Source organism: Pyricularia pennisetigena (assembly GCF_004337985.1).
Source record: "Pyricularia pennisetigena strain Br36 chromosome 7 map unlocalized Pyricularia_pennisetigena_Br36_Scf_7, whole genome shotgun sequence".
Lineage (NCBI taxonomy): Eukaryota > Fungi > Ascomycota > Sordariomycetes > Magnaporthales > Pyriculariaceae > Pyricularia > Pyricularia pennisetigena.
In genome coordinates this window covers 945011-1017099 of record NW_021940919.1, presented here as the reverse complement: position 1 = coordinate 1017099, position 72089 = coordinate 945011, and the positions used below count along the sequence as shown (strand labels likewise).

At 37.6% G+C, this 72089-nt stretch overlaps 10 protein-coding genes across 10 annotated transcripts; 4 read left to right on the top strand and 6 right to left on the bottom strand.

The window, feature by feature from the left end:
* Nucleotides 1–1371: 1371 nt before the first annotated feature.
* On the top strand, nucleotides 1372–2779 carry PpBr36_09909 (uncharacterized protein; the record flags this gene model as incomplete). Its single annotated transcript, XM_029897027.1, has 2 exons — nucleotides 1372–1568; nucleotides 1690–2779. The coding sequence occupies 2 exons, from the start codon at nucleotides 1372–1374 to the stop codon at nucleotides 2777–2779; spliced, it is 1287 nt and encodes a 428-aa protein (XP_029745135.1).
* A 527-nt stretch (nucleotides 2780–3306) lies between these two features.
* Nucleotides 3307–4308, bottom strand: PpBr36_09908 (uncharacterized protein; the record flags this gene model as incomplete). The annotated part of the gene is made up of 2 exons (XM_029897026.1): nucleotides 3307–3882; nucleotides 3946–4308. 2 exons carry the CDS (start codon nucleotides 4306–4308, stop codon nucleotides 3307–3309), a joined length of 939 nt encoding a protein of 312 aa, XP_029745134.1.
* A 24-nt stretch (nucleotides 4309–4332) lies between these two features.
* Nucleotides 4333–7848, bottom strand: PpBr36_09907 (uncharacterized protein; the record flags this gene model as incomplete). Its single annotated transcript, XM_029897025.1, has 5 exons — nucleotides 4333–4563; nucleotides 4734–4791; nucleotides 4985–5295; nucleotides 7204–7464; nucleotides 7600–7848. The coding sequence occupies 5 exons, from the start codon at nucleotides 7846–7848 to the stop codon at nucleotides 4333–4335; spliced, it is 1110 nt and encodes a 369-aa protein (XP_029745320.1).
* Nucleotides 7849–35003: 27155 nt separating this feature from the next.
* PpBr36_09906 (uncharacterized protein) lies at nucleotides 35004–36167 on the bottom strand (the record flags this gene model as incomplete). The annotated part of the gene is made up of 1 exon (XM_029897024.1): nucleotides 35004–36167. The coding sequence occupies one exon, from the start codon at nucleotides 36165–36167 to the stop codon at nucleotides 35004–35006; it is 1164 nt and encodes a 387-aa protein (XP_029745319.1).
* Nucleotides 36168–37959: 1792 nt separating this feature from the next.
* PpBr36_09905 (uncharacterized protein) lies at nucleotides 37960–38938 on the top strand (the record flags this gene model as incomplete). Its single annotated transcript, XM_029897023.1, has 3 exons — nucleotides 37960–38003; nucleotides 38072–38198; nucleotides 38276–38938. The coding sequence occupies 3 exons, from the start codon at nucleotides 37960–37962 to the stop codon at nucleotides 38936–38938; spliced, it is 834 nt and encodes a 277-aa protein (XP_029745318.1).
* Nucleotides 38939–39968: 1030 nt separating this feature from the next.
* Nucleotides 39969–40175, bottom strand: PpBr36_09904 (uncharacterized protein; the record flags this gene model as incomplete). The annotated part of the gene is made up of 1 exon (XM_029897022.1): nucleotides 39969–40175. One exon carries the CDS (start codon nucleotides 40173–40175, stop codon nucleotides 39969–39971), a length of 207 nt encoding a protein of 68 aa, XP_029745317.1.
* Nucleotides 40176–41765: 1590 nt separating this feature from the next.
* PpBr36_09903 (uncharacterized protein) lies at nucleotides 41766–42905 on the top strand (the record flags this gene model as incomplete). Its single annotated transcript, XM_029897021.1, has 5 exons — nucleotides 41766–42053; nucleotides 42153–42290; nucleotides 42399–42510; nucleotides 42605–42741; nucleotides 42849–42905. Coding segments are annotated over 5 exons (732 nt in total), but the record flags the coding sequence as incomplete, so codon positions are not given.
* A 1359-nt stretch (nucleotides 42906–44264) lies between these two features.
* Nucleotides 44265–44648, top strand: PpBr36_09902 (uncharacterized protein; the record flags this gene model as incomplete). The annotated part of the gene is made up of 1 exon (XM_029897020.1): nucleotides 44265–44648. One exon carries the CDS (start codon nucleotides 44265–44267, stop codon nucleotides 44646–44648), a length of 384 nt encoding a protein of 127 aa, XP_029745018.1.
* Nucleotides 44649–46716: 2068 nt separating this feature from the next.
* PpBr36_09900 (uncharacterized protein) lies at nucleotides 46717–46857 on the bottom strand (the record flags this gene model as incomplete). Its single annotated transcript, XM_029897019.1, has 1 exon — nucleotides 46717–46857. One exon carries the CDS (start codon nucleotides 46855–46857, stop codon nucleotides 46717–46719), a length of 141 nt encoding a protein of 46 aa, XP_029745313.1.
* A 1204-nt stretch (nucleotides 46858–48061) lies between these two features.
* Nucleotides 48062–48532, bottom strand: PpBr36_09899 (uncharacterized protein; the record flags this gene model as incomplete). Its single annotated transcript, XM_029897018.1, has 1 exon — nucleotides 48062–48532. The coding sequence occupies one exon, from the start codon at nucleotides 48530–48532 to the stop codon at nucleotides 48062–48064; it is 471 nt and encodes a 156-aa protein (XP_029745400.1).
* Nucleotides 48533–72089: the final 23557 nt, after the last annotated feature.

Sequence of the window (72089 nt, the reverse complement as noted above, 5' to 3'; positions counted from 1 at the left end):
CGATGATTACTCGCTATGGACGGTTTGGGGCTCTTCTTTATTTTCGTTGGAAGGAGTTTATTACGATGAATAGTTCTTTCCATTTCTTTTGGTTTGCCCAGTTGCCTCAACTACTCCCACATTTTCTTTTGCTCATCCTGAGCCGCCAATGTTTTTGTTCTCTCTCAAACCCTTGTTTGTTTTTGTTTCTATTCTTGTTTTGTCAAGACAAAAGCGTGTGGATGAGGCATGAAGTAGCTCTTCCTTTTTGTCATCATTTAGCCAGGATCAACCATGGAAGCTCGAGAACGGACGATTTGCCACTTGGAATCGATTCTTGGTCACTCCAAAGGAAGCAAAGGATTATTATGGCTGCATGACGGAAAGATTTGACAGGAGAGAAGAAGGGGAAACGCAAAGATGGGATGACATGTTGGAGAGCGTGAAAAACCGAGATACCCCCTTGACTTGCTGACTTTCTTGAGCAGCAAACCGATAAATCTGTTTTTTTTTTTTTTTTTTTTTTTTTTTTGGTGGAGATTTTTACCACTCGTACATTTATTTTCATGAGTCTTTTTTTTTTTTTCTCTTTCTCAAAATTCTATTTCTTTGCTTTTGACTTTGATACTCTCCCCACATAAAAAAATACTTATTTCTTGACAATACTTGTTCCATTTGTCTGTTGAACCAAGTGCCAATTTGCAAATTGTATGTTTTGTTGCAGGCTCGACTACTGTTCAGACGCAGATCTGTACTGGGTGATGCGAGGGACTTGCTTCTATGCGTCACTGTCTCTGTTGACTGAGATGCGGCCGTGTTTTCTTTCCGAGGCGGCGTGGCTTGTCGCGAGGTGGAACACGAATTGGTCATCTTGGTTCCATAATGGAACAATACCAAGTGAAAAGAGCACCGAAGGAACGCACAGAATCCGAATACTGCCTATATTGCCCTTGCATCGTGTGCAACTATTCTTTGTGCAAAATTTAGGTAAAATTGACCACATTGGAATGTATCCCAGCTGCACTTTGATCGTCACACTCCATGTCCTTACCTCAAATAGAGCAGAGCCAGACCGGACGGCCGGAACTTGGTCTTGCTGGAGCGGGGCGGCGGGGAAGCTTAGACGCGGCGGCATGACTTTGGGCGCATTGATTGGCCCGAGCTTGAGGCAGCTTCAACGTCATCGCCTGTCGCTTTTGCGGTGCCGAACTTTCTTGAAGCACCAAAAGAATCATTTGACTGTCGACGGGATTTTTGCTTTTAGTACATCTATTTTTGGGCAATACTCAAACAAGCCATCACAAACAATCGATTGCGCGGGACACAATTGAATATACAAAACAAAAACAAAAAAAATCAGTGCATCAGCAAGCTACCAAAAGTACTCTCGCCATGTCTGCCACAAGGCTGGCCAACCGGCTGCCAAATGCCGGCAGCTTACTTCAGTCACCCCGGGCGACCCTCAGGTTACCGAGCAGGATAGGCGCCACGGCGGCATCCCAAGTCAGGTTTAAGTCGGGCCCTTATGGCTACACACAGACCAAAGCATTGGTGTTTTCCAAATTCGGCGAGCCCAGCGATGTCTTGCGGTAAGATAGATGTCTCTTCCATCCGAAACCTCGTTTCTGGCGACCGACCGACCGACCCAAGCGCTACCTGCTGACACAATCTCTCTCTCTCTCTCTTTCTCTCTATCCCTCCCACACACAGGCTACACACCCACTCCATCTCCCCGTCGCTCCCGTCTCACGCCGTCGTCCTCCGCACGCTCGCAGCCCCCATCAACCCGGCCGATGTGAACACGATCCAGGGCACGTACGGCGCCAAGCCCGACTTCAACTCGCCTGCCAACATGCAGCTCGGCACCGCCGAGCCCTCTGCCGTGCCGGGCAACGAGGGCTGCTTTGAGGTGGTGTCGGTGGGGTCGGGGGTCAAGAGCCTCAAAAAGGGCGACTGGGCCATACCGGCCAGCACGGGTATGGGCACGTGGCGAACGCACGCGCTCGTCGACAACGCAGACCGCGCGCTCCTCCGCGTCCCCGACGGCGACGCGCCCCTGACCCCGATCCAGGCCGCCACGGTCAGCGTCAATCCGTCGTCGGCCTACCGCATGCTGCGCGACTACGTGGACCTGGTGGAGCTGAGCGTGCAGGCGTTCCGCAGCGGGTCGGGCGCCGACGGCGGCGCCTGGTTCATCCAGAACGGCGCAAACAGCGGCGTGGGGCGCGCGGCGATCCAGCTCGGCCGGCTCTGGGGCCTGCGGTCCGTCAACGTGGTGCGCGAGCGCGACACGCCCGAGGCCACGGAGCAGCTGAAGCGCGAGCTGCGCGACCTGGGCGCCACCGTCGTCGTGACCGAGGCCGAGCTGCTGGACCGCGGCTTCCCCGCCCGGCTGCGGGAGGAGTGGACCAAGGGCCAGCCGCTGATGCTGGGCCTCAACTGCGTGGGCGGCAAGTCGGCCACGCAGCTGGCCAGGGTGCTGAGCGAGCAGGGCACGCTCGTGACGTACGGTGCCATGTCCAAGCAGCCCGTCGCGCTGCCCACGGGCCTGCTCATCTTCAAGGACATCCGGTTCCGCGGCTTCTGGCTGAGCAGGTGGGCCGACGGCGACCGAGACGGCAAGAGGCGCACCATCGAGGAGCTCCTGGCCTTGATGCGCAAGGGCCAGTTCAGCGACGCGCCCGTGGACGAGGTCAGGTGGGACTGGGACACCGACGAGGAGACGCTCAAGAAGGCGGTGCAGGGCACGCTGGGTGGCTTCAGGAAGGGCAAGGGTGTGTTTATGTTTGGCGAGACGTGAAGAGCGGGGTGTCTGAGATTCTTTTCTTTGTGCAAAGTCTCTTGTGTATATAATATGTCTATGACGGGGGGCTGGTTGTCGTGCGAAGCATGTTTGATGCCGAATTTAATGCGTGGAATTCAAACAGCTGCTGGTATCGCCGGTGTCGTGTCTTGGAAGATGTGCAAGTTGTGTAATTGTAAACTCGCATATTCATGCATTCTTGAGGAAAAATGAGTAATACGAGTAAGCAAGCCACTTCTCGTTGTCGACATGGAGCTTGTTGGCTGCACGCACGTTCACGACCATAGCTGGGCGATGTTTGTCTATATGGGGGAAATAGCCGCCAAAGATTTGTTTGAAGGCTGCACTCACAACAAATAAAGAGTATCGAACCGCTTAATTTTTTTTGCAAAGGGAACGCTGATAGTCTCCAACCATAAAAAGAAATATTGCTTCCACGTGAACACTTGCTGCCACCATTCTGGTCATCCTTCCTCGTATCGCTAAAGGCACCTCCTCTTGAACGCCGAATTGTGTCTTCCGGTTCATGCGCCATAACCACCCCTGACCGGCTCCAAGTCCTCAATATTTGTCTCGGATAGGGCTCCTCTACTCGAATGCGCCTCCGAAACCGCCGGCGACGGTAGGCGAATCTGCATGCTCACATCAAGCGGCACAGAGCGCGACATGAAACGTGAAGGCTGCAACCAAGGGGGAATTGGGTGAAACAGCTGCCACGGCTGGGTGAGCTGTCCTGGGGCTTGCGAAGTAGAATGCTGAGATCCCATGTGCGAGGACGAGCAGTCTGAGCCGGCAGTGCAGGTGTCACTGCAAGAGTGATCGGACCCGACGTAATCTCCGTGGTGAAGACGGGACTCTACGGACGACGACAAGCCAGACCGCACAGATTCTGGCGAAGTCATGGCCTGTGAACCAAAGTTACGGCGATCGGGACCGTATCGGCCCATAGTGAAATCGACAGGAGCCGGCTGAGAAGGGGATGGCAGAGGAACGGCTCGTTGGTGAGACGTGGCTGACAAGTCGGCTCGGGAGGCTGATGGCGACTCTGAATCGGGTGTCAGGGTACCCGGCCCTAAACTGTCACTGGATATTGGATATACCTGGGGCGGGGGCAAGCTTGTTTCTGGCTTTCCATGCTGCCCATTTCGGTACTTTATGCTCACCGCCCCCGTTGAACTTGCGCTGTTCCCGGCTGACGACTTTCTGCCCTCCCTACCGCTCTTTGGTACTGGCTGCGAAGGACCACAGCTGGACTTGATCACCTGCTTCCCCTTGTTATTCTTTTTCCTGGGCTTTTGCTGATTCCCTCCCGGCACCCATGTAGTTGTTGGGAGAGGGACTTCCTCGTCCTGGCAGTTGGTATGCCTCTCTGACTCCACTCGCTGGTTGGGCACGTCAGTTGAGACAGCGGCAGGATCTTGCGTGATGTTGCTGGCCATCTCTGTCCCGCCAGGGTCTCTGTTTACAGGGGCAGATAGACTTTCTTGTACCTGCTTTGTTTGCTGACGTTCGCACTCTTCCACCATCTCCCTCTGCTTCTTGGCTATCTCCTATGGCGCCAATTTTGGTTCGCAGGGAATTTCAGAGTCTGAGGGCAGTGAAAGGGTGGCCGAGTCTGTGCCGTGAATCTCTCCTGTTGGATTCTCCACGTCTGGGGCGAAGACAGGTTGCTCTTCAATGCGACCCATGAGGACTGGACCTCCGCCATGTTGCGGCAGCGTTGACAGGTTCCCTTTTGGTAGTTCTTGAACTTTGACAACGCCCGGTACGACGACAGCAGTCTGTGGATGCACAAGAGGTAGAGATCCTGGCTTGGGCTTAATTCGAGATGTTCCAATATGTCCGCACTTCTGAGCTGGCTTGGCTCCAGGAAGAGCATTCCCAATGGCCTCAGGAGAACGTGAGAGATCGCTGACTTGCGACCCGGACAGCGCGTCTCTATGAGACATACCTTGATGTGATGCAGAGTCTCGAGGAGTCTCCAAGGCACGTAGAGAATTAAAATGTGGCTGATCAGGAGCGGAATGCGTGTTAGAGGATGATGATGCAGGTTGCCTGTAGGTGGTGGCTCTTCGCCCACTGGTTGAAGGCTGAGCTTTGGTAGGCACGTCTCCCGCCATAGAACAAGACAAGGAGGTCGGGAGTTCATGGTATTCACGTCCCAACCACCAAGAACTCGGAAACGAATCGAAGAATTCTGACGACGGTCCAGCCGCCGAGCTGCGTGGACTATTATCCGGAGAGGATCCACCCTCAGATTGACTGCTGAGTCCCTGGAGAGTGCCGCTGAGGTCTTCGAGCTGCATCTTGAGGGTGGCATGCTGCTTTGACATATTCTCGAATTTTCTCATCGTCTCGGTAGCTTTGAGCTTTAGGCGTTTCAGCGTCGTACTGCGGAGCTTTCGGGCAAATCTAGCCTCCAGGTTCTCGATTGTGAGGGCCATTGCCTGTATCGAGTTGTCTTTACGTTGGATCTCGTCAAGGAGCTTTTTGTTTTGCTCCCACAGGAGCCACTAATAAGTAACAAGGCCGAGGTCAGCTCCATTCCTGAATCCTTATGCTGACAACTTTCCATCTGGACTACTTGCCTTGCCATGATCCTCCAGCCTTGCTGACATGAAATTGCCAATCAGCTGTGAGACTTGCACCTTGTTCTTTAGTGACAGCTCCAGCTTGCTTTGATCGCCAGCCGAAGAGACCGTGGTGCTGAGAACGGCTACAGCAATGTTGGTCTTAAAGTCAGTACCACTGCACTATAAAAGAAGCAACGCCGTGGTAGAATACACAGCACACACCCGTCACTGGCCAAACGTTCTGATCAACCATGTCGGGGAATAACACGTGCAGGACGTAGCGGCCGTTGATGTGACGATGCTGCTCTGCTAGCTCCTCGTACTTGTCGCCTCGGAACATGCTGAGGTCGCTTGTCCTTGTTCCGAGGCAAATTGGAGGCAGGGACAGATGTAAGACAAGGGTATATCGACGAATGCTTATGGTTAACAATACCCAGTTGGTTTGTAGGTTGATGAAGTGTTATTTGGGTTTGTAATGTAGGTAATTCAAGGTAGATAGGAGGATAACCAATTGTCAGGAAACGATGAGGCGCAAGAAAATGCGAAACCAGTCCAAGCAAGCAAAAGAAATAAAATAAAAGAAAAGCACCTCCAGTTCTATGGAAGGAGGGCGCTTGCTACTTTCTTAATGTGTTAAGATGCCATGCGTAAATTGATCCGGCAACATCTCCCCTTTGCTCCTGCACTTGCCCATGCTTATGGATGGATTGGTAGATTGCAACTTGTTACTGTTTCCCGAGTCACCTCCGGTATGAAATACAGTAGACCCTCATGCTCGCGACTCGCCCAAAAAAAAAACATCGGGAAGGGAGTCCTTTTTTCTTCTTTAAGCAGTAGCCACATGTGTAAATATTGAAAAGGATTGTAACGGAAGTCTATATTAAAAAAGAAAAAAGAAAAAAGAAAAGAAAACAACTAAATGCAGAGCGTATGTGGCACGATCCACAAATCAGATAATAAATACTCTCCCGCCATACTTCATCATCCCAAGTTTTAGTAAAGTGAGTCCTTATTCCATTGTTTATGAATTGATCGCCAGTCCAAACCTAAACCTAATCGAAATTTCGTTGTTTGCCCTTATTCTTTTTCCACAAGTCCCTTGCCTAACGATGCGACGCTCAAGTTTGAAGAAAAGTCTCTATGGCATCATCTGCAATCTCCATATGAGTCGTAACCGCTTGGACGTTTGGAGTAGAGAGTGTGAGCCTATTGTCAGGCGGTTTGTCACGACTCCTATGATTAAGAGTGGGAAGGGCCAGCATTGGCCTGAGCAACATTCCCGGAAGGTCTCACACCCTGCTGCGCCTTTTCCTGAGCCTCGGCTTTTAGCCGCTCGTTGAAGATTTGTGTAGTCTCAGCTTCTACCTCTTGGTAGATTCGCAATTTATCTGGAAGGCTGCATTTTTGGAATCGGACCCATAGGTCGTGAGGGTAGCCCGTATTACCTGACTTTATGCACGGGCGGCAGCGGCAGAGCTCAGATTCGGGGAGGTTGCCAAGGCCAGTTAGGGAGAGTGTGGGATCGTGATTGCCCTCATTAATTAGTGATCCCATCGGCGTCTTGAATTTCTTTTCTTTCGGGCAGCTCGACAAACACTGCTGCGCCTTGCCTATCCAGCGCCCGAGTTTTGATGGTCGCCCCGCCCCGGGGGGGCTGTTTCCACGGGCGCCGTTTGCGCCTTTGTCCTCACGGTCCCGCAGCGATCGGCGTCGATTGCCACCCGAGGGTCGTTCCGGCTCTGACTTTATGCTCTCCAGATGCTCGCATATACCTGAAAGGCATTTGATCGCAGCCTTCCTTTGGGCCTCCATAATTTTTTTAGCTCTATCCCTTTCGATACTACTCACACTGTCGAACATGGGACGCAGAGCCTCAGGTGTTGCCTTGTTGAATTCCACATTTTTGAGATATTCTGGAATTTCATCTATGGTCTTGTATTCGATTTTATAGTCCTCGAGGCTGCGGCTATGAATGATCTGATGGCCCTTGGTGCGGGCCGCAGCCTGAAGACGACCGCCGTTTGCGCCTTTGTCCTCACGGTCCCGCAGCGATTGGAGTTTATTGTCATCCCAGGGTCGTTCCAGCTTTGGCTTTGTGCTCTCCAGGTGCTGCAATAAAGTTGAAAAGAATTTGATCGCAGCATCTGTTTGGCGCTTCATTCTTATTCTAACTAAATTCTGGTTTTTAGATTTCATACCCCAGATCAAGGAACTCAGATCTTCGTATAATTGGTTATTCAATACCACATCTACGAGATAATTTGGAATCTCGTCTATCGCGTCGAATTTGAACTGCTCGTTCTCGAGGTTAGGGTCATTAAGGATCCGAAGAAACATCTTGCGAGCCGCAGCGTGAAGACGGGCTTCAGTATCCTCAGCTGGCGTCGCCGTGTTGGCGGTATTCAAAGACGTTCCTCCGGCAGGGGCGGCGACCGCGGATGGAATGATGGAAGCCGCGATGGCGAGGGTTTTCAAAAGCTTTAAAGGCCGCATTATATTGGTTCGAAGCTTTTGATTTATATAAACAAACTTAAGCGGGGGTTATGAGGAATCTAACTGAGGAGAATAAGAAATCAATAAGACACTAGGAACTACTGCAATTCAGGCCTGAATAAGTCTGCCACTGAGGAACTTTGACCAAGATGTAGTGGAGATGTATCGACATTTATCTTGTATAATAAGAATCCTCTTTTTAGTTCTTTTTTAATTCTTTCTTCTTTTTTTCTTTTTTTTTTTAAAAAAAAAAGACCCTGATTGGACTAGAAAACCAGTTTCGTTGTCTGAATTGAACCATTTACGCAATGAATCGAGCTGCTCGGTATCGGTGGGCAGGTGGCAGGGTCAATCAATGCGCCGTTGACTCGGATAACAACGGGATCCCAGGGTGAATCAGCGCGCGAGCTATAAGAATCTATCATACCATGTCACGAATCATAGGCAGTTGTGTTTTCTCGGACATCCCGTAATCCGCTCCCTGGTCAATAGAATCTTTGCGACACGCGCCCTAAAAATTAAGTTTAACCTTTATAATGGGAGAATTGACAACAGGGCATACTTTTGAACGTCATCTAAGTAGAACAAAGGTAAAAAAATATATCACTACTCTATTATTATACCTAGATAACAAATGGTCACACCGAAAGGATTGCCTTGTCATTAACTCTGACGCGCATAATCCCAGTTTTGGTGCATTCTAATTTAATATCAACTGCATCTTTGTTTAATTCTTGTAGCCTTTCTTAGTTCTTTTATATTCTTTAGTTGTTAAGTTTCTATTTTAACTTTCTTCCTTCCTTCTCTCGTTTTTCTATTCTTGTTTTCAGGCTGAGCGTCTTCCCATATGCTTCAGGTTCCTCTTCAGCACGTGAATATTGCTGAGAAGTAAGCCCTGAGCGTACATGGGGACAAGATTTAGGAGTTGGTCATCCTTTGCAGCCTTGAGGGCAAGAGACTGTGGACTGAACCCAAGATTCTATTTTGTTTCGCGCCAACTGGGCGACCTCTGAGCAAACATGCCGCCTTAACGTCGTGTTTTGCGTTCATCTTGAGCAGCAGCCGCTTGGATAGAGCCTTTGGTGAATTCCTTGATAGGCTCGGTGTTGGCTTGAGCATTGATAAGCTTCGTGGCCTTCCCACGTCAAGACCACGGTCATATACACCAGCCCAAACGAAGGCGATGCCCATCACATGCTTCTTTTGTGCTTGGGCTAGCTTTTGTCGCCTGTTGGAATCTGTCACAAACAAGTGCGCCCTTGAGATCTTGAGGACACCACAAGTTTCCAGCGAGTAAAAAGCAAATGCGGAGTGCAGCCCTGCCCATTTATTCTTCAATTTTAATCTCCAGAGAGATAGATCAACCAGCCAGTTCTGCTCAAAGTTGAGAACAAACTCCAAAGAGAATACAGCTGCAATCACTGCCGGGAACGGAGCCAATCTGTCAAATGTGCGCATGCCGCCCCAGCTTGCGTTGAAAATGGCCCAATTCACCTAGCAACTAGCTTCCTGCTTTTTTGATCCTCCAGAATTGCACAAGTTCCCTTTTCAAGATTAACTCAACCCAGGGAGCCTAAAAATGTTTGTCGATTAATAGTGCAATTTCGGTGGGTATTATTTTTAGACCACAATGCGAGCCTGATATACACCTCTTTGAGCATACATGGTGCCCGAATCATGCTCGCGTTCGAGAGCTCTAGCAAGATTGCTTGTGATAGATCCGGTGACGCTGCTGGCAGTCTTATTATTATAAGATTATTTTGCCCGACTTAGTCTCCTGAGCTCCTCAACTGTAACTTTTATAGTTGACGATTTTCAGACTTACAACATTACAATAACAGGCCCCCTCACATAATTCGCATTCTGGTCGGTTTTTCCAGTGTCCTGTCTGGGTTTGTCACATTTGAATTAGATGGTTGAATGATCAGTACTAAAAGCTCTGGAATGTTTGTCAAAAGAACATCACCTTGGCGCCGCTCCATTATATCCTGACACACTCCAAGCTGGTATGCACTCACAGCGGCAAGAAAAGAACGTTCGCGACGTGCTTTAAAATACTTGTCCATGTCTTTGGTGTTAGCAGCCAGACCGTTGACGTATGTGAGACGTTGCGGGTCGATTTTGGTCACGGTGATCAAAAGAGTAGCAGCCAATACGATCCCATATCCGAGGCTGCCTTTACTGAATCCGATATATGCTGCGGCGCCATCACAGGTGGGCAATAATGGCATCGCTCAGATCGTTAGTGATCAAGGTCTCGTATGTGTTTGTCTTTTCTATCGCCATCTATATGTGGCAAACAAATTACTTGAACAGTTATGGTATAGGGCATGCCAACAACCTCAAGCCTGTTGGGTGTCCAGGTGGGTGTTATTATCAACGCTACAGCGGTAAGGTGAAAAAGGTGCGAAGTCTTAGTCTCAGTGCTCAGACTAGACCCCCCTGCTTCGCAGTGGGGACCGAGCGCTCCATATACCTTTCAGCCACATAGCTTTTCGACCAATCACATTGGCCGAAAAAATCGCGCTCGTTCTAATTTAAGGACATTTTATTAGTCTCAGGGCTCATCCCTGAAGCCCAAAGCTCCACAATTGATCCACTTCGCTCCACTTCGTGGCTCAATTGCGGCTTTGCAATGTACCTGTGGGTCCATCCAAAGAACGCTCTGGTTCAGGTCTGAGGACAACTTGTCGATTTTCGCCGTTCATGGCGGTATTTTTGGCCTTTTTTTAACCGAAACTCCTTTATTATTCCACAACCATGCATAATATTGAAAAAATAAAATATCGTTGAAAATAGCGTTTAATACCGCTATTAGCAGCGATTCGATTGATTTTTATATCTGTTATAATGGCCGAATTGGATACCACCTGCCCTTAATCCGTTCATGGCGGTACTGTTTTTACGATTTTTTTTTCGATTTTCGATTTTTTTTAATATTATTTTTAATTTTTGACCAAATTTTATAATTTTTGCACGTGGAGGGTCGTATAAACTTATATATTATTATACTGAATTTTGGTGCATATATCACATTATATAAGCAGTTAAATAAGCGGATAGGCAAAGTATATACTTTTTTATATATAATTTACAATCGAAACTCGTTTATATTTTTACCAATTTTAACGATAATAAAACCAAAACTTCAGAAACTCGATTACGTATATAAACAAGCGTCCACATCCACTTCTACCCATTATATTGGTTTTGAAAACTGTTTAATAAAAAAAAATGCTAAATGTGTATTTTATAAATCTTTTTGCTTTATTTAATTAATTTTATATTATTTTCGTTTTGCAGCCAAATTTTGTTTTTTTTGCACGTGGGGGGTGGTATTTATAAATTTAATATAACATTTCATTTTAGTACGTATACCTAATTATATAAGCCCTTAAATATGCGGATAGGTAAAGTGTATCCAATTTTCTATATATTTTGCAATCGAAATGTTTTTATATTTTTACCAATTTTAACATTAATAAAACCAAAGTTTGTAGAAAAGGACTATGTATATAAATAAACGTCAACGTGAAACCCGATCCACAATACCGGCCCTTTTTATTTTTTTATAATAAAAAATGACAAATTTGTGTTATTTTTATATTTTTTGCTTTATTTAATTGAATGAAATTTATAAAAGAAAAATTTATGTAAAATGTATTAATAAACTGATAAAGGAATGCGCCAGTTTAAAATATTTTCATTTTACCAATATTCGCGTAAATTATTTAATTGTTTAACAAATTGTTAATTTATATAAATATATTAATAAAACTTTTGTTTTAATCGATAATTGCATGCACTTTGCAGTATTAGGTCGGCTAAACTATAAATACTGTAACTAAAACTAAAATTGATATTCTATACTATTATTCAAAATAGAAATTAAATATAATGAAAAATTACACATTTTATTTAATATTTTAATATCTTTTCAAATACAGTGGTTACAAAAACGCGGCCGACAGTCAGGTAATTAGTAAACTCCAATAAATCTCACGCAACTTACTATATATTTTTATAATTTGTATTTATTTTTCTATATGAATATTTATTTGCCTACTATGGGTACACTATTTTCTTTTACCATTATAATGCGAATATATTGTGTATACCCGCTACAAACGGCAGAATACCACAAATTATCCTTATATTAATAAAACAATAATTAGCGATATCGCAACATTAGGTATATTATTAATAATACCGTTATAAACGGCGAAATGCTACAAATTATCGTTGGTGGTACCGCCGTGAACGGCGAAATGCGACAAGATGTCCTCAGACTAGAACGAGCGCGATCTTTTCGGCCAATGTAATTGGTCGAAAAGCCATGTGGCTGAAAGGTACATGGAGCGCTCGGTCCCCACTGCGAAGCAGGGGGGTCTAGTCTGAGCACTGAGACTAACATTTTATCGCATTTCGCCGTTTATAGCGGTACCACCAACAAAATACCTAATACTGCGATATCGCCAACCACCATTCCCCCCAACATATAAAAAAATAAAAAATTTTTACTATTATATTATATATTTACGTATATTAATTTTTATTCGATATATTATTAAACCAAATAAAACCCGAATTTAATAATGGAAAATATATTTCCAATAATACCAATACATATACCCGAAAAAATATTCCTATCCGCGTAATTTATAATTTAATATTTTACGTCCGATTTAATTTTATTATTTCCATCGATATCGCAATTATTTTCGTTTTTATCGTTATCCCAATTATTATCGCTTAATTTTATGTTCGAAAATAAAATGGGAATTTAAACCTTTTTTAATTAATTAAAAACAATTACCAAAAAAATCCGAATCCGAAACGGAAATAAACCCCGAAACCAAATATATTCGCAATATTACCAAATTTTGGCGTAACCGTTACCGACGTACCAATTTTACGCAATTTATCCAGGTTTGGGTAATAGCGGTAAATTTTTACGAAATTACCCAACCTATTTTATCGCGAATATTTTTTTTTAAAAAAACATTACGAAATTTTTAAATCCGAAAACGTTTACGCGTTAATGGGGTCGAATACCGTTTTAGTAATAAATTTCCTGCGCCTATTAAAACCGATTTTTTGCGCAAGAAATTGCAGCAATTAATATAATATTTACGTTTTTTTAACCGGTTCGAATTTATAAATTTCCAATTTTCGGGAATAAAAAATTATTCCGTTAAAAACGTAAACGATATAAATTGGTTTAAATAAATATTTGATATATTTATTTAAAAAATCCCGTCCAAAACGTCAATATTATAAAAATTTATATTTTTATTATTATTGCATTCCCGGGGTTACCGCCCGTTTTATTTATCGTTACAAATTACGAACGTGGTATAACTGGAATTAAATACTTTTTTAAAAATTATAGACTTTTTAACGTTAAAAGATTAACGCGTTATATTAATATTAGCGATTTTAACCCACAAATATTCCCCCCAAAAAAACAATTATTTATTGCGCGCATTCGCATTATATTTTATAAATAATGGAATTTTACAGCGTATTGTAAATATATTATCCAGGTTTGGAATATATTTATCTTATAAAATTATTAAACGGTAAACCCAATAATTTGTCGCCGTTACCCGAATACGTTATTAATAATATTTATATTTATATTTAATTTTTACCGCGAACAGCAATAATAATTTTTTACATATATATATATATATATTAACATATAAACAAATTTAAAAAGGATTATTCGTAACCCAATATTATTTTTCGTATATAATAATTTCAATTTTTTGGATAAAGTACAGGACTTTGGATATAGAAAATGTAACCGAATACAGAATTTAACATCGTATTTCCTTATATTAACGCTAGGATTTAAACGATATACGTAATCCCAATAGTACGTTACCGTATTTTTCCGCCAAAAATGGTTACAAACGCCCGCCTTTTTACAATATCCGGATATTTATTACGAAAACGCCAAATATTATATAATATACCAAATTTGTCGCTTTTTATTCCCTAACCGCCCATATACGCCTGGAATAATCCCATAATACCTTATTTTCGCACGAATTACATTAATTTCCTACTTTATCCAAACCCCCGCTATTACCGAAAACGAAAGGAAATACGCAGAAATTATCCAAATTTACGAAATCCTTTTTAAACGTTTTTTAAATCTATTACCCGATTATTTCGATTATTTTTCCGTCCTGTTTTTCGTTTATAGGGATTAAAAAATAACGTTATATATCCGTATTATCTAGGGAATTCATATCGAATTATCCCAGCCTTTTAACAAAAAACAATAAATATTATCCGTACCAGCGTTTTTTTATATCGAATTTAATTTTATTAACCAATTATAGCAATATTACGCCTTTATTATATTTATAAATATAATAAAGTTGGGGAAATATAATTAATTTTAAAAAAATAAAAAAAAGTTTTACCACGTTTTACGGTTTTTATAAAATATATTCCGGTCCCGCATTTTAAATATTATAATTGCTATTTTAATCCAAAATGGATTATTGGATAGGGATTAAGTTTTTAAAAACGAATTGGAAAAGGTTTTTACCGATATACCATACAATATATATATTTCCGTGGTAAACCGTATTTACGATAATATATTCGTTGGTTATATTAACGGTTTAATAAATATTGGATTATGGGATATAAAACCCAAAATTAATATCGCCTTCCGTACGCAACGCCGCTATTTGCAAATAATTAATTTTTTATGGATAATAATAAACGCGTTCCATTAAAAAGATTACGGCGTATTGGAAATTATAATACCGTCATTGGTCCTATTTTTGTACGGTTGCAAAACAAAAAATTATGGCTTTAAAATATTATATTTAACCTGGTTATTATAACCAAAAATTACAAATTAACCGCTGCGTACCGGGATTTTAAAATTAAGGTTCGTAAAATATACCACGGCCGGGAGTGGATTTAAACCGGTAAACCTAGCAATTAAATATATTAATAGGGGTTTCGCCACAAATATTAAAAATAACCGCAATTCCACGCACGATTTGCGAAAAACATTTGTAAATTATGCAGCGATAAGGTTAATCGCAATTACGGTGCGCAAAATATAGGAAAATATCGCCCGTATACGCATTGATAGCAAATACCATATAATATTAACTAATTAGGATATAATCCATTATACGTATTTATTATTCCAAAATGGTTAAGGAAGCGAAAAAACCAAAATATTACCCAATTTCGATTTCGACGGCCCTAATTTATTATACCTGGGTTTAAAAAAACTAATAGGCGATAAATTGGAGGTATTTAATTAAAAAATCGTACGCCTTAACAACGTATTATTTTAAGCGGATATTAAAAAAATAAAGGCAAATTTAAAAAAAATATAACCGGATAAACGGTTTAAATATTAGTGGTATAATTAATACCGAAAGAAATTTATTGGACGGAATATACGAAAAATCCGACGAGAAGAGCGTATAAAATTTAAAATGATAAAAGGCAAATTACGCAAATTAAAGCGGGTAAAAGCGAAAATCGTTTTATTATAAAAAAGAATTAATGGACGAATAACGGTAACCTTACCCGCGAATAACGGAGGTAAAATAACGTCCGCAAAACCAGTAAATATAAATAAACAAATACCAATCGTAAATTTGGTTTAAAATAAAAAACGAGGTATAATTTCCTCCAAAATCCTACGCATAAATAACCCGTTTCCAATCCATTTTTTTTACCTAAATAAATTTTATCTTCTATCCACCGCCAATTATAAATCCAGCAAAAAAAGAATCCTAATAATAACCGTTGTTATAATACCCTATTAACCACGAATAATAAATCCATTAAACCGGATCCCAATAGTAATAATTATTATAATATTACATATATAAAACCCCCAATTTTATAACACCAAACCCCAAAAAAAAGCAAAACAAAAAACCCAAACCGATTAAAAAAAACGAAAACGTTTGGTAACGTTAAATATTTTTTTAGGAATGGGTTTATTAACGCCACGACTTTTTTTCCGAATTGGGGTCGCGGTAAACGATCCAAGGACCGAATCGTCCTCCTTTTTATCCTTTTTTGAAATAAATATATAAGGTTTCCTTAACGGATCGAATATAAATTTATCGTAATTAAATTTAAAATCGATAAATAAAAAAAACGGAATAACGACCGCCAAAAGGTTAGCGTTATTATTACCAAAAATACCTTTTTTAAACGGTTTATTAATTTCCCGGCGTTTAATAACCCAGAAATCAAAATCCCTTATTGGGGCCCCGATAACCCGCGCGGTCGCGGTTTCGTTGTAAAATTTATCGCTGTTTTTAATTTATTTTATTAATTTAATTATAAACCCCTAATCCATGGTAATAAAATCGAAACAAGGCAAGTATATACGATTAATATAATTAGCAAACGTATTACGGTTATTATTTTGCTTTTAATATTAATAATTAATATAAATTGGACCCAACGTTAAAATAAAAGATAACGTTTTTTCCATTAAATCCTATTTGTTAAACTGTTTAAAAATATTTAATATAAGCATTAAGGCCAGGCGAAAATAGAATTCGCTTATGCGGCGCGTCCTATTAAAATAAAAAACATTGAAATGCTGGGGGGGTTTCGCTATTTAAACGAAGCAGTTAAAAGGCCAGGAAAATATAATTATTATTATTTTATACGCCAGGAATTATTTAATAATTGGAAATTGGATAATTTTGGGGAAACGTATGCGCGTAATATATTTACATAATATTTATTATATATTAGTAACGGCCGGAACAGTAGAAAAAGGGGTATTAATTTTCCGGAATATGCGATTTTTTACCCAATCGAAAAGGGTATTTCGCATTTCGAAAATGCGCCAAATAATAAGCTTATTTTAATTTAACCGAATTAAACGACCACAAATTTGGAATTGTGTATTGGCGTTTTACATTAAAGGGATAATAATACCAATGCAACAATTGGGGTGCAAATTAAAACCAGCGTTGGAAATATTAATATTTAAAATATAAACGTTAAAATTGGAGCTGGAATCGGTGAAATCGGAAACGGTTTTATCGCGTTCGGTTTGGGATAGGCCTAATTGGATAATAATTATACCGAAATTGGTTTTTTCCAAAATAAAACCAATAAAATTAAAAAAATTAGCAGGTATATTAAAAATTGTAACAATTATTATAAAAATGGAAAAATAATAGCTATCATAATATTTCTTACAATTTAAAAGTATAAAAATTGTAATAATTGTTACAATAATTGTAAAAAAGGAAAAGGATTGTAATAACTATTATTATATAGTTAATTTACGTTTAAATTTAAGGATTAGGGGTTATAACCAGGACGCGTTAACCCTTTTTTTTTATGCAAATTTCGACTACGCGGGTAATAAATGGCGATTCGCTTAATATAAAATGGATTATTTTAACCCTGCCCGACGGAGGTAACGTTTTAAAATTAATGCAGGTTTTCGAATAAACCCAATTAAAGGGATTTTCGCCGCTATATTAAATCAAAACGTCCATAATTACCGATCCAAAACGGGTTTTTCCTTCCTATAAGTTTTTTTTAAAATTTTGTCGGACGTTACGGTATTTGGTTTTGAAATCCATTTTTTTAACGCCAATATTTTACCCAATTTCGCCGAATTAATATCCCGGGTATCGTTTTCGGCGTGGATTATTAATTACAAAAGGTAATTAATTGCCAAAAATTGCAATAAGCGGATAAAACCCATATTAAAAAAACCGAAATTTGGCGGTTAACAGTTGAAATATCCGCATTAATGGGAGTTCCTAATAAAACGGGACCAATATCGTCGGTATTTTCGCCCACGAATACGGTAATAATATTTTTAAAAATTGTTTCGATATTCGTTATAACGTTTTCGAAACGGTGGCCAAATGGGAATTCTTTAATGATAATATTATAGGACGGAATGCGTTTACGGGGATAAATAATTGTACCGTTGGGTAAAATAAACCCTGTATTTATATTTTTACGTACCGTAAATACGCCCGTATATTTAAACATTATTGCCGATTTTTCGTTTAATATGGTGGTAGGAATTATAAAATTTAAAATTCGAAGGTAAAACAGCTATTATTTCCAACCTATCGATTGGAATTTTTATAGGGAGGTTTTAATATTTTTATCGATATTAAAACCGACGAAATAATTACTATTTTCCCAAATATAATCGACCGTAAAAATATTTTCCTAGGATAGGTTTTTAGCTCGGGCGAAAAAAATCGCAATTTTATTTCAAACCAAAATATTAAAACAAATAATATCCCTAATTTTGTTAATAATCGGCGTAATAGTGGTTATACCCCAATTAATGTAAAGGATAAAGCGAAATGCGCGGTATATTATCGATTCGCGGTAACGGAGGTATTAAATTTCGTTTCCAATTATACGTTGAAAAAAATACCGGATAGTAAATATATAACCAAACGCCGGATATTTTTGGTATTTTCGCCCGTGAAAAAATTGGCCTTCCGACCGTTTCTGCGTTAACGGTTCCTAACAAAATTATTTAATTTAAACAAATATATTAATATAACGAAATTATAATAATTGTTATAAAAAAACATTTATTAAATATTATTTTTAATGTCGGAATTATTGTCGAAATTATCGACGTCGGGGGGGCGTTGCTAAAACTTAAAATCGATAATTTTATCCATATTTTATAGGTTAAATATTTTTTCCGCGTTATAAATTTCGTCCAACTGTTTAATTTTTCGGATTAAAAATATCGAATAAAATGTAATAATAACCGTACCCGCAGATTTGGGATTAAACTTGCGGGCGGTAAATTTGGTTAAAATATCGTAAAATTGCGCCTGGGTAAAAATAGTAGCCGTTCGCGGGGTATCGGTAGCGTATACTTCGTTTAAATTATAATAATATTCAACGTCGGGGGTTAGGAAATTGATTATTTTTTTTTTAAATATTTGCGAAATAAGGTTGGCCGGGACGAAAATTAAAATGGGAAAACATCCGTCGGTATTTGGGATAAATCGGTCGTATTAGCAACGAATATACCATATATAAATCGCCGTAAAATAAATAATCGTTTTTCCTATGCCCATTTCGTTGGTTAATAATTAATTTTTAATAATTAATTGCTTTAATTTTAATAGGGTATGGGCATTTAAACCGGAAAAAAAATTAATTTAACAAAAACAAAAATTATAACAATAATTATAAAAATAAGGGTGGGATTATAATAATAATTATAAAAATAGGGGTAAAATTGTAATAATAATTACAAAAATAGGGGCAAAATTGTAACAATAATTACAGTTATTAGGGGTAATGCATATATAATTTACCAACCAGTTAATAAGGTAGTTGATAGCGATTAAAAAAAGCATTAAATATATTCCAGTTAAACTAAGAATATTTGCCTTTAATTTTTTTATATTTAAAACCGATTTTATTATCGGTATTTAAACCGTTGACAAGTAAAATGTTTTAAAAAAGGCGCAGCTTTTTTATAATAGCCTAAATCGCGTCCGAATTAAAAAAATAACCAATCCAGGGATAACCTTTAATTAAAATGGAAAATTGCGTATAATATGCCAAAAAAACCGTTAGGATTTTTTCGCGGGCGTCCTCGAAAATTTCCTTTTTTGCGCGGTCCATATTAGCAAATCGATCGGCGATAATGGATTGGGTTTATATAAAATTAAAGAAATCGTTTTATTAGTCGTCGTTAAAAAGTTTGGGATAAAATTCGGTAATTTTTGTTTTGGGTTTGGTAAAAATAAGACAATAGAACCGCCCTTTATCGTACAAATTATTAAAAATATTTTTAAATGTTAATAAATCCAATAGGTGCATTTAGATTTAATTTGCACGTTTTCTTTTCTTTTTTAACCGTCCGACCTTAATAGGTTTAAAACGGGATTACATTTTAATAACGAATATTATTTGTCGTCCTGTTATAACAGGCGCGGTTAAAACTAAATTAATTAGCGACGTCGATAATTTGGTCGGTTCGCGAACGGGCAATTAAACGATATTAAAATTATATTAAATGCAAATTGTTTAAAGCGATAACGTTATCGGCGATAATTATGTAATTGGCGATAATAAACAAAATGGAGGATTATTCGATATTAAATTTAAAAGGATTGCGGTAATTTCCACTAAAATCGCTAAAAATTTCCTTATTTTTAACAACGATTTTTCCCTGTCGGCGAAAAATAAAATAAAGGAAATGGTAGCAAATTTTAAATTAATCGTCGATATAGTAACCGTTACATGTGAACATGGCTAGCGCAGGGCTCATTATATTAGCTACCCTGCACTATCTTAGAACGGCTAGCACGGGCTAATTTTATTAGTCACCCTGCATCGAATAAATAAATAAATAACAAATAAAACGTATACGCGTTTATACACACAAAGCTTTATATATCACGTCTTTGTTCATAGTTTCAACAACAAAACAAATACGTCATATTTAATCTAGCTTAGTGGTATAATGCACGTACCATAATCTATATTAAATATACGTTGAAGTGCGTGGGTTCGAATCCCGTTGTGGTCGCAGATTTTCTGTGCATGCATAAGCACAATAGGCCGTTAGGTTTAATGGGCCGTTAGGCTCAATAGGTCGGCAGGTCAGTCACATGAATAAGGCCAAATCATGTGACGTGACCCCGCATTCCGGACATCCGGATCGAAGATCTGCACCTACGGATTCGAACACGTAATTCACAACTTAGCCTTAGATTTATCACCTTCATAACCTTCAACGATTCAACGAATCGATTGTGCAACAACAATATATCATCTCTATTACCCGCTAGCAGACGGTTATCTGCCATTCCAACGTTCCATCAGCCTTATACGTGATCCACTTTTCCCCGCGTTCAAGATTAAGCTTATTCTATCTCGTAACCTCCTTACATTATATATATATAATCCAGGGTTAACGGTGATAAATTTCAAATCGCCGTTTTTAAAATTAGGTCCGGTGGTTATTATCCGTAGGTAAATTAATATCGTGGCGAAAATTGTGGGAATTATAGCCGGTTTAAATTTGTTTGCGAATAGTTTTAACCCGGGGAAGTTAATATCGTTTTGGCGGATGAAAAGGGGGATAAGGGGTAGGCGATACCGATTTACCAAATTATCGAAAATGGGTTTAATACCCTTATCGTTAAATATATCCGGTACGAAGGCCAAGGTTTTTTACTAAACGGGTATTTTATTACCTTTAATTTATTTACCGGGATTATTGATTTTGAAATAAATTAAAAACCCGAATACGTCGGCGATTAAAAATAAATTAACCAATAATTAAAATTGTACCCGTTATCCCAAAATATATAAAAGGGTAAAAACTAAATTATAATCATTATTATATTATAGCAGTAATTGTTTGGTATTACCGTAAAAATTGGTAATCATTGTTATAATATAATGAATAATAGAATATATTAATGCAGGGATTATAATAATTATCGCAATCTAATAAAAGGAAATATTAACCTATTATGTTAATATATTATACCAAAATATTTGTCGTTTCGTAACCAAATACAATTATTATTTCGTTTGTATTCGACGAATTCTTATTAAAATAATATGTTAAAATTTGGTTATTAACGCGTGTTTTTGCTGCGGCGACGCCAGCAACGGATTAAAAGCGTTTAAGGGTTTGGGCGATTGGGGTTTCGTTCATATTACGGAAAATGTTATTTCCGCGACCGAACCAGGCGGGCGGGTTAATATTATTATTAATTTTAAGGCAATTAATATAACCCAAATGGGGTATAATGCGAACTATTTTAACAATATTTGTATTTTTTACCCTGCGCCAAATTATAATAATTATCGCCAATACGGATTGGTTTTTACTTAATTAAAAATCTTTTTTATAACGGAATGGGTAAACGATCCAGGAAATCCGTATTTTTATACAATAGGAAATAATATACGGGTTATACGAGATTTATTAATTTATTATTTGGCGCTAAATTAGGTTTGGGTTACGTCCGCGATACCGAAATGAAATTGGTTTTAATTGGCCAAACGGTGGTGGTTTTATATATACGGGGTACGGGCGGCCTATTTAATGGCGCAGGTACCGGGTTAATAATAATCTCCGGTTATAGTATAAAGGGCCGGTTTTTGGGGTTTTTTAATAGCGGGGATAATACGTTGGTAAATATTTTAAAAAACATTAAAAGAATTTGCAATTAACGGTTATCCAAATCCGGGGCAAGTTCGTTATAATTATCGTCCATATTAATATTATTATCGCCTTTATTAGCGGACGCGGGGGCGAATTAATTATCGTTTTCGCCTATATAAATATCGTCGTTATTATAATCGACGGGGGCGGGGGTAAATTCGTTATCGCCGGCGTTTATATCGGTATTATTTCCATCCTTATCGACGTGGGCGGGGGTAAATTTATTATCGCCGGAATCTATATCGGCATTATTTTGATTATTATTATTATTATTAGGAATAAAAGGAAAATTTAAAGGGATTCCGGTTATATCCGAATAATTTTGTAACATAAAACGGTCCAACCGAGCAAAGTTTAATTCCAAAATAATTGCAATATCCGCGTCGTAATTTTCCAAATTTTTAAAATATTGGTTTATTTTTTTTGTCCGCGTTTTTTTTTGTAATATGGTTATTACATGGGCAAATAATTTAATATTGTTAGGGATATATTTTAACGTGAATTTGGTGGTGGTTTGGGCGGAGGTTTTACCTTTTTGGCGTTTTTTTGGAATTATAGTAATAAAGGAACGTAATTGTAACAATTGTTACGGTTTTTGGCGAATTAAAGCAATTATTATAACTATTATTATAATAAAATTAATTCATTTACCCCGGACCTAGCCGGGTCGGGGGTATTTTCACGATGCAAAGGCGTTAATTATAATTCATTTTCGTTACAATTAGTTAATACCTGTTTAAATAGGTAAAATATAAATAATTTTATCCAATTAAAAATGCTTTAATTAGGTTTCCTAACGAATATATTTGCAATATTTGCTAAGGTAGTTCTGCTATTGTAACAATTATTACGTTTATTAGTTAAAAATTAAACGTTGGTTTAATCGTTACAATTTTTTATTAATCGTTATAAAAACAATTTGGCGGCCGGGAAAAAGGTTTTTATTATAAAAAAAAAAGAAATTAATAAAAATAAAAAAGGAAATATTTATAATTGGGTCTACGTGTGGGGCTTTTTACTAATAAAATAAAATTAAAGTAAAAACGCCAAAATTTCCGGAATTTAACCGTAACAGTTGTTACAATTCGCAATATCGAACTTTTTTATTTTTAATCGGGGCGCCGTTACGCCGTACCAATTTATATATAATCCAAACTTTTAATTTACGTAATAATTGTTATTATCCAGCATTTGGTCGTTTTATTTAAACCGTTAATCGGGGATTTTAATATTTAACAATTATATGTTTTACGCTATTTAATCCTCCCCCCCTGGTTAGTCCAATTCGGCGTCGCTTTTTTTGTCGTTCGACCCTTTTATAATCCAAAATACGTTATTTAATTTAGTTAGAGTTTAATTTTAATCGCCCTTTAGCTTTTGGGTTATAAATTTATAAACGTTTTTATATTGGATAATTTTATAACCGTTAACGGTAACCAGCATTTTAACCTATAATTATAATACCGTTTAATTCGTTTGTCGGCGTTTATTAATTTATTTTCCCGAATAATTGTTAATTATATTTATCGTTTCCTAAAATATTACCGTATTTTAATTCCGCCGCCTTTTTTTTTATTATTTATACAAATAGGAAACGTAATTTTGTATCCCATTCTCGTATATTATTGGGAATTAAACAACGAAATAATCGTTATATTATTTAAACCATTTAATTAATTATAAATTTGGAATATTTTCCAGCAAATCGTTTTTTGTCCATTCCCGGTTATAGGAATAAACGAACTTTTTAACGATATTAAAAACTACTGGTCTGGGTAACACCAACTGGGATAATAGGTTGTATAACCGCCGCGGGTTTAAATAAAAAATGGTTGTTGCAAAATAGGTACCCCATTTATCCAATTGTTTAAATATATAACCTTTTTTTGAATTTTTCCTAAATATTTTAATTGGCTGTTTTTTAGGGGGTAATGCGGGTAAAACTCCAATTTGGTGCACGCAGGCGTTGCAACAATTTTCAGGTTAATTTATTGTAAAAAACTAATTCGTTTTTTATATAAAATCCAATATAATTCGTCGAAAATATTCAACGTTAACGAAGGTTTATATATTTGGCGCTTCCTTTTTTAACTTTTTCCTATTTATTATTTCCTATTGCGTTTAATAGGGCGGAACGCGTAATTTAAATATATCCAGAAGGCCGGTTTATGGTAATTTCGACGCTTTTGCCCGGTTATTATCGTTTAAATTAAATTTAACGATACGTGGAAAACTAATAGAAAATAACCGCGTTTATAAATACGTTAAAAAATTTAAATGGGTAATTTGTAAATTTTTAACGTTTTTTTATAATATTACGGGTTATTTGGTTAATTTAGTTAATAACTTTAATTTGGTTAATTTATATTTAGCGATAAACCCCTGCGAATTAATATATTAATAAAGCGCAAAAAAATATGCGGTTTTTTGACGGTTAAATCCGCGTGCGGTTCGTCCGAATTTTTACCACAAATTTGCGGGGTCGTTTAATATTAACGCGCCGTATTATATTATACGTTCCATATTAGGTATATTTATACCTATACCCAAAAATAAAATGGAAAATATAATGCGAATTTTAAAATCCGGTTTGGAAAACTTTGCGTAAATTTTAATTTTGTCGATTTTAGGTGTAAATGCATTACACCGGATAATTATATCGGTTGCGTTTCGTTTAATAAATTTCCTAAATACACGGTTTTTTATTAGGAATTGGCGTATTTGGATAATGCGGTTCCTGGCGTTTATATATATAATGGTTTTAAAAATAAGGGTGGCGGATAATGGTATAATAATCCCTATTAGGAATAGGAGGCGCCGGTAATTGTTAATAAAGGTTTTACGTTCCAAACATTATATTATAATCGTAATTTCGGGTCGGTCGAAAGGGGTTTTAACGAAACGTATTATTTTTTTATAATATAATTGGTCGAAAACGTAGGTTTTAATTTTTGTTATAAAAATTGCGGTGCACCCGAATATAAATACGGTTACTAATATAATTGCCCGGATTAAACGCAATATGGAAAACGATCTTTTAAAATCCTTCCATTGTAAAATTATATAAAATTTATTAATAATAAATAAAACGATACGTTAATAAAATATAGGGTTTCGAAAAAATTTAAAAAGTTGGTAATTGGTGGTTTGTTCCGGGCCTAAAAAAATATACGTATATTTACAAACGGTGTACGGGTTCCAAAAAAGGTTATACTAAATAAAATTAACTTTAATAATAAAAACCGCATATTTATATTTACGTTTAAAATAAATTGGTCGATTAGTTTGGGGTTCGCGGCGGGATAACGTTATATATTACGTAATTGTTCTTACTTTAATTTATTTAATAGGATTATTTGGATAATAATAATATTATTGCGAATAACCGAAATAATTTGCAATATTATATTTTTCCCATACGCGGTTTTTATTAGCAAAACAATATTTTTTATAATATATAAAACCCGGTATATACACTATATTTGGTTATAATATGGGATTTGTGCAGGAATATTAGGGGGTTTATAAAGGTTTAAAAACCATATAACAGCTAAAAAACGAATTTATATTATAAATTTAAATTACCAAAAATATTGGTTTTGGCGTATAATTCCGGAAAAATGTATATATTGGAAAAGGTATTTGCCGCCGCGTGTGCGGGATTGGGACCGCGAAAAATTGCGTCGATTTGGTGGGAAAGCGAGGTATATATGGGCGTATTTCCGGATATTATATATATATATAATTTAATACGAATATAGAAAAATTTGCGGAAATAATGGTTTTTTTTAATGGGTAAATGTATAGCTTATTATATAATATATATTTTCTACGGATTGTAAAATTAGTGGTTTTGCGTTATTTATATCAAAATTTATATGTATAAATTCCTTTCGCTTTTGCAATTTTCCTTATATAAGTTTTAACGGATTATAATCGTTATTATTAAAATGCGAAATGGGTATCGATGGTGTTTTTGGGTTAATAATGGGGATACCGCTATAAACGGATAAAAAACGGGTTATATCCAATTTTTAATTGGCGTACCGGGTGTAAAAAATTTTAAATTAATAAAAAAGGTTTACCAATTCCTATTTTTAACGATGTTTTCTTTTTTCGATATTTTGCGTGGTTGTGGAATAATAAGGGAGTGTCGGTCGCAAAAAAGCCAAAAATACCGCCATAAACGGCGAAAATCGACAAATTGTCCTTAAACCTAAACCAAAACGTTTTTTGGATGGACCCACAAATATATTGCAAAACCGCAATTGAGCCACGAAATGGAGCGAAGCGAACGAAGTGGATCAATTGTGGAGCTTTGGGCTTCAGGGATGAGCCCTGAGACTAGCGAAGTCTATCCGCTGTTGTACTTCTTTTTTATGTCGTTTTGACCCGCCCCTGGATTATATTACATAATATGTGCCTTAGGTTCGGATTCTTAACAGATAGATCTTTTTATTTATTTGACCCAATCGAATTATACTTAATATGTGGTATTTTGATGTGGTCTTTGTTAATATATCTCTTCTAATTACTGTCCCACGCTTAAAGTATGTAACGTTGGGTACCCCCTAACCGCACCCCCCTAATAACCGCACCCCCAAAAATCTAACAACAAAATTTCGCGTTTCGGGAATTGATTTAAGAATAAAACTATCAACGCACAAAAATACATTCGTTTTTAAGCTGTTCCGGTTTGTTAACCTTTTCTTCATCAGCTAAAAGTTCTAAGTTTTTTGGATTATTTTTTTGCAATTTAATAATATTTTATTTATCAACCAAAAGCTCGTTTGGCTCCGGAGCCACCTGCCTTTTTTTAACCGGCCGTATTGCTTCCAATTATATTTCCAATAAATCCATTTTTGGTTAAATTTTAATTAATAAAATATTTTTAATTTCGAAGTTTTGTTTGGAATTTTGTACATAAAAACCGTAAAATTGTGAACATGGCTAGCGCAGGGCTATTTATATTAGCTACCCTGCATTATCTCATAACGGCTAGCACGGGCTAGTTCTATTAGTCACCCTGCATCAAATAAATAAATAAATAACAAACAAAACGTATACGCGTTTATACACACAAAGCTTTATATATCACGTCTTTGTTCATAGTTTCAACAGCAAAACAAATACGTCATATATAATCTAGCTTAATGGTATAATGCACGTACCATAATCTATACCATATATACGTTGTTGAAATGCGTGGGTTCGAATCCCGTTGTGGTCGCAGATTTTCTGTGCATTCCTAAGCACAATAGGCCGTTAGGCTCAATAGGTCGGCAGGTCAGTCACATGAATAAGGCCAAATCATGTGACGTGACCCCGCATTCCGGACATCCGGATCGAAGATCTGCACCTACGGATTCGAACACGTAATTCATAATTTAGCCTTAGATATATTACCTTCATAACCTTCATCGATTCAACGATTCAACGAATCGATTGTGCAACAATATATTATCTCTATTACCCGCTAGCAGACGGTTATCTGCCATTTCAACGTTCCATCAGCCTTATACGTGATCCACTTTTCCCCGCGTTCAAGATTAAGCTTATTCTATCTCGTAACCTCCTCACAATATACCGTAAGGTAATCGTTACAAAAAATAAAAATTACCGCTAATTCGGTATTAAATCTTATTTTAATTTCCCAATTAAACAGTTTAATAATAGTGTAAATTTCGTGGATGCCTATTATTTTACGTCGTCGTGGAAAAAAATCGTGGATTATCTTTCTGCTAAAATACCGTCCGCAATTATCTTTAAAACATTTTACCCAAAAGATTTTTATATATTTAGGATGCTTAATATCCAAAATTGGGTGGTTTCCGAAAATTGGATCGATTAATTTTATAAAGTTTTATATTTGTATTCGAAATAATATTCCGGGAAATTGCATTAATTGGTCGTTTCGGTATAAATCGATAAGTTTTTTTTATATATATAAAGGTTATTTTCCTTTGCTACACTATATAGGTTTGAAAATATGGTTTTTTTTCGCTAAATTCGTCTTTTAATTCGTTATTAAATTCGTCCGTTGGGGCTTATTGGATTATCCGGATACGGTGGGTTTATCCCAATGGTTTTAATTCTTATTTTTTTAAAGTATTTAATTCCGTAGGTTCGGGTAATTTGGCGTTTTGCCTGCGTAATTATACCGGTGGTCTGGTTTTAATAAATATACGGTTTCCTACTGCTAAAGTCCGAATACCTTTAAATTTTTATAAATATTATCCTGCGTCCATTTTTGCGTTATTGTGGATTATATAATTATCGTCGTAGCATACGGTCCAGTTTATTAAATTGTATTAATCCGGTAATATTTGTTGGTAAGTAATGGTATTTAATTTTCGTGGTTTTTTGGAATCGGGGTGTAGGTCCGGAATGTTTCAAGGACAAGATTTGGCTATATATCCTGGTTTTTCGCACTTAAAACATTTACCATTTTTGGGATCCTTACGAAGTTTTTTATATTAAATCGCGTTAAAATCCATAAATCCGTTATATATTCCGTAAAAAATATTATATTAGCGAAGCGGGTTAGGGTATTGGTATTTGCGTCCCGTATTGGTTTATCGCAAAACTAATCCCTATACGCTGCGTTTTTCGCGTCGTTCCAGTTTTCGTTCATTAAATCGGTTATCGATTTTAACTGTTAATTTTATATATTCGGTTAAAATATCGGGTCGTTCTTTTTTAACAAATTCGTTTTTAACTTTTTCTTCAAATCCCGCATAAAAGCGTACTATTAGGGTTTCGGGGCCCCATAATAATTTAGCGGTAATTTATCGGAATTTACTGGTATATTTAAATACCGATTTGGTTTAAGTAAGGCGTACCAGCTTACGTTTAACCGTACGTTCCTCGTTTGGGCTACCGAATACTCCCTTAAAACATTTTTCGAAATTTTTATAATCGTCGAAAATGCGGTTAATTTCAACTTTACGGTTTTTTTTTATTGTAATCCAAATAATTTCGTAGGATTAGTTCGAACCAGGTAAACGCATCGCCTTTTAACAACGAAACTGCGTAAATAACCTTTTTTGCGTTATTATCGAAATTGTCCTCGTTAAAGTGAAAATAAGCCCGGGTTCCCATAAAAAATCCCTGCAGGGTATTTAAAATGCTATTATAAAATAATAATAAAGGATATTTAATATAATTCCTATTGGTTCGATTAATTTATTCGGTTATTCGTTCCTGGAATTGTCGATTTTTTGTTTGGAGCGTCGCGACTATTGAGCGTAAAACGTTAACGTTGGCCGGAACGTTAATGGTAAAAAGGGTTTAAAGGGTGGTTTTGTTGGAAAATATTATTTCGGCGATATTATTCGGTATATTTTAAAACAAAATATTAAACAGGAGCAATTAAAATATTACGATTAAAATATCGGGTAACCTGTTTTTAGGGTAAAATATAATGAGTTACAGCAATTAAGCGTTTGGATTGGGTAACGGGGGTTTTTTAATAATTGGGGTAAAATTATGATCGATTTTTGGGTAAATAATAAATTAGTTATTGCTAAACAATTTTAAATTAAATTTTATTTATATAATAATAAACGTATTTTTAAATAGTCCGTTATCCTGGGTATAATATGTGTAATATGTCCTATAGCCCGCATATTATTTGTTCTACTATAATTAATATGTGATATATTAATTATATCGTTTTTTTGGCGGTTACGTGGGCTTACGTAATCTTTTATGTAATTCTGTTTCCTGTTGGTCGGTGTTTTTTCTGGTCGAATATCGTTAGAAGGCGTGTGACCCCGCCTGGCCTCACTGGTACCGACCCATCTTGTCTGGTCGTAACATCTGAGGACATCTTGTCGCATTTCGCCGTTTATGGCGGTATTATTGATAATATACCTAATGCTGCGATATCGCTAATTATTATTTTATTAATATAACGATAATTTATGGTATTTTGCCGTTTATAGCGGGTATACACAAAATATTCGCATTATAATGGCAAAAAAAATAATATACCCATAATATGCAATTAAATATTCGAATAAAACAATAAATAAAAATTATAAAAATATATAGTATTTTGCGTTAAATTTATTGGAGTTTGTTGATTATTTGAATGCCGGCCGCGTCTTTACAGCCACTGTATTTAGAAAGATATTAAAATATTAAGTAAAATTTGTAATTCTTTATTATATTTAATTTTTGCTTTAAATAATGGTATGCAATATTAACTTTAGTTTAACTTACAGCTTTTATAGTTTAGTAAACCTAATACTGCAAAGTACATGCAATTATCGATTAAAATAGAAGTTTTATTAATATTTTTATATAAATTAACAATTTATTAAAATATTAAATGATTTACCCAAATATTGGTAAAATGAAAACATTTTTACTTAATACATTGTTTAATCAATTTGTTAATTAAATTTATATGAGTTCTTTTTTTATAAATTTTATTTAATTAAATAAAGCAAAAAATATAAAAAGGATACAAATTTAGCATTTTTATATATAAAAAAATAAAAAGGGCCGGTATTGTAAATCGGGTTTTACGTTAATGTTTATTCATATATATAATTCACTTTTTCAAACTTTGGTTTTATTAATGTTAAAATTGGTAAAAATGTAAAAGCATTTCGATTGTGAAATATATATAAAAATGGATATATTTTACCTATCCGCATATTTAACGGCTTATATAACTAAATATACGTACAAAAGTATAATATTATATTAAATATATTCATGCCACCCCCCACGTGCAGAAACCATAACATTCAGCTGCAAAACAAAAATAATATAAAATTAATTAAATCAAGGAAAAAAAATTGTCAAAATACATATTTAGCATTTCTTTTTATACAACAGTTTTTAAAACGGATATTATAAGTAGGATTGGGTTTGGACGTTTGTTTATATACGTATTCGAGTCTTTGAAATTTTGGTTTTATTATCGTCAAAACTGGTAAAAATATAAACGAGTTTCGATTGTAAATTATATATAAAAAAGTATATACTTTGCCTATCCGCTTATTTAACTGCTTATATAATCTGGTATATGCACCAAAATTTAGTATAACGACATTTAAATATATACGACCCTCCACGTGCAAAAATTATAAAATTTGGTCAAAAATTAAAAATAATATTAAAAGAAATCGAAAATCGAAAAAAAAATCGAAAAAACAGTACCGTTATAAACGGATTAAGGGCAGGTGGTATCGAATTCGGCCATTATAGCAAATAATAAAATAAATCGAATTGCTGCTAATAGCGGTATTAAACGCTATTTTCAACGATATTTTATTTTTTCAATATTATATATAGTTGTGGAATAATAAAGGAGTTTCGGTTAAAAAAAAGCCAAAAATACCGCCATAAACGGCGAAAATCGACAAATTGTCCTCAAACCTGAACCAAAACGTTTTTTGGATGGACCCACAGGTATATTGCAAAGCCGCAATTGAGCCACGAAGTGGAGCGAAGCGAACGGAGTGGATCAATTGTGGAGCTTTGGGCTTCAGGGATGAGCCCTGAGACTAATAATAAAGGAGTTTCGGTTAAAAAAAGGCCAAAAATACCGCCATAAACGGCAAAAATCGACAAATTGTCCTCAGACCTGAACCAAAACGTTCTTTGGATGGACCCACAGGTACATTGCAAAGCCGCAATTAAGCCACGAAGTGGAGCGAAGTGGATCAATTGTGGAGCTCTGGGCTTCAGGGATGAGCCCTGAGACTAGCGAAAATCGACAAGTTGTCCTCAGACTAGAACGAGCGCGATCGTTGGGTGGACCTGACCCACAGGTATAACCAACGCCGCATTAAGCCACGAAGTGGATGAATTGCGGAGCGTTCGTTCTAGGATGAGCCCTGAGACTATTGCTTTATTGGAAAATGGAAAATGAAAATCAGAAAACAGTAAATCCAAAAATGAAATATTGGTTGAGATATTTATAAAAGAACATGAAAGGTGAACGTGGCTGTACAGTTATTTTTGGGTGCCGAACAGGTGGTACGCACTGTTAAGCGTTGATTCTCACCCGCGGTCGCGGTATGTCGGGCCTGGCGCGCTAATTTCGCCTGGTTACTGCCCTAATAAACCTATCATCTTGAAGCCTATCTCGCATATTGACAGTTTCTCCCGGCACTGTTGACAGCGGACAAAGGATGCGTCACAGTCAGTGGATGGCTGGGGCACAAAAGCTGATCAGGGAATGTTCGTCCACGCAGCATAATCCTCTCCGCCTTCTTGTCTGCTTCTACTTTTCTATGGCTCTTTTTATTCTCCTTCTTTCCCCTGACTCGAGGTTGTGGCTTTCTTCTTAGCAGCTAAATATTAGGGTTAGTGGTGCTAAGGCGGATCGCGTTGTTTTTTTTTTTTTTGGTGGGGGGTTGGGAGGGTGAAACGAGGGCGGGGTTGCGTCTTTACTTACCTTCCAACCGATCCAACCGATTCTTATTCCATTTAGGATACCAGGGAAAAATTGTCAGATCACAAAAAATGTCGTCAGACCTCCAGCTCGACAACCCAGTATATATAAACACCATACATGGCTCACCGAGCTTCTTGCAACTGTTCTTCTTGGGGCAGGAATAAGGGCCTTGACTTGTCGAACAACTGTGGACCTGGTTACTACATGAGCCTGTAATTGTGCGATATGTTGGGTCGGCGTGAATTTGACCGACAAACAAACCGCTAGTAAAAAGCAAAAGGTCAAAATAAGTGTATTGCATTTTAATCACAAGGTGAAATTCAAAAATGATGGTAGGTAAAGCAAAGTAATGTCAATGAGGTTGGATTTATGTGTAGTAAAATCATGCTATAGTTGACAGCAGAGGAAGGAGAAGAAGGTGTTGCAATGTAACGGCTTTTATATATAGGCAATAAACAGGGAACTTGAGGAAGTTATTTAAAAGAACTTTGCCCCATTGCTAATCAATAGATTATGTGGTAGGTGCATGCGCAGTTAATGCGAGTTATTTAATAGATTGGTTATTATGATTCTTTTTGGATTTGTGGTCCGTATAAAGTAATAAGTTGCTATTAAAAGATTTGGTCGCGGCGTTGCATATAATTCGTATTAATTACTGCAGTAAATTTGTGGGTTTGGCTTTGCTGAATTAGAAGTATCGTTGGATCAGGCAGTCCTTTCGCATGGCCGGGTATTATCAAAAGGATTTTAGAAAGGCGAGGCTGCAATCTGAGGTGATACGATCAACCATATATTGGAGAACTTTAACATACTAGGTATTATTGACGAAGATTTAATTGAAAATAGAGGAATTTCAACGAATCACGCGCTCGAGACGCGTCTAAACCCAGTGTTAAGGGACGCTTTTACATAATCGCTGACTTAGCGTGGCTTGCGAGTCGAGTGGCGATTTTCAGGGAATGCCTGGGGGCCTAATCCTAACAAATGGCATAAATTTCATCAAATGATCACAGCTAGAGAGGTCCCACTAGCTACAGGCTCGGTGTTCATTATTCAATTCCCTTACTGGCTATCAATTTGTTCGTTAAACTATAATTAAATGAATATTAACGGTAGTTACTTTTGTAAAGTTCGGAGATGGTCGTTCATGCGACAAACGCCAAGGCAAATGTTAAAGACCTTCACACCGCCACCGAACAAATATATATTCAAAGTCAATTGTACCTAATATACCAACATTCTCCGATATACGCCTGGCCCAAGTAATCCTTACGCAAGGTTGTCACTTTTACATAACAATATCGGCTTCACTGAAACCTAATAGGGGAATATATATTGATACACAGTCGGCTTTGGCCGAAACGTTATAAATAAAACTAACAAAGGTTTTAAGTACCACGCTTTTAAATTACAAATGGTAGGGTGTATTATATAAGATTTTGAACCCGCGATCCAGAGTTTTGACCCTCTGTAAAAATGGCAAGGGTTAGCGACCTGCTGTTATGGCCGCAACCTGTCGTGACTCGGTGGCCAGCACAAATCCATGGACATGCAGCTTATTTCTTCAAGTGAATATATGACTTGACCAAACATAACCCATAACCAATGCATTATGCTATGATAACTAAAAGTGCGATCAATGTTATGGCCAGACATAGATTGAAAAAACTTGAATATATTAGGCCCTATCAACGAAGATTCTAGAATGAAAAGAACAGAGAACCTACATTCAACGAAGCGTTGGAAAAATATGTTTGACTCCGGGGTCAATGGGCCCCTTTGTCCGACCCCTGGCTCAACATGGCTATATAGACCTACCAGACGTCACGAAAACGATCCCAAAGAGACGAGGCTGCAATGTAGGGGGTAAAGCTAGGTGTAAAGAAAGTAGAAAGTCACGCAGTGTCAATCGCATCCGCGCGCCTAAGCGACGAAACAACACATAGGTGTTGCTTCCTGTCATGCTGAGGCTTGCGATCACATGGTTGACACGGTTGTACGGTTGTACACTTCAGAGCGGGGTAACCTAGAGGTTTTCTTTTTCTTTTTCTTTCTTTTTTTTTTTCGTCACGCCTTCGGACGTGTTTTGATGTTTTGATAGGTTGAACTTGTACGGAATTACTACAAGACCAGCCCATGGGGCAAATGCTTTCCAAATGCTGCGCTTGTTGTCCAAAAAACAGGTGCGATCGTTGTTACGGATTGGCGTGTCTGGGTGACTATCAACCGCGATGAGCTCCCCCTCACGTGATAATGCATTAGGGATGTTGGTGCTTATGGAAGGTCAAATCTTCCAAATTGAGTGTCAGATTCCTATTCCTATTCCTATCCCTATTTTTTTGGTCAGGTTGGGGTATGAGAGCATCTCATATTATCAAAAGGGGCAAAGACATGAAACGATTTGTCCCAGAGTAGTGTGCCATTGGCTGATTTTCAGGAGTTGTGACACTATCGTCCAACCAATCCGCCTGGATTAGTGGAAGCTCCCCAGCATTTTGTGCGATGGCTGATGATGATTTTTCAAGCAGTGGCCACAACCTTTTTTGGGTTTGGCGCCGGAAAATCCCAGTCACAAACAGTGCGGTCGGCATTGCGCCTGGTGACGACGACTTCATCCCCAACGTGGATCCGCACCCCGGATCCATCAGCGCCGTCGTCTATTGCCCCATAGTCGACCGCCAAAAATGCATATCGGCCAAAGATCGGAGCATACTTGTGCCCTGGATCAACGCGGCGCTCCTTCATGAGCGTGTTGAGCAGCTTGCCCTCTGGCCCCGAAGCAGCTCGGCCGAGGGAGTAGTCGACGTTGAGGGAGGAGCAGCGGCCGCAATTTGCCGTGAGAAGAAACCTGGCGTTGCGCTGCGTTGAGCCAGGCAGGGAAAGCTCGGCCCAAAAGTCCTCGGCGAAGGGGGCTTCTGCCGGATCGTCGACGACGATGTTGGGACGGAATTTGCTCATGATTGAGGGGGCTCGTTGTTGCTCTTGGATCGGGGCCAGGGGCGGATAAGAAAGTGACGAATTTGAGGTTATCAGGTAGGGTGCGCAGTCGGTAAATGTGAGCCAGGGCTGTCCCTTGCCATGCTTTTCCTTTTCCTGGGAGAGATGGGCTGGGAAAGACGGAAGGTAGGACGTCAAGGAGGACAACAGGGATGAGGATTGCTGTTGCTTCGGCTGCTCCTCAGGCGAGGACCCGGGTGCCAGGGTGCCGAGGACAGGGCGACGTCCGGAGCCGATGTGGACTAAAATCACGGGGAATCCAAAGCAGGCAGAGAAAAAGGCGTCATAAGGCTCTCCCATACGGAGAGCCTCGGCGGGACTGCCATGAAGATCAACCGAGATGGGCTCGAACGCCGTGGGATCCGGGACGAGTGGGACTGAGAGGGTTGTATCTTGCAGGGGATGATGGTCAATGAGCGGTGGATTTGGAATGTGATATCTCACGAGGATAGTGTCGCTGGAGAAAGAATTCGATGAAGACGTGGATAAAGAAACGATCTCCTGAGAGAAGAGGGCACATTGCGGAAAGGTTGATAACTGTAACTTGCGCAGCGACGAGTCCGGCTCGACTTTGAAGAGCATGTACGTCCTGTCATAGAGGATGCCCTGCGGCGTGAGCACAGCCGAGTCCAGAGAAATTGGACGAAGGGCCTTGATTGGGTAGACGTTGATGGCGGTGATCTTCATTTCTGTGCTTTTGATGAAAATTGTTTCGCCCGCGCTGGATTTTGTTTTCTCTGTCCTGATGAAGAGATGCTGTCGTCATGCCCCGGATTATTATGGGGGATGGGATCGGCGGAGGCGGGGTAGAATTGCCGGACATGATTCGTGGCGCAGGTGCCTGCGTAGGCTCCTCGTACGGCTGGCTTAGTGAGCCTCAACTGGACTATTCTAGGTACAGTCTACTGTCATTTATTTTTCCACAAAGTACCAAGAGTTATCCGCGAGTCGACCAACTTTCCAACGAAAAAGAAGTTGGTTGAATTCGTTATCCTAGTCCCCGATAAACGATGAGCTGTCAGTTGTGTGTTGTCTTTTCTTTGCAGGCGATGACAAAAAGAAGACAAATGAAGGCGAATAGCTCACAATGTGGGCAAAAGCTGTTACGGATGCTTTGATGGTGTTGGTACGCACTGGGGGGGTTTTTTTTTTTTTTATTGGCTAGAAGTGACATCGTTCCGCATCCGATGTCGGGGGTGTACCTAGCGAGTCGCCAGCCGTGAGATCAAACGTGGTTTACCGGAATTTAAGGGGAAAACAAAGCTCAAGATACCTCCCTACCCACGCCTGTGGCTTCAGTGTCCCGATGCGACGCGGAACCCCGCATTGTGCCGCCCCTGGCCCTCAAATCAGATTACGCTTTTGGCCCAAATCACAAAAATGGAAGGCCCTCATGCATAGCTGAGAAAACACAAGCTGCGAAGAAAACATATCTGTCACTGGTTGAGATGGTGGAGAGGCGGCTGGGCCGACCACACCGTTTGCTTTGTGACGTGGCATGTCGGCGACTGATGTCTAGCTAGACACTACCTAGACACGCCTCGACAGCACCAAGTTGCGGACCAGACTAAAACCTAGCTGTAGTAGATGCTGGGCACGAGAGCCAAAAGTTGAATTTTGTTTCAACCTACTTTTCGCCCGAGCCTGCGAAATTCCATATACGCATGGCATCATGCCTCCAAGATCTGCTATACGACTCTTACCTTCCCAGGCCTGACTCCCGTGCAGGCAAAAAAGGCATTCCACCAAGACTGGCTCGGGAGTGGCCTCCGATGTGCTATGCAGATCACCACGGTGAGATGCTGGATTCGGAACTTGCCACCCGATTTACTGCGTGTTACCGCAACCAAGGGCCTCCTGCATGATAGAGACCCTATCACGGTAGAGATTGACGCGCTTCTACAGAGAAAAGGGAGCCAGAGTGGCCTGATTACGTGCGTGGCTAGGTTGTTTGACCGCCAGATTGTGGTGATAGTCACGTACATGCGCAAGCCTCGAATGGCCGTCCAAACGGGCCGGAGCATTCTGTCAGGACGGCGGAGCCAAGTGGTTTTCAAAGAAAAGAAATAAATAAATAAAATTGGTGGGCTTGGGCGCGTTCTAACTGGCGACCGTGACATTCCTGCATGTCTGTTTGTCAAATCAAAATCGTCTTTTAGCCGCGGCATCATGCATTCGGCTCCCTGATAAGGCGGTGTCCATAAAACCGTGTCACTACGTGTGCGCAGGCAGCGCAGGGATCTGTGTTTGCACGCTCTAACGGGTCGCCCTACTCTTTATAACCTTGCGTACATCTATCTGCTTTTGACACCTTTTGGCTGCTTTTAGTTGGAACCTTTTGTCAAGGCGCCTGTTTAGGGATACCTTTTTTTCATCTCGTAACCGCCATCTTCAGCATACCGCAACTAAGATTACAGAAAACATCTCTGACGACGATAAACGACTTTTGTTCATCCGCAGACCTTTGACGGATCGAAGAATGGTTCGAAAACCGGACGAGGGGCTCCAGGATGCCTTGAAGCAGTATGTAAATGCTGTGTTGCAATCATCTGAAATGACCGACGAGCTGATAGAAACAAAATCTTCATAAGGCTTCGTTTGAGTGGCGACTACAGCGACATGACCATTATCTGTGGCGATGATTTGTACCATGCGCACAAGGCACTTTTGTGTCCGCGTTCAAAGTATTTTGAGCGAACTTTCAAAAGTGAAATGCAGGTAAGACTTCTTGTCAGCTCTGTGGTGATTCGTGAAAATACAGGGGCATTGACTATTTGCAATTGATCTTTTTGCAGGAAAGCCACAGTTCCCAGGTAGACCTATCAGGTCACAATCCGGAAGCAGTCAAACTGGTCATTGACTTTTTCTATTTGTCCGACTATAAACCTTCGCACGGCGACCAAGCACACGAATCTGAGATCAAAAGCGAGTCGCCAGCTACTGAAATTCCGGCGGAAGCAACAATAGAGTCTCAACAAATAACCGACGTGCCCGAGGATGTAAACTTGAATTTTGCTTCGGGGTCAAAGAAAAACAAGAAAAAGAAGTCAAAAACCAGAAATGGCAGTATCTTGGAGCTGATGGACGAGCGGGACAGAAATCCCGACTTGGAACCCTCCAACCTCGCAGAGTCCTTGCGAGAAAAAACATTCCTGCTTACCCACTGTTACGTATACGCCCTGGCCGAATACCTGCAAGTCAACGAGCTTAAAGTGCTGGCAGCCTCGAAATTCCGAGGCGAGGCCGAAAAGCATTGGAACCACCCCGACTTTTTCGAGGCAGTCCAAGAAGTCTACCGGACGTCAGTGCGCAACGACAGACTTCTGCGCGACATTGTAGTGGAGGTTATGAAAAAGCACGGCGATCTTCTGAATCGTTTCGAATACCAGGACGTCGTTAGTCAGCTTGACCTATCGTTCGAACTGCTCATGGCGGTTAAGACTGAAGGGTGGGGCTGAGGGCTTTTAGCGGGGCATGTTGCCGAAGATGCATAAAGGATCTGGCAAAGCTCACCGTCGCAAGATCTCCGGGATGGAAAGGACATATCCAACTCGAGCACTACGCAGGAAATAAGCTGTTATTCCCTGAGACGGTTCGACTCTGTAGCATGGTGGACCTCAATCACCTCAAAAGTGACCTCGTCTGGTTAGAAGACCGCTGGTCTCGCGCGAAAGGATACTGTTAAATCCTCATTCATTGTAAATATCGAGCAGGCTCTTGCTTGAAAGCACCTCTCCCCCTTTTAGTGCCTGCCGCTGTCCGGATCATCGACATCGAGATCGACTGCCTCGCCCAGGTTCGCCTCCGCCACCACCCAGTAGCCTCGAAATGAACCCTGTGGCTTCGGGTACCCGAGCTCGGCCGTGACGGAGGCCCATTCCTTCATCCTCCCGCCCTGGGGGGTCGCACCAAAAGAATTGCGCGCCAGATCACGGTATTAAATTAAAGGAAATTAGTGGCGGTCAATGTACCAGCTTAGATGTTCTTTCTGGGGCAGTTATGTTCATATCGAAACTTGTAAAAGTAACTTTGCAGCTTCAGTCATGTTATCTTAGTATCGTAATTTACCATCATTACAATAAGCGATGAATGAGGGGAACGAATAGACAAACACACATACCGACCCTAAGCAGGTACAGCGGTGGTGTATTTGAACCTATGGCTTTACCAAAGGTGATAAAACCCAAATCATTGAAGCAAAGAATATCGGCTGGCGGATTATGTATTAATTAAATGATGCGCGGACGTTTGTGTACCTGTGACTTGGTATTATGGATGTTGAAAAGTTAACGTGCCTTTATTTCGCTGTTACTGTAGTACCAGGCGACTTGAGTGAGTACGAAGTCCCTTCCATATTATAAACATCCTCTTTGAATGTACTGCCGCTAGATTTCATTCACGTCCTAAATGTTCCTGGACCCTGATCCAGCAGCCACCAACCCGAGCAGGAATTTATAGATACAAATTCAGCTATAATCCCACACGGAACTATAGAATTATATTGTAATATCTCATACCTTCCTTCCTTCCCACCTTTATAAAAAACCCAGGGGGCATATTCCCGGAAGTCTTCTTTGCTTTGCAATCGTTAAAAACGTCAAACGATACATCCACCCCCTGTACTTTCACAGTCACTGGTCCGATCGCTACGTCGACCATCTCGACAGGTGTTCTATCTGTTTTTAAAAGCGTCATAAAGCACTTTCCATGATTATTCCCCACAGGAGCAGGGTACTCAAACGATATTGTCGTGTTTGAGCTCATATTTTCCAAAAGAAAAAGTATTAAAAAATCGTGAAAATGTTCAGTTGCAGGAGATAGAGAGCGAGGGAGATACAGCCAGAGAGATGAGAAGGAATGGGAAATGCAGACAAAAGGTGCAGTTTTGTCGAGGTAAATCAAAAGTCTATCATGCGTTAAAACATGCGTTGAAATGTTGGTGAAGGAGGGCGGTTTGTTGGAATAGCTCGAAGACTCTTCGCTACCATTACACACCCTATTTGTCGGATGCACGAAGGTATCTCTCGCAGCGTAAAGACAGCGGATTAGTCACTGTCGCGGTGACGAACAATCTTTAATATAATTAACATTTTTCTTTTGTACTGAAATATTTTTGTCAACACTTGGTCCCCTTGTCTAATTTTAGTCACGCATAATTATAACCATTTATTCTCGCATATCCCTGCGCGTTATTGCGGGGTATAAGCAGTAGGTAGCGTTCAGTAAATTAAATTGCCGGATTGCATAGTACGTTTTGTCCGATAATAAGAAATGTCAAGTAATTTCCAATGGAACCACAAGAAGTAGAAAGGGAACATAAAACGAATATCCACGTAATCTGCGCAGCGCATAGACGAATCTACTGCAATTAAACTTAACTCTCCAAGCTGCAACCGCAGCTAGCATTAACCTGGATATTCTCTAATGCGCCGCTCAAAACAGCGGCCAATGTGAATTCATTACCATGGTCCATACCTTGCAGAAAGATGTTAAAGCTCCTTTTGTAGTTAAATTAGTTGGCTAAATATTGTTGCGAATTACTGTGGTTATTCTATGAATAAACCAGGCGCGGATGTTGATTTATTTATGCTTGTGTATGGGGCTGCTAGCCAAACTGGGTACGCATTTTTACATCACAGCTTTACGGCATTAGACTTACGCCATACTAGCATACTAACTAGTTTAGCTACATAATATTCACCATAAAGTATACGCTTTATTTGCCAGTAGAAGTATGTACGTGAGCATTATTTTCATATTCATTTAACACTTTATCATCCCTCCTGGTTGCCAACACCCTCACCAAGTACGTTTGTTATGAGCTTGTTATAATCGGCTGATGCAATGTTTGTAAATATTGCTCGTATGCTCTCGATTCTAGTGGCAAACTAGGCTAGATGGTTGAAAACGCGCGTGCATGCCAACTCTAGTTCGGAATCTTACGCGGCACGCCCTGGGAACAGGTAAAGCAAAGGAATGAGGATCACGAATGACACATGATTCTCGAATTCCGTACAAGGTATGAAAGTCTTTAAAGCCTTTGACTGGGGCGGTACAAAACTGGTTTAGCCAAAGGGCGTCACAAGGATGGAGTCGCTGGACTCCGTACCTGAAATGGGGCCGGACGAACCCAGTGGCAGATCCTTGAGTCATCGCATGTTGAGTCTCTGCGTCCAAGTTTAACGGGGGACATCCGCGAACCCAGTATCGCGTCAATGCTCAAACGTCCCATTACAGAGCAACAAAACAAAGCAAAAAAAAAAAAAAAAAACCAAACTATATCAGAAAGATCAGAAAGATCAAAAGAAAGGTAAGCCATGGACAAGATATTCGCCAAACCCACCGATCTGTGCTGCATCCAAGGCGCCATCGACACCGGCGAGGCGACGGGGACGGTCGAGTAGATTGAGGGCGTCGACACGTAAGTCGCGAGACCCTCCCCCTGAGAAGGCCAACGGCCACGTGCTGCTCTACTTTACGGACGCTTTTGGCTTCCACACCAAGAGCTTCCTGATGATGAATGCTTTTGCCAAGTGCGGTTACCTGACGCCGGGCGTGGATTATTTCCTTAGGGTAACTAGCTTGCCTAACTTGTTCCTCTGCAATTTTTCGTTTCATACTATTAACTCGGTGGAAGGCGACGGGCAGGATGGCGTATGAAAACACTCACAGTCGCCATTGGCCGACCCAAGCTTTGATTTCAACGCTCGGGTGAACAAGCACTTGGGTGCTTCTGACGAGGTCGGCAAGAAATGGATCCAGGACGTCAAGGCAAAATACGGCTCGAGCGAGAGCGTCAAGTTTGTTTGCGTGGGATACTGGTCAGCCCTAGATTCTTTTGTTGTTTCCCTTTTCTCTGTTTTTTTTTTTGTTCTTTGAAAAGACCCGGGTCGGCACACGGTTGCTAACAATCATCAGCTGGGGCGCTCCCGATTCGTTGCGAGGCAGCTGAATGCCGAGGGGATTGGCAAGGCCGGAACAGTCGCTCACCCTTCTTTTCTTAATGAGAGCGATGTTTTGGGAGTGAACGGTGAGTTGTATTGGGCGTGAAACCAGCGATATCCGAAAAGCATGTCTGCGAGGGAGACCGAGGCAGAAACTGACCAAATCAAACCCAACCATAGAACCCTTGTTTTTGTTGTTGCCGAGTACAGATGAACTTTTTGAGCCCAAGGAACGTAGCGAGACTATTCAGATCCTGTCTGAGGGCGGCAAGCAGTTCAACATGCAGATCTTTGCGAATGTGGGCCATGGGTTTGCAGTATGTATTTGCTCCAGGCTAGATGACCTTTCTTCGAGATGTGCTGACTGATATTCTCATAAAAGACACGGCCTAACCCCACTGACCCTTAACAGAGGTGAGCAAAGGAGCAAAGTTTCAGCAGTTTTGTAAATTGGTTCGACTTTTGGCTGTCGCCCAAGTAATCTTTGCCAAATCTCGGACAGCTAGAGAGGCAAGCAACCTTGGACTTGATCCACTGGGACAACTCCTGCAAGAACTTTCAGTGGACTCGGGTCTCTTCAAGTACATACCTGATGGGCATGTACTTGATATGAAGCGACCAATGGCAACAGGATATAACCTCTAGTAATCTTTATGTTGGAAGCTTATGATACCTTCAGGGATCCTACAGATGTTGCCAAGTTCCATTTTGGACCGGGCCGCAACGCTGTTTCCCACTGTATATCTGGTAGCAGAGTAAGCCCTTTTTTTCCTCTGGTTTTTTCCCCACCCTCTCAGGGTTGTGGCATCTTATGCAGCTGTATACAAACAAATATGAGCACATAAATGTTCGGAGTTCTTGGATAGGATGTGAAAACGGAACATTGTAACATGCATGCATCACCCTCGTAGATCTTGCCCTATTGTTTCGGCTAATGAACTGTTACTGCGAACACGAACCGAGTGGCGAAACAGAGAGATTCCCCAGCAGCCGATGCTGCCAAAGTTGATTAATAGTGCTCGATTCCGCTTCAAGCCCGGAGACCGTATCGTCTTGTAGAAAATCGAGTACGAGACATGTAACCAAGCTTTCGTATTTCTTTCTCGTTTGTTTGTGCATGCATATAACTTACTAGAATACTTAGTAAGATCAGCTTTCGGTAAAGCCAAAGAAAGATATTGGCTTGGACCATCTTCGATTTCTAGTAGTGAGTGGCCAACCATGACGAATCTGCACGCACCATGTATTCTCCCAGAGCTGTTTCAACGGGGGGCCAAGAATGGAAATTAAAAGAGCTCCTTGGTTGTGGTTCTGTCGATCGGCCAGACAGAAAAGAGGGGCGCTGAAATGCTGTGCAAAGCGAACAGGTAGGTGTGTGGACAAAAGACGACGCAGTAGGCGAGGATGGTTTTGACTGCTACCCAGGACAAATGACTCGACCCTCTGACATGGGGAGACTTGCCTTGCATTGTCAAACAAGCTTTGGATCCTATTAAGCGTTACAGTTGCTTGGATCATCATGCTTCGCCAAGGATGGTGGTTTAGACAAAGTAGACCGCACATGGGTAGGAGGAAATGTGAGGAATGGCGCTGCCAGAGCCCGACGTACATAAGCAAAGACTCACCGTCCGTAGCTGATCATAACGAAGAGAGATACTTGGCATCCAGCATTTGGATATTACCCAGGTTTTATCCGCGGCCTACTTTTTCTTCCACTGTCATTCATCTACACGCGGGACGTGGCTTTTTGATACCCTAAAAGATTGATCCCACATCATTAAATAATTACCTAGTCAACTTCTTGTCCTAAAACCATCTATCCTTGTACCTCTTGGCAATAATGCAAATCACAACGATTGCCACCGTCCTCTCCCTGGTCTTACCATCAGTCCTGGCTGGAGGGCAGGCCGGTGGGCACCTTGAGCGCCGCGCTTCAGGCGGGCTGGTCAGCGCCTTGACAATAACGGTCCGCGATGCCGACGTGTCTACCCTCGCGGAGCGCTCGCCGGTGAAGAACAATAGAGAAAGGAGCGGCAGAAAGAATAATGCCAAGGCAACGAACGGAAAAGCGGCAACGGCCAAGGCGAACGAGCCGCTCATCAAGGCCAACCCAGGGCAGTCCCAGGCCGAGCAGGACAAGATCACCGCCCAGCTTGACGCAGAAAACAACCCGCAGCCGCCGGCCCGTGCCGCAGAGATCCTTGGAGGGCGCCGGGGGAGCTAGTTGAATGCATTATATTTATCGAGCACCCTTTGAAGAGCGAGTGTGATTTTATATATATATATATATATATATATATCCATGAAGAGGAGGATTGTGGGAGTCTTTTGCTTTTTCTCACATGAGAATCACAGTAGAACCATTTCATTCATTTCGTGTCTGTCATAGCCATTCCGGCTTCGTTGTTCAAGCTCTATTAGTCGGTACTTTGATGCTAGAGCACTCTCTCGGATTAGGGTGGCCGTATGCAACTCTGGTGCGTAATATTGACCATGGATTCCGCGCTAGAAAAGCAATGATGCGCCAGCTGCTATGTCCTCGATCGATTTTCCCCAAATGAGATCTCAGGCGCCTCAAAGACTACCTCCCTGCTTTTTGATGTGAGCCAAAGGCGATCGGTGCAGTATAAAAATTGCTATAGATAATGTGTCCATCAAGCCTCTTTTATCAGCTCCCTAGCCCGCCTATCTTTTATGCCAATGCTGCGGCCGAGACCACCGTTTCAGTCACATGCACTGCAGAACAGGTCTTATGAGAGGCTTTGTTTATATGGATCTACCAAAGGAGCCACAAGAGGGTCAAGAACACATGCAGCACCAGCAAAGACGCCAGGCCGTAGTTGACCTGTTTCACTTGCTATATTATGTATCGAGATGAAGGTTAGTGAATGCACGTGGAATATGTTCGAGAAAGTAGAAACAAACAACGCAAATCTCATGTACGCGCCGGTATATGGCCGGAGTTATGCACCACTGGACATAATCCCGCGCCTCAACCCTCTTTTCCGGCATTAGCATGCGGAGGATTATCACCTCGGCGGCGTTCGTGTGCAGTAAAGCCTGCGCAAAGTCGTAGATGAGTATATCGTCCCTGCAAAAGCTGAATTCGTGTTTGCCGAGGCGGTTCGAACTGCTTCTTACAGCCGATATATCTTTAGAAAAAAGATTGCAAACCAAGAGCAGGTTGTCGTTGAGCAGACAAGGATCAATGCGTCCGTACCTCTAACTGTGCCCCTCTGCATGCCTTGGCAAGGCTCTAGTCGTAAGCGAAAATAGCCGTTGGTAAAGATGCCGACCTCCAAAAGGATCGCGACGGAGTCACTTGGGAAAAACTACCTTGACGAACTTTGAAATATGGATTTGGTTTTGGCGATTGACGAAGCGCTCAAGGTGTAGCTACTGAGACGGGTTGTTATTTAAGGTAGGGAAGAACCAGCTGACAGTAGTCTCCAGATGACCTAAGTGCCTAGACTTATATGGACACAATTTAAGAGCTCCATCAATTCCCACAAAACAATCTTTTTGTCACCCAGATCTGCCCGGAAACTTATGATATGCTGTGAATAAGCCCCGCAGTGATGATGTTGTTGCCAGCTAGATCTCGGAGCATTATTTCCCCATTCTATGCAACTATGTATGGAAGTGATGAAACTTTTCCCTTTTAGCAACAACAATATTCCATAAACTGCATATAAACTGATTTTCTGTCCCCGATGAACCACACCACCTAAAGCCCCCTGTCAACACCGCATCTATTAATAAACTAGGAAGTCAACATTGCTTTGGAAACATTTTAACAACGTTATAAAATCTTGTAAATCTTCAGACGAGTAGTGTGACCCTTGTTACTCTAAGACCTATTCATGTTTTTGATCCAAATAAGCGAAGCGGAACGAAGTGGATCGATTGTGGAGCTCTGGGCTTTAGGGGTGAGCCCTGAGACTAATCTCCTCTCAGAATAAGTATCTCCCCACAGTACATGGAGCGTTCGGTCCCCACTGCGAAGCAGGGGGGTCTAGTCTAAGAATTGAAACTAGGATGGACCCACAGGTACATTGCAAAGCCGCAATTGAGCCACGAAGTGGATCAATTGTTGAGCTCTGGGCTTTAGGGATGAGCCTTGAAACTACAAAAGTCTATGTATGGTTTTGAGTGATGCAGATTTTAGGGAACCCCTGTCTGAGCAGGGGGTCCGCAAAGCAAAACCCACAAGTAAATCATTTTGAAGTGGTCCACTGCCAGTCTTCGATCTTGTTGGGGTCACCCAAGTTGCACAACTCGCGCCCCACCAGTTAGTATTGTCCTGCTGGGATCTCCTTCGCGTACGTCCACCGCGTCTGCAATATCATGAAGCTGGCGCTCTTGTTACGCGGTGGGTTAATCATAGGGAAGGAGTTCGTAGTAGCGGATAGGCCGATGGGCTTCATGAGCATCTGCGCGCGGAACTTTGTTGTCATCCTGCACGTTTGGAGACCAAAAGAAAAACAAGGAGGTTCAGTTTGGACGTATATGACGAGCTAGACTATCTAGCATTCACTTCACTCCATTTTTTTAACTTACACAACGCTTTTCTGCACTGGGTACGCAAACACTTGTTAACCTTTTTGGCAGAGTTTGATTTTCGTTGCCACGAAACCACTTTTAACTTGTATTCTCCCATTTGCGCGGTAATAATTAGGTTCTCTGTTTTTATTCTCTAATTTTTCATTTTGGTCTTTTACAGTTATTGTCAGCTTTTTCATTTCTTTTTTTTGTGCTGTTGGCCGAGGCTTTTATTTATGTATATCAACCCGCCAGGAAATGGGATTGATTTAGGTAGGAATTGGATGGGGAAAAGTCCTAAAAGGTGTTGGCCTAATGTTACCACTGGGTGGGCCAAAAACATCAGCTGGCTAGCCAAAAGTGTTTTCTAGATAGTCCAGCCCAATATCAAAGCTCAACTCGAGTGTAGAGATGTGGTTTTCTCGGTATTCCTCAGTCTTGGGGTCGCCTCCGTCCATCGAGAAAAGGGTGGCTTTTTTGATGAAACCGCCCTCGGTGCTCATGCGAAGGGCGTTCGGGCCTCTTGGTCCCAGATTTCTGTATTTTAGAGTGAACCTTTAATGCCTATGGCCATGTTAGATAGTGCCTATTAGAAACCGATGTCCTGAAGCGAGTTCTAACGATATAGAAACATGGCGAACAAAAGAAGTGAGTTCACCCAGGCAAAAGACAGACAAGACCATTCCCGAGGCACAAATAACTTCGACACGGCTTCAATAGATAGAAAGAGTTTTGGGTCGGGACCGGCAGTCGCAATTAAGGAGATTGAGATCCTGCGGCTCTCGCCTGACTGCAGGCTGGTCCCCAGCGGGAGGCTGAGGCTGACGACGCTGGCTCGTTTCTTCATACGGCCTGTCTGTCGCAGCCTACACATCAGCTGGCGGGGGGACTTGTTGCCAATAATGTTTTGCTGTTATACAAGCGACCCAGCCGTATTTCATGGTCTAATTGCGGTTTCAATAAACAAACAAATAAAGAAACAAAGAAGGAGAAAAGGAATTAAAACATACACCGCATAGAGTCTCTCGCCCATTGGAAAAAAAGAAGGAAAAAGAACAAAAAAGACACATGCCCTCCAACTTCCTCGAATTTTAATTAGCCGCTGGCCTTTCTCTGCTTCTGCTGTTTTCTAGAATAAGCAGGATGGTTATAAACCTCGTTAAAATCGTAATGTGGAAGTTCGTCGAATTCGCACTTCAGCAAATCCCTAGCCAAAAGCACTGCCTCTTTTTGCGCCTGTTCCGCATCAATACGGACGCCGTTTTTATTCCCCTCCCAGGTAATGCTATGGACTTTAGCCCCATTTTTGGGGTCTGGATTGTGTAAATGAAGGATGTAAATGTCATGGCCGGTCCAACTCCGCACAAAATGAACAGAGATAATAGAATTGTCGTCTTTGTCGGGATTTTCAACCAGCACGTCCCATTGTCCGTCCATATCGACGGTTTCGTACCCGGTTATAAGCTTTTCAAAGTCTTTTTCGTTGATACCGATACCCCATGGCACCGTTAGTCGCTCCTTAATCGGTTTAATGTCGCGCGTTTTATTGCTTGGGTATTTGGCCATGATGAGGAATTGCGCAGTTAAAGCCTGCGACCGGTTGACTGATAAAATGGTTCCGAGAAGCTAAAAAAATAAATAATAAGCGTAAAAAGTTGGGTTTTGTCAAACGCTGGAGGTTAAATATATATCTTGCCGTCTCTTTAAATTACGCGTCTTATCCGGCGCTCAACGAAAACCTGCGTCGTTATCATTTGAAGTCTGGGTTTCAAAAGAGTTTGTAAAAATTATCTGAGTTTTGGCGGTGGGGTAGGGGTTTTAAATATTTCATGTCGCTGTTATATATGGGGGCTGTGCGTTGTGGGCCTTCCTCTCAAAGCGTTACGCGATAGTCTCAGGGCTCATCCCTGAAGCCCAGAGCTCCACAATTAATCCACTTCGTTCGCTTCGCTCCACTTCGTGGTTTAATTACGGTTTTGCAATGTATTTGTGGGTCCATCCAAAAAACGTTCTGTTTTAAAGCTGAGGACAATTTGTCGATTTTCGCCGTTTATAGCGGTGTTTTCTAGTCTTAGTGCTCAGACTAGACCCCCCTGCTCCGCAGTGGGGACCGAGCGCTCCATATACCTTTCAGCCACATGGCTTTTCGACCAATTACATTGGCCGAAAAAATCGCGCTCGTTTTAGTTTGAGGATATTTTGTCGCATTTCGCCGTTTATGGCGGTACTACCAACGATAATTTGTCGCATTTCGCCGTTTATAACGGTATTATTAATAATATACCTAAAATTGCGATATCGCTGATAATTATTTTATTAATATTAGGATAATTTGTAGTATTTTACCGTTTATAGCGGGTATATATAATATATTCGCATTATAATAGCAAAAAGAAATGGTGTAATTATAATAAATAATTAAATATTTGAATAAAAAAACAAATATAAATTATAAATATATATAGTAATTTGCGTTAAATTAATTGGAATTTATTGATTATTTGAAGGCCGGCCGCGTTTTAATAGCTACTGTATATGGAAAGATATTAAAATATTAAATAAAATTTGTAATTTTTCATTATATTTAATTTTTATTTTATATAATGGTATATAATAGTAGCTTTAATTAAATTTACAGTTTTTAAAGCTTAGTAAACCTAACATTGCAAAGTGCATGCAATTATCGATTAAAATAAAAGTTTTATTAATATTTTTATATAAATTAACAATTTGTTAGAAAATTAAATAATTTACGCAAATATTAGTAAAATGAAAATATTTTTGATTGATACATACTTTTATAAATTTGTTAATAAATTTTAAATAAGTTTTTTTTAAGGAATTTTATTCAATTAAATAAAGCAAAAAAATAAGAATAATACAAATCTAGCATTTTTTATTATAAAAAAATAAAAAGGGCCGGTATTGTAAATTGGGTTTCAAGTTAACGTTTATTTATATATATAATCCACTTTTACAAATTTTGGTTTTATTAATGTTAAAATTGGTAAAAATATAAAAAGATTTCGATTGCAAAATATATATAAAATTGGATACACTTTACCTATCCGCATATTTAACGGTTAAAATAATTAGATAAACGTACAAAAGTGTAGTATTATATTAAATATATATATGCCACCCCCCACGTGCAAAAACCACAAAATTTGGCTGCAAAACAAAAATAATATAAGATTAATTAAATAAAGCAAAAAGATTTATAAAATTTACATTTAGCATTTTTTTTTATTAAACATTTTTTAAAACCGAAATTATAGGCAGGATTGGATTTGGACGTTTATTTATATACGTAGTCGGACTTTTGAAGTTTTGGTTTTATTATCGTTACAATTGGTAAAAATATAAACGAGTTTCGATTGTAAATTATATACAAAAAAGTATATACTTTATCTATCCGCCTATTTAACTGCTTATATAATCCAATATATGCACCAAAATTTAGTATAACGATATATAAACATAAACGACCTTCCACGTGCAAAAATTATAAAATTTGGTCAAAAATTAAAAATAATATTAAAAGAAATCGAAAATCGAAAAAAAAATCGAAAAAACAGTACCGCCATGAACGGATTAAGGGCAGGTGGTATCGAATTCGGCCATTATAGCAAATAATAAAATAAATCGAATTGCTGCTAATAGCGGTATTAAACGCTATTTTTAACGATAATTTATTTTTTTAATATTATGCGTGGTTGTGGAATAATAAAGGAGTTTCGGTTAAAAAAAGGCCAAAAATACCGCCATGAACGGCGAAAATCGACAAATTGTCCTCAGACCTGAACCAGAGCGTTCTTTGGATGGACCCACAGATACATTGCAAAGCCGCAATTGAGCCACGAAGTGGAGCGAAGTGGATCAATTGTGGAGCTCTGGGCTTCAGGGATAAGCCCTGAGACTAGGTGTTTTCGTCAATTCGGCGACCAACACTCCGTTATGAAACAATAAATAAAAATCGCAAAAATAAGCGGTTTGCAAATTAAAAATAATATTTAGTACCGCTATTAAGAACGGTTTCATTTAGTCCCAGGGCTTATCCCTGAACCCCAGAGCTCCACAATTGATCCACTTCGTGGTTCAATTGCGGCTTTGCAATGTACCTGTGGGTCCATCTAAAAAACGTTTTGGTTTAGGTTTAAGGACAATTTGTCGATTGTCGCCGTTTATAACGGTATTTTTGGCCTTTTTTCGACCGATATTCCTTTATTATTCCACGACCACGCAAAATTTTAAAAAAAGAAAATATCGTTGAAAATAGCGTTTAATACCGTTATTAGCAGCGATTTGATTTATTTTTTTATCTGTTATAACGGTCGAATTAAATACCACCTGCCCTTAATCCGTTTATAGCGGTACTGTTTCTTCGTTTTTTTTTTAATATTATTTTAATTTTTAACCAAATTTTATAGTTTTGGCACGGGGAGTGTCGTAAATATATATAAATATATATATATGTATATATGCCGTAATACAAGATTTTGGTATATATACTGTATTATATAAGCAGTTCAATAAGCGGATGGGCAAAATATATACTTTTTTATATATAATTTACACTCGAAACTCGTTTATATTTTTACTAAACTTGACGATAATAAAACCGACGCTTTAGAGATTCGATTACGTAGGTAAGCAAACGTCTAAATCCAATCCAATTTATAATATCGGCTTTAAAAGCTGTTTAATAAGAAAAAATGCTAAATGTGTATTTTATAAATTCTTTTGCTTTATTTAATTAATTTTATATTATTTTGATTTTGCAGCCAGATTTTATGGTTTTTGCACGTAGGGGGTGGTATACATATATTTAGTATAATAATACAATTTGGTACGTATATCCGGTTATATAAGCCGTTAAATGTGCGGATAGGTAAGGTATATTTAATTTTGTGTATATTTTACAAACGAAATGCTTTTACATTTTTATCAATTTTAACATAGATAAAACCAAAATTTGAAGAAGTGAATTACGTATTTAAACGAACGTTAACGTAGAATTCGACTTTTAATACCAGCCTTTTATTCTTTTTTATAAAAAGAAATGCTAAATTTGTATTATGTTTCTATTTTTTGCTTTATTTAATTAAATAAAGTTTATAAAAAAAATTGAATCACATTTATTTCTGAATTTATAAGAAAATGGATACATTAAAGCTCTTTTCAATTTTACCATTATTTGCGTAGATTATTCAGTTTTTTAACAAATTGTTAGTTAATATGAAAATATTAATAAAACTTTTGTTTTAATCGATAATTGCATGCACCTTGCAATATAAGGTCTGCTAGGCTACAAATATTGTACCTTATTTTAAAATCAATATTATACACCACTATTTGAAATAAGAATTAAATATAATGAAAAATTACACATTTTACTCAATATTTAAATATCTTTCCAAATACAGTGGCTAATAGTCTCAGGGCTCATCCCTGAAGCCCAAAGCTCCACAATTAATCCACTCCGTTCTCTTCGCTCCACTTCGTAGCTTAATTACGGCTTTGCAATGTACCTGTGGGTCCATCCAAAAAACGCTTTGGTTCAAATCTGAGGACAATTTGTCGATTTTCGCCGTTTATGGCGGTATTTTTGGCCTTTTTGCGACCGACACTCCCTTATTATTCTATAACCACGCAAAATATCGAAAAAAAACATCGTTGAAAATAGGAATTAGTAAACCTTTTTTATAAATCCAAAACTTTTTGCACCCGGTACGCCAATTAAAAATTGGATATAACCCGCCTTTTATCCGTTTATGGCGGTATCCCTATTATTAACCCAAAAATACCATCGATACCCATTTCCCATTTTAACAATACCAATTATAATCCGTTAAAATTTATGCAAGGAAAATCGCAAAAGCGAAAGGAATTTTTACATATAAAATTTAATCCAAATATCGCAAGATTATTTATTTTATAATCCGTATAAGGTAAATTTTATTTAATATATTATACGTCCACCCATAAATATTATCGATACCTTTTTCGCATTTTACTAACAACGATTATAATCCGTTAAAACTTATATAGGGAAAATCGCAAAAACGAAAGGAATTTTTACATATAAATTTTAATCGAAATATCGCAAAATTATTTATTTTACAATCCGTATAGGGTAAATTTTATTTAATATATTATACATTTACCTATAAATACTATCGATACGCATTTCGCATTTTACCAATAACGATTATAATCCGTTAAAATTTATACAAGGAAAATCGCAAAAGCGAAAGGAATTTTTACATATAAATTTTAATATAAATAACGCAGAACCACTAATTTTACAATCCGTATAAGGTATATATTATATAATACGTTATATATCCACCCATTAAAAAAAACCATTATTTCCGCAAATTTTTATATATTCGTATTAAATTATATATATATAATTTCCGGAAATACGCCTATATATATTTCGTTTTCCCACCAAATCGACGCAATTTTTCGCGGTTCCAATCCCGTACACGCGGCGGTAAATACCTTTTCCGACGTACACATCCTCCCGGAATTATACGCCAAAACCGAAATTGTTGGTAATTTAAACCTATAATACAAATTCGTTTCCTTAGCTGCTACATGGTTTTTAAACTTTTACAAACCCTTTAATATTCCTGTACGAATCCCATATTATAACTAAGTGCAATATATATACCGGGTTTTATATAATATAAAAAATATTATTTTGCTGGTAAAAACCTGGTACGGGAAAAATATAATATTGCAAATTATTTCGGTTATTTGCAATAATATTATTATTATCTAAATAATCCTAATAAACAAATTAGGGTAACAGCAGTTACGTAATATATAATATTATCCCGCCGCGAACCCCAAATTAATCGATTAATCCATTTGAAACGTAAATATAAATACACGGTTTTTATTACTAAAACTAATTTTACTTAACATAGCTTTTTTTGGAACCCGCAAACCGTTTATAAATATACGCATATTTTTTTAAACCCGGAATAAACTACTGTTAACAATATGGGTTGCTAACAGGGGTTTAGGCATTCGCCTAGGTGCGGCGTGGTACTAGTTGCGTTGTAAAAACCTGTAATTACAGGGTTTAAATGCACTAAATTGTTCACTAAATTTGGGATTAATAAATTTAATTCATTGGTGGGGGGAACTTTGCTTTATCTCCCTTATATATTTTCCGACATCGAAGTGGGGGTCCGCACCCCGCAAAAGTTTTGGTACCGCACACGATTTTCCGAAAAATTATTTTATATACGTTGTTGAAAAAACACCCTTATTTCCATATAAACCATTTTTGGGTTCGCACTAATTTGCTGATTTGGTGAAAATTTCAACCCGGTACAGGGTAGCTGACTCGTAAATGCAGGGTGGGTATTAAACCCGGTATAGGGTGAAACCCCATTCGCTAATTTTAAATCGCAATTTTTGCAATATATAAAATATAATAGAAAATTTAATAGCCCCAACAGCCCCATTTCGGCACTATTTATTATGGTTTATATATAAATAAAAGTTAGCCTATTACATGTTAAATAACGCATATAATTAACACCCCGTTTTTTTTGCTACTATTTACATAAAATCGGAAAAGAAAAATATATAAAAAATAAAACTTTAGAAAAAATCCCTTTTATGTCCCAACCCGATTCGAACTCCCGATATGAACCCCCTGGATAATTAAACCTTTTGTACCGACCTGTAACCCCCGAAATGGACGAACCCCCGAATTGGAAAAAACCCCCAAAATTGTAATAACCCCCGGATTCAAACCCCCGATTTGCATAATATTAACCCACGGAATTAAATATTAAGCCAGGTAGCTAATTTGGCTGTTCGTTGGTAATAACCCAAGTTAGGCATATTATATAAGGTATTTCGAATGCGTAAATCGTCTAAAAAACGAGCTTTTTCAATTTTAATTTAATTTCTGGTATAAGGTCGGTATATGTGAGGAGGTTACGAGATAGAATAAGCTTAATCTTGAACGCGGGGAAAAGTGGATCACGTATAAGGCTGATGGAACGTTGAAGTGGCAGATAACCGTCTGCTAGCGGGTAATAGAGATGATATATTGTTGTTGCACAATCGATTCGTTGAATCGTTGAATCGATGAAGGTTATGAAGGTGATGAATCTAAGGCTAAGTTGTGAATTACGTGTTCGAATCCGTAGGTGCAGATCTTCGATCCGGATGTCCGGAATGCGGGGTCACGTCACATGATTTGGCCTTATTCATGTGACTAACCTGCCGACCTATTGAGCCTAACGGCCCATTGTGCTTATGCATGCACAGAAAATCTGCGACCACAACGGGATTCGAACCCACGCACTTCAACGTATATATGATATAGATTATGGTACGTGCATTATACCACTAAGCTAGATTATATATGACGTATTTGTTTTGTTGTTGAAACTATGAACAAAGACGTAATATATAAAGCTTTGTGTGTATAAACGCGTATACGTTTTATTTGTTATTTATTTATTTATTCGATGCAGGGTGACTAATAAAATTAGTCCGTGCTAGCCGTTATAAGATAATGCAGGGTAGCTAATATAATTAGCCCTGCGCTAGCCATGTTCACATACCCCCGTAATTTATTTATTATATAAAATAATAAACAAATTAGCGAGTGGATACGTTTTATTTTATTTATTTTTATTATTATCTTCTGCACCGTTATTAACATTTGCATAGGATAATAGATCCTTGTGCAAAGGTCCGGGTACTGATTTGGTTAAAAAATCAGCTATATTTAATTTAGTTGGTATATATTTCAACTCAACTAAATTATTATTCATAGCTTCGCGGCTAAAATGATATATTATATCGATATGTTTAGATCTTTTATGAAATTCCGGGTTTTCCGCGAGCTTTATGGTAGACGTATTATCCACTAAAATTAAAGGGGTTTTAATGTTAAAACCCAACTTTAAATTATTATTTATATAATTTAGCATATTATTTAAATATATGCCTTCTTTAACGGCGTCCCGTAAAGCCATACACTCAGTTTCAGTCGACGATAAAACTACCGTTTTCTGAAGTTGAAAAGTCCAACTTATTATATTGTTATCGTTATTTATGTTATAACTGTTGGACAGGCTAAATATATATCCAGTAGTGGAACGTCTTTGATTTAGGTCGTTAACCCAATCAGAGTCTGTATATCCCTTAATAAATAACATATTATCGTTATTTTGGCTTTTATCCTGCAGGTTTATATTATTTATATTATTTATATTATTTATTAACTTTTCGTTAACGTTATTTTTATTGGATCCGTTATTGTTAACGTTATGTTGGGATATATTATTAACGTTATATTGTAGGCCAAAAGTGGGATTTTTTAGCAAATATTTAAAAACATTTTCAAAAATCTTGAAATGTTCAGCCCCAGGATTAGCCATAAACCTGGCGGCTAAACACGTGCAATATGTTATATCTGGGCGGCTTTTTATTGCTAAATATAGTAGTGAGCCTACTTTCTGTTGGAAATCTTTGATTTCCTCTTTTGTAGCTTTATGTTTATTTATATCGAATTTCAAACCTGGTACCCCCGGAATGGTAAAAGGTTTTTCGTTATTTATAATATTAAATTTATTCAATATTTTATTAATATAATCTTCCTGGCTAATAAAAGCGGTTTTATTGTTTTTGTTTATAATTATCCTGTTACCCAAAAAATTGGATACAGGTCCCATACATTCTATTTTTATATATTTGGATAATTCTTTATAAAAAATATCCAATAACGATAAATCGGTATTAAATGCCAAAATATCGTCGACGTGGCAAACCATAATAATGCCAAAAAATTGGTTATTATTATTTTGGTTTATATATACGCCTTCGTCGTATGGGAAAACAGTAAAACCTAACTTTATCAGCGTTTTGGTAAGGTATTTATACCAAAGTTTAGGCGCTTGTTTTAGACTATACAGGGCTTTATTCAATTTACCCATTTTATTTATATACTTTTTATCCATATATAGCCCTGTAGGTAACTTTATATATATTTCGGTATCGATATCTGCGTGTAAAAACGCGTTCTTAACGTCATATTGAATGACGTACCACCCTTTATGTAATGCTAGCATTATAAATATATGCCAGGTTTCTGTTCTACAAATTGTAGAAAAAGTATCCAGGTAATCAACACCCATAATTTGGTGGAATCCCTGTACTACCCATCTGGCTTTATAACGATACCGTTTATTAATATCCGTAATAAAACGAATATTATTTATATTATTTAAGGGTTTTTTCTTAAAAACCCAGCGCCCAGTTATAGCTATTTTATTTGGAGGTAAATCCGTTATAGTAAAAGTATTGGATTCTGTTAAGCTATTCTTTTCGTCTTTGCAAGCCTGCAGCCAATTTTCCCAATCTTGGCTTTCCATGGCTTGTTTATAGGTATTCGGTTCTATTAACGAATTTGTTATTAATACGTAATTATCTTCGTTAAAATTAAATTTTAACGATTTATTAATATCACGTATCGTAAATAGAACGTCATTATATATTTTATATTCTGCAGAATTTATTGGGGGTTTATTTTTTATGTTTATTTTTATAGACGAATTGTTAGCTGCTTGGGGATTATTGTTATTGGTAACAACGTTGTTTTTATCAGCATTATTAACGTTATTCGCGTTATTAACGTTATTAATGTTATTTTTATCAACGTTATTATCTTTATTTATATTTGTATTATTTACTGGATTTACCTCGAAATCTGGTAAAGAGAATTCGACCTCGTTTATATTATTTATATTGGTATTTTCGTTGTTTATATGTGGATAAAATTTATCCGTTATAAAGGTAATATCTCTANATATTATTTATTAACTTTTCGTTAACGTTATTTTTATTGGATCCGTTATTGTTAACGTTATGTTGGGATATATTATTAACGTTATATTGTAGGCCAAAAGTGGGATTTTTTAGCAGATATTTAAAAACATTTTCAAGAATCTTGAAATGTTCAGCCCCAGGATTAGCCATAAACCTGGCGGCTAGGCACGTGCAATATGTTATATCTGGGCGGCTTTTTATTGCTAAATATAGTAGTGAGCCTACTTTCTGTTGGAAATCTTTGATTTCCTCTTTTGTAGCTTTATGTTTATTTATATCGAATTTTAAACCTGGTACCCCCGGAATGGTAGAAGGTTTTTCGTTATTTATAATATTGAATTTATTTAATATTTTATTGGTATAATCTTCCTGGCTAATAAAAGCGGTTTTATTGTTTTTATTTATAGTTATCCTGTTACCCAAAAAATTGGATACAGGTCCCATACATTCTATTTTTATATATTTGGATAATTCTTTATAAAGAATATCCAATAACGATAAATCAGCATTAAATGCCAAAATATCGTCGACGTGGCAAACCATAATAATGCCAAAAAATTGGCTATTATTATCTTGGTTTATATATACGCCTTCGTCGTATGGGAAAACAGTAAAACCTAACTTTATCAGCGTTTTGGTAAGGTATTTATACCAAAGTTTAGGCGCTTGTTTTAGACTATACAGGGCTTTATTCAATTTACCCATTTTATTTATATACTTTTTATCCATATATAGCCCTGTAGGTAACTTTATATATATTTCGGTATCGATATCTGCGTGTAAAAACGCGTTCTTAACGTCATATTGAATGACGTACCACCCTTTATGTAATGCTAGCATTATAAATATATGCCAGGTTTCTGTTCTACAAGTTGTAAAAAAGGTATCCAGGTAATCAACACCCATAATTTGGTGGAATCCCTGTACTACCCATCTGGCTTTATAACGATACCGTTTATTAATATCCGTAATAAAACGAATATTATTTATATTATTTAAGGGTTTTTTCTTAAAAACCCAGCGCCCAGTTATAGCTATTTTATTTGGAGGTAAATCCGTTATAGTAAAAGTATTGGATTCTGTTAAGCTATTCTTTTCGTCTTTGCAAGCCTGCAGCCAATTTTCCCAATCTTGGCTTTCCATGGCTTGTTTATAGGTATTCGGTTCTATTAACGAATTTGTTATTAATACGTAATTATCTTCGTTAAAATTAAATTTTAACGATTTATTAATATCACGTATCGTAAATAGAACGTCATTATATATTTTATATTCTGCAGAATTTATTGGGGGTTTATTGTTTATGTTTATTTTTATAGACGAATTGTTAGCTGCTTGGGGATTATTGTTATTGGTAACAACGTTGTTTTTATCAGCATTATTAACGTTATTCGCGTTATTAACGTTATTAATGTTATTTTTATCAACGTTATTATCTTTATTTATATTTGTATTATTTACTGGATTTACCTCGAAATCTGGTAAAGAGAATTCGACCTCGTTTATATTATTTATATTGGTATTTTCGTTGTTTATATGTAGATAAAATTTATCCGTTAGAAAGGTAATATCTCTAACCAGGAGACATTTCCTCTTATATGGGTCCCATATCTTATATATTTTTATATTAGGTGTAAAACCTACTAAAATACCAATTTTATTTCGAGGTTCGAGTTTCTCTTTATCATGGTTATCGTTATAGTAAATAATACATCCCCAAAGTTGTATATAGTTATTTACGTGAATTGCATTATTATTTATATTATTTTCACTTATATTGTGAAATATATTGGCTGGCGTCTGCATATTTAAAACCGTATATGGGGTGTTATTATATAGGTATACAGCGGCTAATAAAGCCTCACCCCATAAATAGTTAGGTGCTTTGCTATCAAATAGCATAGCCCTGACCTTATTAAATAAGGTTAAATTTATACGTTCTATTAACCCATTTGGCTCTTTTGTATATGCAGGCGTAAAATGGTGTATAATACCGTTATTCTGTAACGCAATTTTAAATTGGTTACTTATATATTCGCCTCCATTATCGGTAAAGAACTCTTTTATTGTTCTTTTACCATTTATATTAACGGTATCATTATCCATTTGTTTCTTATATATATTGAATGCCTTTAGGGCATCAGCCTTTGTTTTTAACAATGCAACACGTAAATAACGTAACTTTTTATCCAAAAACGTTACGTAATATTTATAATAATTATACGTGGGTGGATTTATGGGTCCACCTAAATCGGAATGGATTCTGTCTAATATATTATAATTTATAATATTTGCAAAAGTCCTGTTTATTTTCCGATTGGATTTTGCAGTTAAGCAAATCTCACACGTATATTTATTATAATTATATATATCGTCTTTGGATATTTTTATTTTATTTATCTTTATTAACTGCAATAGGGGTGTTAACCCTATATGCCCATATTTAACGTGTAATTTATATATTGCATTAGAAGAAATATCGTTATTATTCGACTTTTCTTCCGCATGTAATATACAATTATTTTCCACAATTTGGGTAGGTAGGATATATAGCCCATTATTTTTATAACCTTCTGTTATTTTATGTTTATGTTCTTTATATATTACTATTACTTTATTATTCATAAAGGTTATAATATAGTTATGTAATTGTGCAACAGAAAGTATATTAAACCCAAATTCTGGTACATAGTACACGTTATTTATGGTTTCTGTTATACCTGTATCATTGAACTTGACTTTTATAGTTCCCATCTTATTTATATTTAAGTGGGAAGCATTACCCCATTTAACAATCGTATCTATATCTTTAACGTCTGTTAAATATTGTATATTGCAACATGTATGAATTGTTGCTGCACTGTCTATAATAAAATTGGAGGACTTTATAGTAAAGTGCAATACAATATGTGGATTAAAGTCAGAATAAATTAAATTTGGAACAAACGTTGTAAAACAGTAATGTCCCAAATTCAAATAATCAGCTTTATTCCCGTTATTGGGGTAATTATTATTATAATTATAATTATAATTATAATTACAAATACAATTATAATTATAATTATAATTACAAATATAATTATAAATATAATTATTAATGGGTAAAGAATTTACCTCATTATTAACCTTATTAAAGGTTAAAAATTCATTCAACGATACGGTATAATGTTTATTAATATTATCCTCACCACGACATTCATCTAAAATATTGGCAAATAGTACATCTACCGTATATTTATCTGAATTATGCCGTAGCTTTTGAATAATATTCTGTGCAAAAGAGGTCCAATTTTAATTTAAAATATTTAATACCCAGGTTATAATAACCTTATCTTAAGTAATTAAACCTTTAAATTTCAAAACTAAATATAACTCTTTTATTTTATTCAAATAAACTTCGATGTTATTAAACGATTCTGGTACAGCCGAATAAAACTCCTTTAATAAAAGGAAATCCGAAGTATAGCCTTCAGGATTATATATATTTTTTAATTTATTCCAGGCTTCGTACGCAGAAATGCATTCTTTTATATATAAAAGAGGTTTATTATCGCACAGTGATTTTATAAAAGCTAAAACCAGCGTATCTTTGTTTATATAATCCAGAGGTTCAAGGGTATTACTACCACTCTGGATACCACTGGGGATACCAGTGGGTTCCATGTTATTATTAGCATCGAGGCTAATAATAACTCCCTCCTTTTGCTCCAGGGTACATGCGAGTCCCTTCACTTCCAAGGCCGCTTGAGCACGAATAGCCCAAATAACGTAATTCTCGGTGCCCTTAAGGGTTACCATTGGGATTTTGTCGAAGGTAGCCATCTTGAATAAAGGGTCTCTTGTTTGTATTGTATCTCGGTAACGGTCGGGGTTAGGGTCGAAAGGGTTATTCGGTTGAATAGGTCTTAAAAGGAGCTTTCGGATGGTATAGGTCTCGTATCGATAGGTCGAATAGCGGTGAAAATATAGGCGAATGTTTGTTGAGGTATATAAGTAGGTATAGGATGGTGCAGTATAACGGTCGGGTTTTCTCGACGGCGCGTGCAATTCCGGTTTCGGTAATTATACCGTTGGACAGAGCGTGAATAGAGCTATCGAATGGTATAAGGCTCGGGTTGATCCGAGATAGGGCTGAAGAATAATCGATGGATTTGATGGTCTTGGTATCGATCTCGTTGGTATGAGCTAATCCGGGCTCATAACCTGTGAAGAGGTTACGAGATAGAATAAGCTTAATTTTGAACGCGGGGAAAAGTGGATCACGTATAAGGCTGATGGAACGTTGAAATGGCAGATAACCGTCTGCTAGCGGGTAATAGAGATAATATATTGTTGTTGCACAATCGATTCGTTAAATCGATAAATCGATAAAGGTATAAAGGTGATGAATCTAAGGCTAAGTTATGAATTACGTGTTCGAATCCGTAGGTGCAGATCTTCGATCCGGATGTCCGGAATGCGGGGTCACGTCACATGATTTGGCCTTATTCATGTGACTAACCTGCCGACCTATTGAGCCTAACGGCCCATTGTGCTTATGCATGCACAGAAAATCTGCGACCACAACGGGATTCGAACCCACGCACTTCAACGTATATATGATATAGATTATGGTACGTGCATTATACCACTAAGCTAGATTATATATGACGTATTTGTTTTGTTGTTGAAACTATGAACAAAGACGTAATATATAAAGCTTTGTGTGTATAAACGCGTATACGTTTTATTTGTTATTTATTTATTTATTCGATGCAGGGTGACTAATAAAATTAGCCCGTGCTAGCCGTTATAAGATAATGCAGGGTAGCTAATATAATGAGCCCTGCGCTAGCCATGTTCACATACGGAACGTTAAAATTAATCGCCCGAATAAAAAATTTGATTTTGTGGCGAATAAATATACGGTTGTGGCGATTCCTATATTATTAATAATTACGTTAAATATCCCGAAAAAAATCCACCCCATTTTTTACGTAAAATTAATCGAAAAGGCCGCGGACGACCTATTACCGTCCCAAATTTGTACCGATATTAAACCCAGTCCGTTATTAATCCTATCCGATTTAAATAAAGAAACCGCGGAGGAATAGGTAATAAAGGAAATCCTCGCCGCGAAAAACGCAATGGGGAAAAAACGTAAACGCAAAATTTTAATAAAATGGAAAAAGTACGATAAATTTACGTGGGAAAATTTGGTAATAATGGAAAATATACGGGTATTGGACGAATTCGAAACAAAATGGGGGCCGGCCCAAATAAATAATGGCCTAATATCGAAACGACGTTAACAATTAAATATCCAACCGGATTAAAAATTTGTTACAATTAATTAAAAAATCGACGATTTCCCGGAAAAAAGGCGACGCGGTAAACCCAAAATTAATATTAATTTAACCAAACGCACGGTAAAAAAAACACGCAAAATTAAACCTTTTACCGGGGCGAAATGCAATAAAAATAAACCGACGACTATATAACCCGCGCCTATTTTTAAGGTAACGTGGCCGTATCCCACCCACCCAATTTTTAAATTAAATTAATATATATAGAATAAAACGATAGTTTTACGCGGCGATAAAATATTAATTAAAAACTAAATTATACGTTTCCAATTCGCTATCCAGGTTTCCTTTTTTTTATTTTTTTCCCTTATTTCGACGTCCTTCTTTTTTATTTTATTATTTTCCGCGTCGTCCTTAAAACCGGGAATTTCCATTATTCGGCGAATTGGTCAATTTCCCGCAATAGGGCGGTATAACGTCGGGTAATACCCTCGATTAAAAAAAACTTACGACGGGATTTTCCAAAAAACGGGTTTTTACCTATATTACGACCAAAAATACTAGGTCGCGACGAAATAAGGGTACGGGGACGCGAAAAATTAAATATATACCGAATCGGGGCACGAATAAAACGAAACGCGACGGGGTAACGCGAAAAAGGAATTTCGAAACGTCGACGGGGCGTGGTAATAATAAAAGCGAAAAAACGTGGGAAATGCGCAGGGCGAAACTGGCGTATAAAAACGGCGGGGGAAAAGGTTAAAACGGTAATTAAAACAACGAAAGCGTTATTATTTCGGCGCGCTTTTTGTAAATTCTTTTTATAACGCGATATATTACGTTCCTAAAAAAATTTTAAAAATTAATAACGTTATCGAAACAATTATATATTAAAAAAATTTAACGCATTTCCAAATAAATAAAACCGCGTGCGAAAATTTGTACCAATTAACGGTTACAATTACCGCCGTTGCGAAAAAGGGTATTAAATATAGCGGTAAAAACAATGGTTTTAGCAGGGGTCGTTATGGCCCCGGAATTCGCCATTTTATTTTAAACGTCCTGGTAAACGCGGACCCAATTGGTATACGCGGTAAAAAAATTTCGAAACAATACGGTATTTTTACCAAAGATTTTTTTACTATCCACGACGGTGCCTTTAATTAAAAATTGGACGATATAACGATTATTATAAATCGTGGTTTTTAATTTTCGTAAACGGCGGCGGAAAACAGGGTTAAAAACGTAAACGGGTTCGCTGTAATAATAATACGATTTTTTGATGTCGCGATATCGTTAATAATTAATACCGTCGGGGGTAAGGCCATATTCCCAAACCCCGTTAATTTTGGACGTTTTTATACAAAAAACGTAAAAAATAAATACATTTTCCGAAACGGTATATTCGTCGTTATTTAAATTACCCTGGAGTTCCGCGGTACCGATAACGCGACGAAAACGTTGCAAATATAAATTAACGATGCCATTTAATCGGTATTTAATCGATACAATTTATAAATGGATAACCGTTATTATTATATAACGAAAACAATTAACCACCACGGTGGGGAAACCGGCCACCTCCACCACCGGTATTAATCTGTCCAAACGTTATTTGGGACGCGATTAAGGAAATAAAAGCCCGGGATATAATAACGACGCGGTAGCGATAAATAACGATACGAATAATAAATAGGAACAAACAGGAAATAAAAACGGCCGAAATAAAAGTAATACAAATAAAAAACAGAACGAGGGGAAAACGGGAAAAATCGATAAAATGGTAAAAAAGGGAGGGAATAGGGACGAAAAAAATTCGAATAAAGGAAAAATTGGAAAACAAAAAGGACCAGGACGATAACGCGGGAAAAATGCGAAAAATAAAAATCGTAACTATTACGGGAAAGGAATTGTACCAATAAATAAACGAATTTATACCGCCCAAAATAAAAGGAAAATAAACCGCAATAAATACCCGCAAACGGTAAATACGATAAAAAAACCGCGATATTACCGCAATTAAAAATAAAAAAGCAAAACCCGACCACGGCCCTATACCGCCCAAAATAAAAGGAAAATAAACCGCGACGAACACCCGTAAACGGTAAATACGATAAAAAAACCGCGACATTTCCGCAATTAAAAGCAGGAGGGTAAAACCCGACCACGGCTTTATACCGCCCAAAATAAAAGGAAGGTAAACCGCGATAACCACCCGCAAACGGCAGGTACGATAAAAAATTTACGATATAACCGCAACCAAAAACGGGAAAATAAAATTCGACCACGGATTTATATTAATTAAAATTAGGAAAAAGCGAACTACGATAACCGCCCGTAAACGGAACCGGGGATAAAAAACCCGCGACACAACCGCGGCCGAAAATAGGAGGGTAAAACCCGACCACGGGTTTATACCGCCCGGAATAATGGACGGGTAAATTATATTAAAATACGCGCCCGCTGGATTGCCCTTATATTTCCAAATGGGGATTACACCCGATAAAGGACGGGCGAATGCGGGTTATATTATAAATTCGTGTTTAAGGCACGTATTACGTAATAAGATATAAAAACGGGTTAAGGATAATATATAAAGGGAAGGATATTACCACGACCCGGACATGCACCTTTTCCTCCCTTTTCCCCCAGCGTTAGTAATAATACCAACAAGGATACTTAACGGTCTCAAGGCCGTTGGCTTACCCTATAACAGGTATTTTGGATAAATCGCCGTAAAATAAATAATCGTTTTTCCTATGTTTCTTTCGTTGGTTAATAGCCAATTTTTAAAAGCTAATTGCTTTAATTTTAGTAGGGTGTGGGTATTTAAACCGAAAAAAAGTTAATTTAGCAAAAACAGAAATTGTAATAATAGTTACAAAAATAAGGGTAAAATTGTAATAATAGTTACAAACATAGGGGCAGGATTGTAATAATAATTACAAAAATGGGGGCAAAATTGTAGCGATAATTACAATTATTAAAAATAATATATATATAATTTACCAACCAGTTAATGGGGTGATTAATAGCGACTAAAAGGAGCATTAAATATATCCTAATTAAACCAAGAATATTTACCTTTAATTTTCTTATATTTGAAACCGATTTTATTGGCGGTATTTAAACCGTCGACAGGTAAAATATTTTAAAAAAAAACGCAAATCTTTTATAGCAGTTTAAATCGCGTCCGAATCAAAAGGATAACCAATCCAGGGATAACTTTTGGTTAAAATGGAAAATTGCGTATAATATACCAAGGAAACCGGTAGGACTTTTTCGCGGGCGTCCTCGAAAATTTCCTTTTTTGCGCGGTTTATATTAGCAAATCGATCGGCGATGGTGGATTGGGTTTATATAAAAAATTAAAGAAATTATTTTATTGGTCGTCGTTAAAAAATTTGGGATAAAATTTGGGAATTTTTGTTTTGGGTTTGGTAAAGATGGGACGATGGAACCGCCCTTCGTTATACAAATTGTTAAAAATATTTTTAAATGTTAATAAATCTGATAGGTGCATTTAAATTTAATTTGTACGCTTTTTTTTAGCCGTCCGACCTTAATAGGTTTAAAGCGGGACCAGGTATCGACAGCGAATATTATTATCGTCCTATTATAGCAGACGCGGTTAAAACCAAAGAAACTAACGACGTTAATGGTTTGGTCGGTTCGCGAACGGGTAATTAAACGATGCTAAAATTGCATTAAATGCAAATTATTTAAAGCGATAACGTTATCGGCGATAATAAATAAGGTGGAAAATTATTCGATATTAAATTTAAAAGAATTGCGGTAATTTCCACCAAAGTCACTAAAGCCTTCCTTGTTTCCAATAACGATTTTCTCCTACCGGCGAAAAATAAAATAAAGGAAATGGTAATAAATTTTAAATTAATCGTCGATATAATAACCGTCATATATACATGATCCAGGGTTAGCAGTTTTAAACCTTAAATCGCCGTTTTTAAAATTAGGTCCGGTGGTTGTTATCCGCAAATAAATTAATATTGTGGCGAGGATTGTGGGAATTATAATTGGTTTAAATTTATTTGCGAATATTTTTAACCCGGGGAGGTTAATATTGCTTTAGCGGATAAAAAGGGGGATAGGGGTTAAGCGACGCCGATTTGCCAAATTATCGAAAATGGGTTTAATACCCCTATCGTTAAATATATCCGGTACGGAGGTTAAAGTCTTTTATCAAACGGGCATTTGATTACCTTTAATTTATTTACCGGGATTATTTGTTTTAAAATAAATTAAAAACCCGAATACGTCGGCGATTAAAAATAAATTAACCAATAATTAAAATTATACCCGTTATTACAAAATATATAGAAAAATGAAAACGAAATTGTAATAATTATAATATTGTAACAGTAATTGTTTGGTATTACCGCAGATAATTGTAGAAGCTATTATAATATAATAAATAATAGGATATATTAATGCAAAAATTGTAATAATATCGCAATCCAATAAAAGGAAACATTAATTTATTATCTTAATATATTGTACCAAAACATTTGTCGTTTCGTAACCAAATACGACCATTACCTCGTTTATATTCGACGAATTACTATTAAAATAATATATTAAAATCTGGCCATTAACGCGTGTTTTTGCTGCGGCGACGCCAGCAGCGGATTAAAAACGCTTAGGGGTTTGGGCCATTGGGGTTTCGTTCGTATTGCGGAAAATATTATTTCCGCGACCGAACCAGGCGGGCGGGTTAATATTATTATTAATTTTAAAACAGTTAATATAGTTTAAATGGGGTATAATGCGAACTATTTTGGCAATATTCGTATTTTTTACCCTGCGCCAAATTATGATGGTTATCGCCGATACGGATTAATTTTTACCCAGTTGAAAATCCTTCCATAACGGGACGGGTAAACGATTTAGGAAATCCGTATCCTTATATAATAGGAAATAATATTCGGGTTATACGAAATTTATTAATCCATTATTTGGCGTCGATTTAGGTTTAAATTGCGTCCGCGATACCGAAATAAAATTGGTTTTAACTGGCCGAACGGTGGTAATTTTATATATACGGGGTACGGGCGGTTTATTTAATGGCGCGGGTACCGGGTTAATAATAATTTCCGGTTATAATGCAAAGGGCCGGTTTTTGGGGTTTTTTTGTGGCGGGGATAATGCGTTGGTAAATAGTTTAAAAAATACTAAAAAAATTTGCAATTGGCGGTTATCCAAATCCGGGGCAGGTTCGTTATAATTATCGTCCATATTAATATTATTATCGCCTTTATTAGCGGACGCGGGGGCAGGTTAATTATCGTTTTCGTTTATATAAATATCGTCGTTATTATAATCGACGGGGCGGGGGCAAATTCGTTATCGCCGGCGTCCATATCGGTATTATTTTTATTTTTATCGACGGGGGCGGGGGCAAATTTATTATCGCCGGAATCCGTATCGGTATTATTTTAATTATTATAATTATTATTAGGAATAAGGCGAAAATTTAAAAGGATTCCGGTTGCATCCGAATAACTTTATAATATAAAACGGTCCAACCGAGCAAAACTTAATTCCAAAACAATTGCAATATCCGCGTTGTAATTTTCCAAATTTTTAAAATATTGGTTTATTTTTTTATGTGAACATGGCTAGCACAGGGCTAATTATATTAGCTACCCTGCATTATTTTATAACGGCTAGCACGGGCTAATCTTATTAGTCACCCTGCATCGAAGAAATACATAAATAACAAATAAAACGTATACGCGTTCATACACACAAAGCTTTATATATTACGTCTTTGTTCATAGTTTTAACAACAAAATAAATACGTCATATTTGATCTAGCTTAGTGGTATAATGCACGTACCATAATCTATATCATATATACGTTGAAGTGCGTGGGTTCGAATCCCGTTGTGGTCGCAGATTTTCTGTGCATGCATAAGCACAATAGGCCGTTAGGCTCAATAGGTCGGCAGGTTAGTCACATGAATAAGGCCAAATCATGTGACGTGACCCCGCATTCCGGACATCCGGATCGAAGATCTGCACCTACGGATTCGAACACGTAATTCATAACTTAGCCTTAGATTTATCACCTTCATAACCTTCATCGATTCAACGATTCAACGAATCGATTGTGCAACAATATATTATCTCTATTACCCGCTAGCAGACGGTTATCTGCCATTTTAACGTTCCATCAGCCTTATACGTGATCCACTTTTCCCCGCGTTCAAGATTAAGCTTATTCTATCTCGTAACCTCCTCACATTTTAATCCCCGTTTTTTTTAATAATGTAATTATTAAATTGGTAAATAATTTAGCATTATTAGGTATATGTCCCAACGTAAATTTGGTGGTGGTTTGGGCGGAAATTTTGCCTTTTTACCGGTTTTTGGGAATTATGGTGATAAAAGAACGTAATCGTAATAATTTTTACGGTTTTTGGCGAATTAAAACAATTATTATAATTACTATTATAATAAAATTAGTTAATTTACCCCGGATTTAACCGGGTGGGGGGTATTTTTGCGATGCAGGGCGTTAATTATAATTTACCCTCGTTACGATTGGGTTACTACCTGTTTGGGTGGGTAAAATATAAATAGTTTTAACGAATTAAAAATATTTTAATTAAACTTTTTAACGAATATATTTACAATATTTGGTAAAGCAATTTTGCAATTATAATAATTATTCTATTTATTGGTTAAAAATTAAACGTTGGTTTAATCGTTACAATTTTTTATTAATCGTTACAAAAAGAATTTAGCGGCCGGGAAAAAAGTTTTTATTGTAAAAAAAAAGAAAAAAAGCTAATAAAAATAAAAAAGGAGGTATTTATAATTAGGTTTACGTATGGGGTTTTTGGCTAATAAAATAAAATTAAAATAAAAACGTTAAAATCTCCGGAATTTAGCCGTAATAATTATTACAATTCGTAATATCGAACCTTTTTATTTTTAATCGGGGCCCCGTTACGCCGTACCAGTTTATATATAATCCAGGTTTTTAAGTTACGTAATAATTGTTATTATCCAGCATTTGGTCGTTTTATTTAGGCCGTTAATTGGGGATTTTGGTATTTAATAATTATATATTTTGCGTTATTTAATCCTCCCCCCCTGGTTAATCCAATTCGGCGTCGCCTTTTTTATCGTTCGACCTTTTTATAATTTAGGGTACGTTAATTAATCTAATTAGGATTTAATTTTAATCGCCTTTTAATTTTTAAATTATAAATCTATAAACGTTCCTATATTGGATATTTTTATAACCGTTAACGTTAATTAGTATTTTAATTTATGGTTATAATACCGTTTAATTCGTTCGTCGGCGTTTATTAATTTGTTTTCCCGAATAATTGTTAATTATATCCATTATTTCCTAAAATGCCACCGTATTTTGATTCCGCCGCTTTTTTTGTGTTATTTATGCAAGTAAAAGGCGTAATTTTATATCCCATTTTCGTATATTATTAGGAGTTAAGCAACGAAATAATCGTTATATTATTTAAATTATTTAATTAATTATAAATTTGGAATATTTTCCAGCAAATCGTTTTTCGTCCATTCCCGGTTATAAAAATGGACGAATTTTTTAACGATATTAAAAATTATTGGTTTAGGTAATATTAACTGGGATAATAGGTTGTATAACCGCCGCGGGTTTGGGAAAAAAATAGTTATTGCAAAATAAATACCCCATTTATCCAATTATTTAAATATATAACTTTTTTTGGAACTTTTCCTAAGTATTTTAATTGGTTGCTTTTTAGGGGGTAATGCGGGTAAAATTCCAATTTAGTGCACGCAGGCGTTGTTATAATTTTCAAATTAATTTATTATAAAAAATGGATTCGTTTTTTGTATAAAATCCAATATAATTCGTCCAAAATATTTAGCGTTGGTGAAAATTTGTATATTTGGCGCCTCCTTTTTTAATTTTTTTTTATTTATTATTTCCTATTGTATCCAATGGGGCGGAACGCGTGGTTTAAATATACCCAAAAGGCCGGTTTGTAATAATTCCGACGCTTTTACCCGGCTTTTATCGTTTAAATTAAATTTAACGATACGTGGAAAGTTAATAGGGAATAACCGCGTTTATAAATACGTTAAAAAATTTAAATGGGTAATTTGTAAATTTTTAACGTTTTTTCGTAATATTACGGGTTATTTGGTTAATTCGGTTAATAATTTCAACCTGGTTAATTTATATTTAACGATAAACCCCTGCGTATTAAAATACCAATAGGGCGCAAAATAATATACGGTTTTGTTACGGTTAAACTCGCGTGCGGTTCGTCCGAATTTTTATTATAGGTTTGCGGGGTCGTTTAATATTAACGCGCCGTATTGCATTATACGTTCCATATGAAATATATTTATATTTATACCCAAAAATAAAATGGAAAATATAATGCGAACTTTAAAATCCGGTTTGGAAAATTTTGCGTAAATTTTAATTTTATCGATTTTAAATGTAAATACATTGTACCGAATAATTATATCGGTTGCGTTTCGTTTAATAAATTTCCTAACTACGAGGTTTTTTATTAAAAATTGGCGTATTTGGATAATACGGTTCCTGGCGTCCATATATATAATAATTTTAAAAATACGGGTAACGGATAATGGTATAATATTTCCTATTAGGAATAGGAGGCGCCGGTAATTGTTAATAAAGGTTTTGCGTTCCAAATACTGTATTATAATTGTAATTTCGGGTCGGTTTAAAGGCGTTTTCACGAAACGCATTATCCTTTTATAATACAATTAATTAAAAACGTAAATTTTAATTTTTATTGTAAAAATTGCGGTGCACCAGAATATAAATACGGTTATTGGTATAATTACCCGGATTAAACGCAATATAAAAGTCGATTCCGTATAATCCTTCCACTGTAAAATTATATAAAATTTATTAATAGCAAATAAAACGATACGTTGGTGGAATATAGGGTTTCGAA